The sequence below is a fragment of the Oncorhynchus keta genome, chromosome 22 (assembly GCF_023373465.1).
Source record: "Oncorhynchus keta strain PuntledgeMale-10-30-2019 chromosome 22, Oket_V2, whole genome shotgun sequence".
NCBI classification, from domain to species: Eukaryota; Metazoa; Chordata; class Actinopteri; order Salmoniformes; family Salmonidae; genus Oncorhynchus; species Oncorhynchus keta.
Genome location: NC_068442.1, coordinates 13662177 through 13734265, shown reverse-complemented (window position 1 = coordinate 13734265; position 72089 = coordinate 13662177). Strand labels below are relative to the sequence as shown.

At 43.5% G+C, this 72089-nt stretch overlaps 2 protein-coding genes across 5 annotated transcripts in view; both read left to right on the top strand.

The window, feature by feature from the left end:
- Positions 1-24029, top strand: part of mapk12a (mitogen-activated protein kinase 12a) — a 28112-nt gene extending 4083 nt beyond the window's left edge. For both annotated transcript variants that reach the window (XM_035798283.2, XM_035798282.2), the window contains exons 2-12: positions 17641-17770; positions 18137-18195; positions 18417-18528; positions 18653-18682; positions 18762-18809; positions 21399-21513; positions 21862-21933; positions 22200-22279; positions 22368-22446; positions 22639-22812; positions 23282-24029. In XM_035798283.2, coding sequence (XP_035654176.1) covers positions 17641-17770; positions 18137-18195; positions 18417-18528; positions 18653-18682; positions 18762-18809; positions 21399-21513; positions 21862-21933; positions 22200-22279; positions 22368-22446; positions 22639-22812; positions 23282-23349 — 967 coding nt within the window. In that variant the 3' untranslated portion in view covers positions 23350-24029. The remainder of the gene's footprint in view (positions 1-17640; positions 17771-18136; positions 18196-18416; positions 18529-18652; positions 18683-18761; positions 18810-21398; positions 21514-21861; positions 21934-22199; positions 22280-22367; positions 22447-22638; positions 22813-23281) is intronic.
- A 10322-nt stretch (positions 24030-34351) lies between these two features.
- Positions 34352-69425, top strand: mtss1la (MTSS I-BAR domain containing 2a). 3 transcript variants are annotated; one of them, XM_052474815.1, is made up of 14 exons: positions 34352-35272; positions 42356-42417; positions 42608-42681; positions 57015-57099; positions 57212-57303; positions 57413-57487; positions 61114-61271; positions 61847-61954; positions 62110-62340; positions 64820-64894; positions 65068-65223; positions 65683-65805; positions 65986-66154; positions 66271-69425. In XM_052474815.1, the coding sequence occupies exons 1-14, from the start codon at positions 35204-35206 to the stop codon at positions 67176-67178; spliced, it is 2385 nt and encodes a 794-aa protein (XP_052330775.1). In that variant the 5' UTR covers positions 34352-35203; the 3' UTR covers positions 67179-69425. The 3 variants fall into 3 exon arrangements, with proteins under 3 accessions (XP_052330775.1, XP_035654171.1, XP_035654174.1); XM_035798278.2 differs by having other exon boundaries at positions 34353-35272; positions 65632-65805; XM_035798281.2 differs by lacking the exon at positions 65068-65223 and having other exon boundaries at positions 34353-35272; positions 65632-65805.
- The last annotated feature ends 2664 nt before the right edge of the window (positions 69426-72089 follow it).

The following is a 72089-nucleotide window of genomic DNA, read 5'->3' as shown; positions in this document are numbered from 1 at the left end:
ATTTTTGGTGGCCTTCCTATGCCAGGATTCAGACACGGCTAGGACATCCGGGTTGTCAGAGTGTGCTAAAGCAGTGAGTAAAACATACTTAGGGAGGAGGCTTCTAATGTTAACATGCATGAAACCAAGGCTTTTACGGTTACAGAAGTCAACAAATGAGAGTGCCTGGGGAATGTGAGTGGAGCTAGGCGCTGCAGGGCCTGGATTAACCTCTACATCACCAGAGGAACAGAGGAGGAGTAGGGTAAGGGTACGGCTAAAGACTATAAGAGCTGGTCGTCTAGTGCGTTGGGAACAGAGATGAAAAGGAACAGGTTTCTGGGCACGGAGGAATAGATTCAGGGCATAATGTGCAGACAAGGGTATGGTAGGATGTGAATACAGTGGAGGTAAACCTAGGCATTGAGTGACGATGACAGAGGTTTTGTCTCTGGAGACATCATTTAGAGCAGGTGAGGTCACCGCATGTGTGGGAGGTGAAACAAAAGGGCTAGCTAAGGCATATTGAGCAGGGATGGAGTCTATACAGTGAAATAAGACAATAATCTCTAACCAAAACAGCAATGGACAAGACATATTGACATTAGTGAGAGGCATGCGTAGCCGAGTGATGAAAGGGACCAGTGAGAGGCTAGGCGAGCTGGAGACAAGGCGATTCAGCCAGCTAGCAGGCCGGGGCTAGCAGAAGGGCCTTTGGGGGATGTCGCGATGGGAGTAGTCTATTGTAGCCCCCTCAGACGGTTACGTTGGCAGGGCTCCGTGTAGGCAGTAAAAGGGTCCAGGCCAATTGGCACAATTAGGTATTGTAGCCCAAGAAATTGGGTGATGGTCCTCTTCAGCTAACAGTCCGATATGCTCTAGACAGCTAGCAGGCTAGCGGATGGGTCTTCAGGGGACGTCGCGACGGAGGAGCCTGTTGAAACCCCTCGGGTGGATTACGTCGGTAGACCAGTCGTGGTGGAATCTGCGGGGCTCCGTGTCGGCAGTAAAAGGGGTCCAGGCCAATTGGCAAAATACGTATTGTAGCCCAAGGAGTGGCTGATGGACCTCTTCAGCTACCCGGGAGATGGGCCTAGCACGAGGCTAGTTCCAGGCTCACTGGTGCTTGCTTCGGGACAGAGACGTTAGCCAGGGGGTTGCCACTCGGATAGCAGCTATCTAGTTGCGATGATCCAGATGAAAAGGTTCAGAGCTTGCGGTAGGAAACTGGAGATGTGGAGAAAGAGCAGTCCGGTATGCTCTGGGTTGAAACGCGCTGTGCAGGCTGGCAGGACAGACTAAGGTTAGATGATGACCGCTAGCAGTGGCTAACTGACTAGTAGCTAGTTAGCTGGCTAGCTTCTGTTGGGGGTTCCTGTTCTAAAGTATAGAAAATAGCAGATCCATACCACATTGGGTGAGGCGGGTTGCAGGAGTGTATGTTGAAACAGGTTAAAAATATAAAAAAATATATACACAGGACACGACGAAGACAAAGACGTCTGAACTGCTGCGCCATCTTGGAAGAATGTTGAAGAACTTATGATCTCCATGCAGCACCACAGCACCATTCGCCTTCAGAAAAGCACCCCTCAGCCTAAGAAGATGCCCTTCTGGAGGCATTCAGCCATAGAGTCAATTTGCCTACGAGCCAAGTAAAGTGCAGAGCATGCGTAATGCGTGCAACTCATCATTCCAACATATTTGAACATTTAATTCATCCTTCATTCAGTATGTCATCCATTCAGTCATTTGTCTGAGTTGCAATAGGAACTAAATCAAAGAGAATAGAACAGTCTTATCCATTTGTTTGTTATCACTTCAAGTAAATTTTTAATTTAGGCATATCCAAATACAAAATAGGCCATCAACTTGGAGGCATTGCCATTCAGGCTATTATTTTGGGTACTGGTGTCTTGTAGAATAATTGTAGAACTCTATTTGTGTTTTATAACTGTTTTTATTACAGGGTTCCGCTTAACAAGAGACCTTAGCTCACAGGCCTCTAATTATATCCTCCTAATAGATTTTTAACAAAATACTTGAAAAACCACATACAGTTGGTGATAGGGACAACAGATCTGGCAATAAGAATAGGCCATGGATAGTTTTGACCATTTGGGGCCCCTTGGTTATTTCGCTCAGGACAGGTTATAGCCAACACTTAATCAATATTTTGTTTTGTCTCATTTATTGATATGGTTATAGCCTCTGTGTGATGGGGTTGTGCAATGCAAATGGCTATAACAAGCCTACACACAGAGTGGAATTCACAATACAACAGTCAAAATGCCTAATATAAGGCTTACAGTCCGTGCTCCCAAATACTAGAAAAGGTGTGATTCATTAGGTTACATGATCACCACAGTAGCCACACACGGCTATAAAAATTAATTGTGCAATTATATGGATATTAAATAAGATACAACAGCTTGACAGAATAAGCCTAGCCTACAACATTAATATTTTCTATTTTGCCGCTCAGGCAGTTATTCTAGACAAGGCTCTTCTGTGTCTTTCATTCTCAGACAAGTCATTTGCTGAAGGTCCAAGCATATACTACGCCATCTACTGGTATAACGTTGTTATTTAATGCAGTTCGAAAACAAGCTCAATACTTTTATTTTGGAAATGAACCCGGAAGCTGCAAAGCATCTTAACGTCTGGGCTAGAGTTGCTTGATTGACTAGCTAACTTCGATTAGCTACGTTCTGTTCGTCCTTTGCAGATGCCACATACAGTGGGGCGAAAAAGTATTTAGTCAGCCACCAATTGTGCAAGTTCTCCCACTTAAAAAGATGAGAGAGGCCTGTAATTTTCATCATAGGTACACTTCAACTATCACAGACAAAATGATAAGAAAAAAAATCCAGAAAATCACATTGTAGGATTTTTAATGAATTTATTTGCAAATTATGGTGGAAAATAAGTATTTGGTCACTTACAAACAAGCAAGATTTCTGGCTCTCACAGACCTGTAACTTCTTCTTTAAGAGGCTCCTGTGTCCTCCACTCGTTACCTGTATTAATGGCACCTGTTTGAACTTGTTATCAGTATAAAAGACACCTGTCCACAACCTCAAACAGTCACACTCCAAACTCCACTATGGCCAAGACCAAAGAGCTGTCAAAGGACACCAGAAACAAAATTGTAGACCTGCAACAGGCTGGGAATACTGAATCTGCAATAGGTAAGCAGCTTGGTTTGAAGAAATCAACTGTGGGAGCAAATATTAGGAAATGGAAGACATACAAGAACACTGATCTCACCTTGTGGGGTCAAAATGATCACAAGAACGGTGAGCAAAAATCCCAGAACTACACGGGGGGACCTAGTGAATGACCTGCAGAGAGCTGGGACCAAAGTAACAAAGCCTACCATCAGCAAGGGCATTGAAGATGAAACATGGCTGGGTCTTTCAGCATGACAATGATCCCAAACACACCGCCCGGGCAATGAAGGAGTGGCTTCGTAAGAAGCATTTCAAGGTCCTGGAGTGGCCTAGCCAGTCTCCAGATCTCAACCCCATAGAACATCTTTGGAGGGAGTTGAAAGTCCGTGTTGCCCAGCAACAGCCCCAAAACATCACTGCTCTAGAGGAGATCTGCATGGAGGAATGGGCCAAAATACCAGCAACAGTGTGTGAAAACCTTGTGAAGACTTACAGAAAACGTTTGACCTCTGTCATTGCCAACAAAGGGTATATAACAAAATATTGAGATAAACTTTTGTTATTGACTAAATACTTATTTTCCACCATAATTTGCAAATAAATTCATTAAAAATCCTACAATGTGATTTTCTGGATTTTTTTTCTCATTTTGTCATTCATAATTGAAGTGTACCTATGATGAAAATTACAGGCCTCTCATCTTTTTTAAATGGGAGAACTTGTACAATTGGTGGCTGACTAAATACTCCCCCCCCCACTGTAAGTATAAAAATATATGTAACCAAGTAAAGGGAGACTTAAAATAAGAATTGAATATGTAAATGTTAATTCATAGTCATAACATAAGGTTTGTAAGTTTACAGATCTAATTTATTGCTTACATTTCATGTTTCACGCATGGCTTTTACAAACATTTTCCGTATGGATTTTCTTACAATCCTAATGACACATACATTTAACCTTTTGGCAGCTATCTCGCTCCATACTATATGGAGCCCTACACATTGTTACAACATTTCAGAGGCGCCCAGCGATGTGGTACGGAGCTCAATTTGTCATTTGCAGAGGATTCGCAATTGCAATCAAAAATGACAAGCTACTATGTGGGGAATTGTAGGTGGCTTGTTTCAGCTCATTGTATCATATTATTGATACCATAACTGAGAGGTTGCACTTTTCTTGCACATTTGATCTTACATCGCCTAGTGCATTTTAGAGTTGAAGAACACCAACTGCAGATACACATGCTTGTTTTTGTGCATCAGAAAATACTAAATAAAATGTAGAATCAGTTTGACAGGTGACAGACATATTATTTGACTATTAACATGCAGTGGGGAGAATTATATTGTCCCAGTCAGGAGCCCAGGCTTTTGCCATTGATGGTAGAGTTCTCATCTCTGGACTGCGCAAGGTTTGGATTGCATTCTGCTTAAGGCACTTGTCTCTCTCTACATTGGTCAGCTACGTTTGTGTCTATGGTGGGATCCTTTCAATACACTTATGGGGTATGGGCACACAAATGCTCCAAGAGAGAAGGGGGAATACTGAAGCATGCATTGATGACAGTTCTACAGTCTCCATCAGAGGCCCAGGCTTTTTGCATAGATGGTAAAGCTCTCATTTCTGGACTGTAACATTGTAAGATTGTGCCATCCATGGGACTTGATATACAGTGATTGGTAGGTTACACTATATTTAGATACTTAAAAAACTACCTGATACACCTTTTCTAGTTTTCTCCGTACTCAATAAATGGTGAAACACTATTTGTTATGGTGTTCTTTATTCAAATGTATAAGCATGTCAAAGGACAAAAATAGTACAAAATAAAATAAATGTAAGTACCTGATGATAGACACAAGGAAGCACATTAGATGTGCAGGACAACAGTATGTTGATGGCTGTAGATTCATGATTCGCCTGTTAGCATGGAAATAACTGTAAATTAGCAGGGAGCTAATGCGACCATTACAATTAAGAGTATGCTAACTCACTCTTACAGAAATAACATACACAAGCACATCCCAGAATGCGCCCAGGTACCACACACACATATACAGTGCCTTGCGAAAGTATTCGGCCCCCTTGAACTTTGTGACCTTTTGCCACATTTCAGGCTTCAAACATAAAGATATAAAACTGTATTTCTTTGTGAAGAATCAACAACAAGTGGGACACAATCATGAAGTGGAACGACATTTATTGGATATTTCAAACTTTTTTAACAAATCAAAAACGGAAAAATTGGGCGTGCAAAATTGTTCAGCCCCCTTAAGTTAATACTTTGTAGCGCCACCTTTTGCTGCGATTACAGCTGTAAGTCGCTTGGGGTATGTCTCTATCAGTTTTGCGATTTTGCAGGTTTTCCTACTTACAAAGCATGTAGCGATCTGTAATTTTTATCATAGGTACACTTCAACTGTGAGAGACGGAATCTAAAACAATAATCCAGAAAATCACAATGTATGATTTAAGTAATTAATTTGCACTTTATTGAATGTGGTACGGATCTGCTATTTTTATACGTTATAACTGGAACTTCCATCAGGTGCTAGCCAGCTAACTAGCTACTAGCTAGTAGTCACTGTTAGCCACGGCTAGCGGTCTTCACCTTTAGCTCGGTCAATACCTGCCAGTCTGCACAGCGCAATATTGGACTGCTTTTCTCCACCACATCACCGTATTCCTGCTGCAAGCTCTGGGCCATTACACTGGATCATCGTAGCTAGCTCCAATCGAGTGGCTACAACTGACTTAACGCCTCTGTCCCAAAGCAAGCACCAGTTAGACTTGAGCTAGTCTCGAGCTAGGCTCATCTCCCGGCTAGCCGAAGAGATATGCCTGCTAATTCGTGGGCTACAATACCTCTTCTGACAATTGGCCTGGACCCTTTATTGCCGACACGGAACCCCGCCGATCCATCACGGCTGGTCTGCCAAGGTAATCAATCGTCTGTGGTCTCAACAGGCTTTTCCGTTGCGCTGTCACTGAAGACCCAACTGCTAGCGCAGGCCCGCTAGCTTTCTGAACGCCGTGCCTCCCGCTCGCCTAGCATAGTGGCGACTACCGAACAGCTCCTGGACTAACTTATTTCTGCTCATTGGACCCTATGATCACACATGCCTCTCTCTAATGTAAATATGCCTTGTCTTCTGCTGTTTAATCGTTTTATTTCACTGTAGTGCCCCTTGTCCAGCTCAACATGCCGCAGATAGCTCTTTTGTCACACACCCCACACATGGGGAGACCTCACCTGGCTTAGTTGGCGCCTCCAGATATGCAAGCTCTCTCATCGTCACTCAATGCCTAGGCGTACCCCCACTGTACTCACATCCTACCATACCTTGTCTGTACATTATGCCCTGAATCTATCCTACCACGCCCAGAAATCTGCCCCTTTTACTCTCTGTTCCCAACGCACTAGACGACCAGCTCTTATAGCCTTTAGCCGTACCCTTATCCTACTCCTCCTCTGTTCCTCTGGTGATGTAGAGGTTAACCCTGGCCCTGTAGCCCCCAGCATCACACCTATTCCCCAGGTGCTCTCATTTGTTGACTTCTGTAACCGTAAAAACCTTAGTTTCATGCATGTTAACATCAGAAGCCTCCTCCCTAAATGTGTTTTATTCACTGCTTTAGCACACTCTGCCAACCCTGATGTCCTAGCCGTGTCTGAATCCTGGCTTAGGAAGGCCACCAAAAATACTGAAATTTCCATCCCTAACTAAAACATTTTCCGTCAAGATAGAACTGCCAAAGGGGGCGGAGTTGCAATCTACTGCATAGATAGCCTGCAGAGTTCTGTCATACTATCCAGGTCTGTGCCTAAACAATTTGAGCTTCTACTTTTAAAAATCCACCTTCCCAGAAATAAGTCTCTCACTGTTGCTGCTTGTTATAGACCCCCCTCAGCCCCCAGCTGTGCCCTGGACACCATATGTGAATTGATTGGCCCCCATCTATCTTCAGAGTTCGTACTGTTAGGTGACCTAAACTGGGATATGTTTAGAACCTCGGCCATCCTACAATCTAAGCTAGATGCCCTCAATCTCACACAAATGATCAAGGAACCTACCAGGCACAACCCTAAATCAGTAAACACGGACACCCTCATGGATATCATCCTGACCAACTTGCCCTCTAAATACACCTCTGCTGTCTTCAACCAGGATCTCAGTGATTACTGCCTCATTGACTGCGTCCGTAATGGGTCTGTGGTCAAACAACCACCCCTCATCACTGTCAAACGCTCGCTAAAACACTTCAGCTAACAGGCCTTTCTAATCAACCTGGCCTGGGTATCCTGGAAGGATATTGACCTCCTCCCGTCAGTAGAGGATCCCTGGTTGTTCTTTAAAAGTGCTTTCCTCACCATCTTAAATAAGCATGCCCCATTCAAAAAAGGTAGAACCAGGAACAGATATAGCCCTTGGTTCACTCCAGACTTGACTGCCCTTGACCAGCACAAAAACGTGGCGTACTGCATTAGCATCGAATTGGCCCCGCGATATGCAAATTTACAGGGAAGTCAGGAACCAATATACACAGTCATTTAGGAAAGCTGAGGCTAGCTTTTTCAAACAGAAATTTGCATCCTGTAGCACTAATTACAAAAAGTTTTGGGTCACTGTAAAGTCCATGGAGAATTAGAGCACCTCCTCCCAGCTGCCCACTGCACTGAGGCTAAGAAGTACTGTCACCACCGATAAGTCTACTTTAATCAAGAATTTCAATAAGCATTTTTCTACGGCTGTCCACGTTTTCCACTTTGCTAACCCTACCCTGGCCAACAGCCCTGTACCCCCCACAGCAACTTTCCCAAGCCCCCCACTCGCTTACCCTTCACCCAAATCTAGATAGCTGATGTTCTGAAAGAGCTGCACAATCTGGACCCCTACAAATCAGCTGGACTAGACAATCTGGACCCTCTCTTTCTAAAATGATCTGCCGAAATTGTTGCAACCCCTAATACTAGCCTGTTCAATCTCTCTTTCATATCGTCTGAGATCCCTAAAGATTGGAAAGCTGCCTCGGTCATCCCCCTCTTCAAAGGGGGAGACACTCTAGACCCAAACTTTTACAGACCTATATCCATCCTGCCCTGCCCTTCTAAAGTCTTCGAAAGCTAAGTTAACAAACAGATAACCGACCATTTAGAATCCTTATCCACTATGCAATCTGGTTTCCGAGCTGGTCATGGGTGCACCTCAGCCACGCTCAAGGTCCTAAACGACATCATTAGCGCCATAGATAAAAGATAGTACTGTGCAGCCATTTTCATCGACCTGGCCAAGGCTTTCAACTCTGTCAATCACCACATTCTTATCGGCAGACTCAACAGCCTTGGTTTCTCAAATGACTGCCTCGCCTGGTTCACCAACTACTTCTCAGATAGAGTTCAGTGTATAAAATTGGAGGGCCTGTTGTCCGGACCTCTGGCAGTCTCTATGGGGGTGCCACAGGGTTCAATTCTCGGGCCTATTCTTTTCTCTGTATATATCAATGATATCGCTCTTGCTGCTGGTGATTCTCTGATCCACCTCTACGCAGACGACACCATTCTGTATACATCTGGCCCTTCCTTGGACACTGTGTTAACAATCCTCCAAACAAGCTTCAATGCCATAAAACACTCCTTCCGTGACCTCCAACTGCTCTTAAATGCTAGTAAAACTAAATGCATGCTCTTCAACAGATTGCTGCCAGCACCTGCCCGCCCGCCAAGCATCACTACTCTGGACGGTTCTGACTTAGAATATGTGGACAACTACAAATACCTAGGTGTCTGGTTAGACTATAAACTCTCCTTCCATTCTCACAATTAAGCATCTTCAATCCAAAATTAAATCTAGAATCGTATCCTATTTCGCAACAAAGCATCCTTCACTCATGCTGTCAAACACACCCTCATAAAACAGACTATCCTACCGATCCTTGACTTCAGCGATGTCATTTACAAAATATCCTCCAACACTCTACTCAGCAAATTGGATGCAGTATATCACACTGCCGTCCGTTTTGTCTCTAAAGCCCCATATACTTACCCACCACTGCGACCTGTGTTCTCTCGTTGGCTGGCCCTCGCTACATATTCGTTGCCAAACCCACTGGCTCCAGGTCATCTATAAGACTTTGCTAGGTAAATCCCCGCCTTATCTCAGCTCACTGGTCTCCATAGCAACACCCATCCGTAGCACACGCAGGTATATTCCACTGGGCATCCCGAAAGCCAACACCTCTTTGGCTGCCTTTACTTCCTGTTCTCTGCTGCCAATGACTGGAACGAATTGCAAAAATCACTGAAGCTGGAGACTTATATCTCTCTCACTAACTTTAAGTATCAGCTGTCAGAGCAGCTTACCGATCACTGTACCTGTACACAGCTCATCTGTAAATAGCACACCCAACTACCTCATCCCCATATTGTTATTTATTTATTTTTAGCTCTTTTGCACCCAAGTATCTCTACTTGCACATCCATCACTCCAGTGTTAATGCTCAATTGTAATTATTTTGCCACTATGGCCTAGTTAATGCCTTTCCTCCCTAACCTTACTACATTTGCATACACTGTACGTAGATTTTTCTATTGTGTTTTTGACTGTACGTTTCTTTATCCCATGTGTAACTCTGTGTTGTTGTTTTTTGTCGCACTGCTTTTCTTTATCTTGGCCAGGTCCCAGTTGTAAATGAGAACTTGTTCTCAACTGGCCTACCTGGTTAAATAAAGGTAAAATAAAAAATATATGTGTGTACAGTGCATTCAGAAAGTATTCAGATCCCTTGACTTTTTCCACATTTTGTTACGTTACAGCCTTATTCTAAAATGGGTTAAAATATATATATACCTTCAGCAATCTATACACAATAGCCAATAAAAACAAAGCGAAAACAGGTTTTTAGAAATACCATATTTACATAAGTATTCAGACCCTTTGCGATGAGACTCGAAATTGAGCTCAGGTCCATTCTGTTTCCATTGATCATCCTTGAGATGTTTCTACAACTTGATTGGAGTTCACCTATTGATTGGACATGATTTGGAAAGACACACACCTGTTTATATAAAGGTCCCACAGTTGACACGGCAGGTCAGAGCAAAAACCAAGCCATGAGATTGAAAGAATTGTCCGTAGAGCTCAGAGACAGGATTGTGTCGAGGCACAGATCTGGGAAAGGGTACCAAAATATGTCTGCAGCATTGAAGGTCCCCAAGAACACAGTGGCCTCAATCATTCCTTTGGAACCACCAAGACTCTTCCAAGTGCTGGCTGCCCAGCCAAACTGAGCAATCAGGGGAGAAGAGACTTGGTCAGGGAGGTGACCAAGAACCCGATGGTCACTCTTGACAGAATTCTAGAGTTCCTCTGTGGAGATGGGAGAACGTTCCAGAAGGACAACAATCTCTGAAGCACTCCACCAATGAGGTCTTTATGGTAGAGTAGCCAGACTGAAGCCACTCCTCAGTAAAATGCACATGACAGCCTGCTTGAAGTTTGACAAAAACCACCAAATGACTGACACCATGTGAAACAAGATTCTCTGGTCTGATTAAACCAAGATTGAAGTCTTTGGCCTGAATGCCATGTGTCACTTCTGGAGGAAACCTGGCACCATTCCTACAGTGAAGCTGGTGGTGGTAGCATCATGCTGTGGGGATGTTTTTCAGCGGCAGGGATTGGGAGACTAGTCAGGATCTGAGCAAAGTACAGAAAGATCCTTGATGACAACCTGCTCCAAAGCGCTCAGGATCTCAGACTGGGGGTGAAGGTTCACCTTCAAAGCACAAAGCCAAGACAACACAGGAGTGGCTTCGGGACAAGTCTCTGAATGTCCTTGAGTGGCCCAGCCAAGGCCCGGACTTCAACCTGATCAAACATCTCTGGAGAGACCTGAAAATAGCTGTACAGCAACGCTCCCCATTCAACCTGACAGAGCTTGAGATGATCTGCAGAGAGAAATAAGAGAAACTCCCCAAATACAGATGTGCCAAGCTTGTAGCTTCATACCCAAGAAGACTTGAGGCTGTAATCACTGTAGTCACTGCCAAAGGTGCTTAAACAAAGTACCGAGTAAAGGGTCTGTTTTTGCTTTGTCATTATGGGGTATTGTGTGTAGATAGATAAGGGAATAAATATTTTTAATCAATTTTAGAATAAGGTTGTAACAAAATGTGGAAAAAGTCAAGGGGTCTGAATACTTTCCAAACACTGTAGATACATATGCACATCAGGACATGTACATAGTAAATATGAAAATAGAATACAGTATGTCAGAACATGCGATTTCCCCCTATCTGCAAGCATGACCAATGGCATGACACTTTATTGACATCTGATTTGAACCAACCAATTAGAATACATAAACATGAAATACATATTTCTGCAGTGTCTAGTGGAAACGTAACCAACCCTGTTTGTTCTTCATGAAACGTACGTTATGGAAAACATCTCGCACTAAGTCATAATTATAGAATAATGAATGGATTGGCAAGATTTTGGCACTGTCAACCTTTCGAATGTTAGTAGTTACAATCAATTAAATCACCTAAATGTACTCACATTTACTGAACATTTAGTATTTGAAACACAAACATTCATTTCCCTACTGCTTTTTCTATAATCCTACAGCCTCTCTCATTCTCCATACTTTATACTCCAATGCATTCGATGTTATGCATGCACACCATGGTGTTGGGCAGCTGCTATTTGAAAACTCACCTGGTTTAGAAATCAAACCGGTTCAAACTGAAATCAAACTGATCTTATTGCAGAGCACATTGTACACCTGTTTTTTTAGAGAAGATTATATTGCAAGGTATGCTATATGTGTAGGCTATTCCACATGTATAGGCTAATATGTATATGTCGTTTTTAAACCTCCATTCTAGCATACAGTAACGTATACATATTTATCTGCATGCTTTTATTTGGGTTTCTATGCAAATGAAATGATTTAATGTTTCTTTAAGCCTTCAGCTAGTTACTTGAAATTAGACAATCATGCCAAAACATTATTCAAACTTGAATTCACTGACAGATAACTAATGAAAAACTAGCTTCCTGAACAGGCACATTGACGTTAACAGCAAAGATGTTTAGAACTGTGTGTTTACAGCTGGCGAGGCTAGTCAATTGTAACATAGGCTAGCTTTCAATAAATTAGCTAAACGGTCAACGGCGTTACCTCTTCATATGATCAAGACCATACCCATTGCATGCTACATATTTAAAGTGTACTCGAAAACAGATATTTATATTTTTTCAGTCTTTGGGAGTTGACAGCAGATCACGATTTCATGTGAGGCTGTTTACATCTTAGAAGCAGGCCATTGGCTGCCTTCATCACGAGGGGTATGTACGGAAGTTCTGATTGGTTTCAAGTGTTCTGATTGGTTTCAAGTTCCCAAATATACTATTTTTCTAAGAAAATGTGTAAGAATTTAAGGTGCCAACAAATGTTGTCATATATAAAAAATATTTTAAAAACATGCTCCTCCCTCGACGTAGATCGATCAACTTCACTGTTTTCTGCGTCGGCCCACCACATAATTGAAGCCACGGAAGTTCAAGGCTGATATTGTTTGCAGAAAACAGAATTCCTCATTATAGTGAATTGAAAATTGGCAATCTTCATGTAAGCAATTGTTTTCCCCGAAGACAATCATAGTACTAATAATTACTTCTAATACACCAGATGTAAGTCATTGAGCCAATTATAAAAAATATAAAAAATCGCACACATAAGTAGTTATAAGGATAATTTAGTTGATAATAGCAGCCTGGCAGTACCCAGGTTGTCCTTCAACTGGAGTTAGCCTTGCAACGTCACTTCTTTGAGTAGCTCAAACTGCGCATTAATTTGGCTTCAAAAGAGTATTCACATAGGAATGAATGATGTCACATGATCGATGGCTTTGTCTTTCATATATACAGTAACATGTTCTATTACAAAGAAGCATAGAACAATGAGATAGAACAATGAGACATATTTCACTGGATGTATAAAGGATGTATAAATATGAAGCATCCGCTTGGCGTTTCCACTCACTACCAAATATGGTAGTGAGTGGAATGGAACAAGATGGATTTTGGCCAACATTCTGCACATTTTCTCATCGATGAAACATTTGATCTTAATTCAGTTTTCTGTTCCCCAAACCAGAATCTATTATGAACAGTGGACAAACGTTTTAAAAAATCGCGTTGTTTAGGAGTGCAAAGTCGAATTTGGCATTGCTTTCTAGGTTTGAGTGAGAAATAGTGTATTGTAGCCCTGCTACCGCCAGATGGCGGTATTATTCCTTACATCTTTTGTCATTTTTGTCAATTTCAAAATGAGAAAAGACCTAAGGACTACAGACTAATGGGTTGTTATATTGTGTTAGTCTATTTAAAAATCAAATCACATTTTATTCATCACATGCGTTAACAACAGATGTGGACTAACAGGGAAATGCTTACTTACGTGCCCTTCCCAACAAAGCAGAGAGAAAGAATATAGAGAAATAATGGAAAAGTAAAACACATAATAATTATAAAAAGTAATAATAGATAATAGATACATACTGAGTAACAATAACTTTCCTTTATACAATGAGTATTAGTACCAAGTCGATGAGCAGGGTTACGAGGTAATTGAAGTAGGTATGCACATATGCATACATGTACATACATGTGAATTGTTAGATACTACTGCACTGTTGGAGTTAGGAACACAAGCCTTTCACCACACCTGCAATAACATCTGCTAAATATGTGTATGTGACCAATACAATGATTTGATAACTATGATTAAAGTGAAAGATGGTAAATAGTAGCAGCAGGGTATTCACTGTAATGAGTCAACGTTAGTGCAAAAAGGGTCAATGCAGATAGTCCTGGTAGCTATTTGGTTAGCTATTTATCAGCCTTATGGCTTGGAGTTAGAAGCTGTTCATGTTACCGCTTGCCGTGTGGTAGCTGAGAGAACAGTCTGACTGCTATAGAGGTCCTGGATGACAGAGAGCTTGGCCCCAGTGATGTACTGGGCTGTCCACACTACTCTCTGTAGCGCCTCGTGGTCGGTTGCCAAGCAGTTGCCATACCAAGCAGTGATGCAGCCAGTCAAGATGCTCTCAATGGTACAGCTGTATAATTTTTGAGGATCTGTGAGCCTGCCAAATTTTTTCAACCTCCTGAGGGGGAAGAGGCATTGTTGTCCCCTCTTTACAACTGTGTTGGTGTGTTTGGACCATGATAGATCCCGAGTGATGTGGACACTGAGGAACTTGAAGCCCGCAACCCGCTCCACTACAGTCCTGTTGATGTAAATGGGGGAGTGCTCGGCTTTCCATTTCCTGTAGTCCACAATCAGCTCCTTTGTCCTGCTGATGTTGAGGGAGATGTTGTTGTCCTGGCACCGTACTGCCAGGTCTTTGACCTTCCTATAGGCTGTCTCATCGTTGTCGGGAATCGGGCCTACCACCTGTGTGTGATCTGCGGCCATGCTTTCGTGGGTGGACAGAAAGTACAGGAGCGGACTAAGTACACACCCGTGAGGGGCCCCTGTGTTAAGGGTCAGCCAAGTGGATGTGTTGTTGCCTACCCTCACCACCTGTGGGCATCCCATCAGGAAGTCCAGGATCAAGTTGCAGAGGGAGATGTTCAGTCCCAGGGTCCTTAGCTTAGTGATGTTTATGAAAACTGAGCTGTAGTCATTGAACAGCATTCTCACGTAGGTGTTCCTTTTGTCCAAGTGGGAAAGGGCAGGGTGGAGTGCAATAGCGATTGCTTCATCTCTGGATCTGTTGGGGCGGTATGCGAATTGGAGTGGGTCCAGGCTTTATGGGATGATGGTGTTGATGTGAGCCATGACCAGCCTTTCAAAACATTTCATGGCTACAGATGCGAGTGCTACAGTGCGATAGACATTTAAACAAGTTACTATGGCATTCTTGGATACAGGGTCTATGGTGGTCTGTTTGAAACATGTAAGACACTTGCCAGCTTGTCGGCGCATGCTCTGAGTATGCGTCCTGGTAATCTGTCTGGCCCTGCGGTCTTGTGAATGGTAACCTGTTTAAAGGTCATACTCACATCGGTTACAGAGAGTGTGATCACACAGTCATCCAGAACAGCTGGTTCTCTCACACATAATTCAGTGTTGCTTGGCTCGACACGAGCATAGAAGGCATTTAGCTAGTCTCTTAGGCTTGTGTCACTGGGCTGCTCATGGCTGGGGTTCCCTTTGTGACCCGTGATAGTTTGCAAGCCCTGCCACATTCGATGAGCATCAATCAGTTTAGTAGAATTTGATATTTGTCCTGTTATGAAGCTTTGCCTGTTTGAATGTTCGTCGGAAGGCCTAGCAGGATTGCCTGTAATCAATGGCTTCTGGTTGGCATATGTACGTATAGTCACTGTGTGGACGATGTTGTCAATGCACTTATTAATGAAGCTGGTGACTGATGTGGTAAACTCCTCAACGCCATCGGATGAGTCCCGGAACATATTCCAGTCTGTGCTAGCGAAACAATCCGGTATCTTAGCATCCGCTTCATCTTTCCGTATTCAGCTTTGACTTCTTGTTTGAGTGTTTGCTTGTAGGCAGGAATCAGGAGGATCGAGTTATGGTCAGAGGAGGACGAGGGAGAGCTTTGTATGTGTCTCTTTGTGTAGACGAAAGGTGATGTAGAGTTGTTTTCACCTCTAGCTGCAAAGGTGACATGCTGGTAGAAATGAGGTAAAACGGTTTTCAGTTTCCCTGCATTAAAATCACTGGCCACTACGACCTTTGCCTCTGAATGAGCATTTTCTTGTTTGCTTATGGCCCTATACAGTTCCTTGAGTGCGGTCTTAGTGCCAGCATCAGTTTGTGATGGTAAATAAAATATAATGGATGAAAATTCTTCGTAAATAGAAGGGTCTACAGTTTATCATGAGGTATTCTAACTCAGGCGAGCAGAACCTCAATACTTCCTTAATATTAGAGCTTGCACACCAGCTGATGCTAACAAAGAGACACACACCACTCCCCTTGAGCTTACCTGACGCTGCAGTTCTGTCCTGCCGATGCATAGAAAAACCAGCTAGAATATTATCGATGTCCTTGTTCAGCCAAGTTTCAGAGAAACATAGGATATTACAGTTCTTCAGATCCCGTTGACAGGACAGTCTCGAACAGAGCTCATGTACATTGACCAATAGAACAGAGGGTAGAGGTGGATTATTTACTTCCCTCCATAGTTTCATCAGGGAACCCGCACTTCGGCCTCTATATCTCTGTATCTTTCTCTTCAGGTTGTCTGGGATTAGGGCCTGGACCAGGGCTAACAGTATGTCCTGTGCTGCCGACTCGTTGAGGTAGAAATCTTCATCCAAATCGAGGTTAGGGCTGAGCTAAGCAGTGTTTGTGAGTCAAGGGCGGATCCCGAAAATGGTTCTTCTTACAAAAACATCTGCAAAGTCTGAATGGTTTGAGCTACAAACTATTATGACCCATCTATGAACAGCTGAAACTCTTACGGACATGCACTGTTTTTCTCTATGACGCTCACAAGCCACACGAGTCGTTAGAAGGTAAAGAAGTTATTCTACATAGAAGATCATAGGAAATCACAGGACATAGTGTCTATAATACTGTAATAAGCTCACAGTTTCTGTCACAAACTCCAAACTCCACACAATTATCACTGACCAGTTGGATATTTATTTCCCACTAAGCAAACAATTTCAGGCTTTTGCTTGGCAGACCTGTCACGTCTACTCCTGCTCCTCCTCTCTGGCGCTCGTTGTCACCAGTTTACTCATCATTAAGCACACCTGCCACCATCGTTACGAGCACCTGCGCTTCATGAGACTCACCTGGACTCCATTACCTTCCTGATTTCCTCCCCTATACCTGTCATTCCCTTTGGTTCTTTCCCCAGGCGTTATTGATTCTGTTCCTGTGTTTTATGTTGGTACGCTACTCGTGTTTCAGTTATTATTAAATTCACTCCCTGTCCTTCTGTAGCACAGTTGGTAGAGCATGGCGCTTGTAACGCCAGGGTAGTGGGTTCGATTCCCGGGACCACCCATACGTAGAATGTATGCACACATGACTGTAAGTCGCTTTGGATAAAAGCGTCTGCTAAATGGCATATATTATTATATTATATATATTACTTGCTTCCCGACTCCTAGCATACAAGACCTTTTTTGTTTATTGACATTTTTCAATAAAAACCATGAATATAAATGTTTATGTCAAATAGTTTTGTTTTCTACTTGTATCCCTGGTTGTCCGCAAAAGAAAATGATAAAACAGAAAGTAGAGAATTCCAGCTTTTTCACTGTGGGAGGCCTGGGACCAATGGAGTTGAAACAGAAATAACCGGATACTGCGTTTGTATAGGACTCCAAGCTAAAATGTATGTTTTAAATAACTATTTGATAACCAGAGAACCTTGTACCACTCGTCCTCTCTCCTTCCATCTCACCCTCATCTCCATGTCCGTCTCCAGCTCTGCGGTGGACTTCAGGACAGGCACCAAGGTGGCCATCAAGAAGCTCCACAGGCCCTTCCAGTCTGAGCTCTTTGCTAAGAGGGCCTATCGGGAGCTGAGGCTGCTCAAACACATGAAACATGAAAATGTAAGACTTGCAAGCCAAAAGTCCGAAATCAACCCTTATCCCATTTAATTGCACTACTTTAGTCCTTAAGGGTTGCAGTCCTCAAGGTTTTTTTGCACCCTGAGTGACACTTAGAAATTGCAAGCAAGTAGCCGAAGTGATTGCCTTGGGTAATCCACTCCACAAACAGTCTCTGATTAAATGGCAAGATGAAAACCAGAGAGGCTCCCGAAGACCAGAGTTATGCAAACCTGCCCTAAAAACACTAGGCTTATTAGCAATATACTGTAAGCTAGGCCTATAGGGTGTTTGTTTCTTACTATGTAACAACCTGATCAAAACCTAATATAAGTTGTTTATTTTTCCTCGTTCTCTCTCTGGGGTTAGGTGATTGGCCTTGTGGATGTATTCACTGCTGACCTCTCCTTAGACAGATTCCATGATTTGTGAGTACACTTGTGTTTTTTTCATATTTGGTCACGAACTTCAAGTAAACAAAAATGGAAGTTGGAGACACAATATCCACATTCCATACCACTGGATGTTTAGCAAAGTCAAAGTTCCATCTTTCTTCTCCATGTTGGTTGGTCATTGCGAAGATATATAGACATTTAGTCTCTCTCTGACTCTCTCTGTCTCTCTCGCGCTCTCTCTTGCTCTCGCTCAGCTATCTGGTGATGCCTTTCATGGGAACCGATCTGGGGAAGTTGATGAAGTTACAGCAGCTCTCAGAGGACAAAGTACAGTTCCTGGTCTATCAGATGCTGAAAGGACTCAAGGTGTGTCTCAGTCACACACAATCTCATAAATACTTCTATACAGTACATGCATGTATATAAATATGTGTACTCCCTGATATTGTATGTTATTGATGGAAATGCCTGTTGTATTATTTTATTACAGTATATCCATTCTGCTGGCATAATTCATAGGGTAAGTGCATCTCCTTTTTCCTGTGTGTGTTTGTGTGTGTGGCTCCTCAAAATGACCCACTGAATGTTTGTATCTGCAGGACCTCAAACCAGGGAATCTGGCCGTTAATCAGGAATGTGAGCTCAAGGTACCCAGTCACACACCCAGTGCTCTGATATCCTATAACATATCATATGAATTGGATTCATAACATATCATATGAATTGGATTCGGAACATATCATATGAATTGGATTCGGAACATATCATATAAATTGGATTCGGAACATATCATATGAATTGGATTCGGAACATATCATATGAATTGGATTCGGAACATATCATATAAATTGGATTCGGAACATATCATATGAATTGGATTCGGAACATATCATATGAATTGGATTCGGAACATATCATATGAATTGGATTCGGAACATATCATATGAATTGGATTCGGAACATATCATACGAATTGAAAACATATCATATAAATTGGATTCGTAACATATCATACGAATTGGATTCATAACATATCATACGAATTGGATTCGTAACAATCATATCATATTCGAACATATCATATAAATTGGATTCGGAACATATATGAATTGGATTCGGAACATATCATATGAATTGGATTCGGAACATATCATATAAATTGGATTCGGAACATATCATACGAATTGGATTCATAACATATCATATGAATTGGATTCGTAACATATCATACGAATTGGATTCGTAACATATCATACGAATTGGATTCGGAACATATCATACGAATTGGATTCGGAACATATCATACGAATTGGATTCGGAACATATCATACGAATTGCACACAAAAAAACAGGGACAACTTTTGGCTCGTGAGCACCACTTTCAAAACTACTGGCTGAAAGAGGGCATCTTTAATAGCCTTTGCACAGACCAACAGGCAACATTTCTCTCCGTTGACTTTGTTGTAATGGTTTGATGCCTGAGCACAGTTTTGCAGCAATAATGACTTCCATAGTATTTTGTAGTGTTATAGCTGTTATGATGTAGATACAACGGTATGGTGCAGTCATGAACTGCTATTTTGAAGGATGTTTTACTTGTGATTGTGATACATTTGAAGTCTGAAGTTTACATACACCTAAGCCAAATACATTTAAACTCAGTTTTTCACAATTCCTTACATTTAATTCTAGTATAAAATTCCTTGTTTTAGGTCAGTTAGGATCACCACTTTATTTTAAGAATGTGAAATATCTAAATAATAGTAGAGAAAGTGATTTATTTCAGCTTTCATTTCTTTCATCACATTCCCAGTGGGTCAGAAGTTTACATACACTCAATTAGTATTTGGTAGTATTGGCTTTAAATTGTTTAACTTGGGTCCATTCCTCCTGACAGAGCTGGTGTAACTGAGTCCAGTTTGTAGGCCTCCTTGCTCACACATGCTTTTTCAGTGTTCCATAGGATTGAGGTCAGGACTTTGTGATGGCCACTCCAACTCCTTGACTTTGTCCATTTGGAAGACCCATTTGGGACCAAGCTTTAACTTCCTGACTGATGTCTTGAGATGTTGCTTCAATATAACCACATAATTTTCCATCCTCATGATGCCATCTATTTTGTGAAGTGCACCAGTCCCTCCTGCAGCAAAGCACCCCCACAACATGATGCTGCCACCCCCATGCTTCACGGTTGGGATGGTGTTCTTCGGCTTGCAAGCCTCCCCTTTTTCCTCCAAACATAACGATGGTCATTATGGCCAAACAGTTCTATTTTTTTGTATCATCAGACCAGAGGACATTTCTCCAAAAAGTATGATCTTTGTCCCCATGTGCAGTTGCAAACCGTAGTCTGGCTTTTTTATGGCAGTTTTGGAGAAGTGGCTTCTTCCTTGCTGAGCGGCCTTTCAGGTTATGTCGATATAGGACTCGTTTTACTGTGGATATAGATACTTTTGTGCCTGTTTCCTCCAGCATCTTCACAAGGTCCTTTGCTGTTGTTCTGGGATTGATTTGCACTTTTCGCACCAAAGTACGTTCATCTCTAGGAAACAGAATACGTCTCCTTCCTGAGCGGTATGACGGCTGCGTGGTCCCATGGTGTTTATACTTGTGTACTATTGTTTGTACAGATGAATGTGGTACCTTCAGTTGTTTGGAAATTGCTCCCAAGGATGAACCACACTTGTGGAGGTTTCCATTTTGTTTTTCTGAGGTCTTGTCTGATTTCTTTTGATTTTCCCATGTGTCAAGCAAAGAGGCACTGAGTTTGAAGGTAGGACTTGAAATACATCCACAGGTACACCTCCAATTGACTCAAACGGTGTCAATTAGCCTATCAGAAGCTTCTAAAGCCATGACATAATTTTCTGGAATTTTCCAAGCTGTTTAAAGGCACAGTCAACTTAGTGAATGTAAACTTCTGACCCACTGGAATTGTGATACAGTGAATTATAAGTGAAATAATCTGTCTGTAAACAATTGTTGGAAAAATTACTTGTCATGCACAAAGTAGATGTCCTAACCGACTTGCCAAAACTCTAGTTTGTTAACAAGACATTTGTGGAGTGGTTGAAAAACGAGTTTTAATGACTCCAACCAAAGTGTATGCATACTTCTGACTTCAACTGTATGTGGTTGTTTTACCTACATTGGTTGAATGCAGAGAGCATCAGCAGAATGACTAAAATGCTAATGTAATGTCCAGTAATAATAAGAGTGTGTTGTGTCTGTGTCAGATCCTGGACTTTGGGTTGGCGCGGCAGGCGGACAGTGAGATGACAGGCTACGTGGTGACCCGCTGGTACAGAGCCCCTGAGGTTATCCTCAGCTGGATGCACTACACCCAGACTGGTCAGCAGCACAACACCCTAACACTCCTCTTAACTGGTCCAGGATCAGATGTGTTGTTAAGTCGCTGATAGTTTAGGCTAATACTGGAATACAGACAACAGATCTTGGATCAGCTTTTTAACAAGGCTGAAAATTCATCTGAGTGGTCTACATAGATGACAGAGTCAACTGAATGCGTTAAAACCTATGGAGACTGGTAGATTGTCCACAAGGTAGTGCTCAAGCCTGTATTTTCTGCCTAGTGATGAATGCCCTTCAACATGGTTCTACCAGATTTAAACAACAACCATGTTAATGGAGGTCCTTTCTATCAGTTAACAGTATTCTCTCCCTTTCCTCTCTTCTCAGTGGACATCTGGTCTGTGGGCTGCATCATGGCAGAGATGCTGTCAGGGAAACCACTGTTCAAAGGCAATGACCGTATCCTGATCTGACCTGCCCATGAACCCTCCTATCCACGGTTGCACAATACACATATGAAACTCTATTACTGTGGTTAATGTTGTTTATGTTGGAATCATACTTGCTTCCATTCTTACTTTTCGGTTTGACTGACTAGAACTAGATTATAACCTTATAATGGCCAGGTGGGTTTGTTTCACTTTCACACTAGACGCAATGTATTTCCCGATGAGGATGTGTTCAGTATGTAGTTTGACCTTTGAACCTTGACCTGTGGAGCACAGACCTGGATCAGCTGACTGAGATCATGAAGGTCACAGGGACACCCACTCAGGAGTTCATCACCAAACTGCAGTCTCAGGATGTGAGTCATGTACTTACATGCCAAACACATACTATAGGTCTACATGCACACAGGCCTTGATTAAATAGGTTGATGTTCTCTTTCTCAGGCTAAAAACTATGTCAAAAGCCTTCCCAAAGTGCAAAAGAAAGACCTTCAGGCACTCTTTTCCACAGTCAACCCACAGGGTAAGACCATCACCATGTCATGTATAGTGGATCTGCAGTATCTCATCGTCATGACTACTGTTCCTATGTCTCCTGTCTGTATCCCTCTGTTTAGATGTGTCCATTCCCTCCTCTTAGGTGTATTGAGACTCTGATGATGCACTTTAAATGAAATTTGACTTGATTCTATATCTCCCTTCCCGTCATCTCCAGCGGTGACAGTTATAGAGCGCATGCTGCTGCTGGACCCAGAGAGCAGGGTGACGGCAACGGAAGCCCTCGCCCTGCCATACTTCTCAGAGTTCAGGGAGCCAGAAGAGGAGACCGAGGCCCAGCCATACGACCACTCTGTAGACAACTCTGACCTGCCTCTGGAGCAGTGGAAACGTAAGGAGGAGGGGAAGGCTGGGACAGAACCCAGGGTGTATTCATTAGGCTCCAAATGGAAGATTATGTACTGAAACAGGGAGGGTTACCCGGACTTGTCCATTCGAAGCGCTCGTTTTCTGTTGCAAAACGTTTTGCTACTGTGTGTCCTAATGAATATGATCCCAGGACAGAGGTGAGGAGGTGTCAATAGGGACCTGTTTGTTTTCATTGGTTAACATTATAACATAAAACTACTATTTAAGGCATTTTTGAAAGATATCCAGACAAGTTTTGGGGTGGTATGACAGAGTCATGCCTCTCTGGAATAGGGACTTGATGTGTTGCTGATGGATTTTACAATGAGCTACCTCAATATGCATATTTTCACAATTTCATTCTCTTCCATGAATTTCAATGATAACCTTCTCTATGTAAACACTGTTATGTTATGTATCTGTCTTCTCTTTCTCCTTCTGTTTGTTTACAGGTCACACGTTCACAGAGATCCTGTCTTTCCAGCCCATAGTGGTGGAGTCCAGGGAAACCGCACTGTAAGATGAAGCGTCACACAAGGGACCCCCCCCACACACACAATTTTTACATGTGTGTCATCCTCTGTTCAATCATCATTCTCAGTCCATTGTGTGTGTGTGTGGGGGGGGGTCCTCCTCTTGTGTGTAGTTTTTCAGCCATTTTGACACCAATGTGTAGTTGCCTCCTGTATAAAGCCCATATTCAACTGAAATTCTAGGATGTTTCCTTGTGTGTGTGTGTAGCTGTGTAGTCTAAACATTTGTCTGTAACCACTACTGATCTTTCCTAAACCTTGTAATTCCCTCTTATTGCCTTAATGGAAGAACAATAGCATACAGCCAAACAACATCTGAAAACCATTTACTAAAGTGTAAGCACAGAAGCAGTTTTCTGCCAAGGAATGCACACACATAAAAATCATTGGTAGCTTGTAAAATGTTGCGCAAAAAAATACATTTGTTTATTTGCCATTTACTGTAATTTTTCCTTACACTGGTTGTATTTTTTATTAAACCCAGTTGTTCAAAAAAAAAAATCCCAGATATGCCACTATGCAAATATCATGCCATTAGGCTACTTACTTATATGTAATCAATATAGCATTTTTTATTTTTTAGATGTATGTAAAAAATATTATATATGTTTTATGATGGGAACATGCAGTGAATGCTCTGCCTGTAATAAAACAAGGCAACAGTAAACATGTCGTCCTTCATGAATGATGCAGCGCACCCCCAATTGCAATATTGCGTGTACCCACAAATGATCCATTATTATTGACCAGATACTCAAGTGGCCGCTCTAACAATGAAAATAAATGTCTCCAAAAAGGGAAGGCAGTTAGCCTGGGTACCAGGCCAGGGCTTGACATTCAGGTACATTTGCCAGTAGCACACCGGGCCATGATCACAGGAAAGCAAGTTATATTCAATTGTGGGTGATTTCATGTTTCATTTGCAGTCTGGGCAAGTATCTTATATTATAGCCAACCATAAAATCTGATATTTACTCTGTTTGTTTGGAGAGAAAAAATATAAAACCATCCCCCCCTCGCAATGATGACATATAGCCTATATTAAACCGTTTAAGATGTATTATTACCCAGAAATGAGCTCAATAACAAATTGATGAAAAGCAATATCTTTAGGTACATAGTCCATATTAATCAGGCAGGTGTGCTATTTTAGCAATAAGCCTTATCACCTGTCTGATGCAGCATCGTGACTACATGGCTGAAGCATGGGGTTGCTCCTCTGCATCGTTTACCACAATGGGCTAATCATTAGCTAGATCGCAGACTCTACATGTGATCTTGTTGCTTGTTTAATGTCCTAAAAAGAACTCTCATTGGCACTAATAAAATCATGGGATTTTATTAGTGCAGTGTAATTGTGTGAATTGTACAATGACTAATATGTTTACCATTTATGCATTGGAATGGCTGACGCACTTCCCGTGGTTACGGAAGGGCTAAAGGCTGGAGCTACTTCTTACAAGGAACGGGACATGGACACATGCAAGAAGCCCGCTATGACCTCCGCCGAGACATCAAACATGCAAAAGGACAATACAGGAGGAAGGTGGAATCCTATTACACCGGCTCCAACGCTCGTCATATGTGGCAGGGCTTGCAGATGGATTACAAAGGGAAACCCGTGAGATGCCCAGTGATGCAGAACTCCAAAATGAACTAAATGCCTTTTATGCTTGCTTTGAGTAATACGACACTGAGTCTTGCGTGAAAGCTTCCATTGTTCCGGATGACTGTGTGATCTCGCTCTCCGTGGCCGATGTGAGTAAAACGTTTTAAAAGGTTAATACTCGCAAAGCTGCCAGGCCAGACGGAATACCAGGACGCGTTCTAAGAGCATTCGCAGACCAGCTGGCAAGTGTCTTCACCCACATTTTCATCTCTCCTTGTCCCAGTCTGTAATCCCAACATCTTTCAAGGTGACTATTATTGTTCCCAAGAACTCCAAGGTGCTACAGGACTATCGCCCTGTAGCACTCACATCTGTAATTATCAAGTTCTTTGAAAGGCTAGTCATGACACACATCAACACAATCATCCCAGACACCCTGGACCCACTCCAACTGCCCCACCACCAACCACCCCACCACCGACCACCCCACCCCACCACCGACCACCCCTCCTCTCTGTTTAAATTGGGTCCCAAGTATCCAAAAATGTCATCAGTGCTTTTAAAGTTGATGACACTGCTCTTAAAATAGCGTGTTCTCTCATCTGTAAAATAAATATCCAGAACTGATTAGTGTTATTAGTTTGGATGGCTGCCCTACACTATATATGCCTGACTCTATCTGTATATGTGTGTACTGTAACTCTATACTGTATATTTAATGTCTCACAGGAGCAACAAACAGCCTGTTATTTTGTGTATTTCAATTACACCATGTGACTGTGCTTGGTTCCAGATGTTTGAGCCTATCTGGGATCCAGAGCAAGGCGTTCTGTGGCTAGTTTACAGCAGCCTGCATTTCCTCATACATGACATGTGTAGTGTACAGTACTGTAATATAAAGGCAGAGTGATTGGTATCTGTAAGGAGATGTACACTGAAATGACAGAGTAAAGTCATAAGCAGCATTGCCACGTACACAAACTGGACATTTACTGCAGTGGTGCTCTGTAAATATGAAATATTAGGGTTGCTACACTCTTAGTAAAAGAAAGTTCCAAAAGGGTTATTCACTGTCCCCATAGGAGAACCCTTTTTGGTTCAGGGTAGAACCCTTTTGGGTTCCAGGAAATGGTTTAACATGGCTCACATCAATAACAGCCAGTGGAAAGGCTGGTCATGGCTCACATCAACACCATCATGCCGGAAACTATAGACCAACTCCAATTCGCATACCGCCCCAACAGATCCACAGATGACGCAATCTCAATCGCACTCCACACTGCCCTTTCCCACCTGGACAAAAGGAACACCTATGTGAGAATGCTGTTGATTGACTACAGCTCAGGGTTCAACACCATAGTGCCCTCAAATCTCATCACTAAGCTAAGGACCCTGGGACTAAACACCTCCCTCTGCAACTGGATCCTGGACTTCCTGACAGGCCGCCCCCAGGTGGTAAGGGTAGGTAACAACACATCTGCCATACTGATCTTCAACACTGGGGCCCCTTAGGTGCGTGCTTAGTCTCCTCCTGTACTCCCTGTTCACACATGACTGCGTGGCCACACACAACTCCAACACCATCATTAAGTTTGCTGAAAACACAACAGTGGTAGGCCTGATCACCGACAACTATGAGACAGCCTATAGGGAGGAGGTCAGAGACCTGGCAGTGTGATGCCAGGACAACAACCTCTCACTCATTGTGAGCAAAACAAAGGCGCTGATCGTGGACTATAGGAAGAGGAAGGCCGAACAGGCCCCCATTAACATCAACAGGGGTGAGGAGGAGCGGGTCGAGAGTTTCTTGGTGTCTACATCACCAACGAAATATCATGGTCCAAACACACCAAGACACTTATGAAGAGGGCACGACAACACCTTTTTCCCCTCAGGAGAATGAAAAGATTTGGCATGGGTCCCCAGATTCTCAAAACGTTCTACAGCTGCAACATCGAGAGCATCCTGACCTGTTGCATCACCGCCTGGTATGGCAATTGCTCGGCATCTGACCGTAAGGCACTACAGAGGGTAGTGTGGATGGCCCAGTACATTACTGGGGCCAAGCTTCCTGACATCCAGGACCTATATACTAGGCGGTGTCAGAGAAAGGCCCAAAAAATGGTCAAAAAGAATCCAGTCACCCAAGTCATAGACTGTTCTCTCTGCTACCGCACAGCAAGCGGTACTCAGAATGCCAAGTCTAGGACCAAAAGACTCCTTAACACCATTCTACCCTCAAGCCATAAGACTGCTGAACAATTAATCATATGACCTCGACTAACCTGTTCCCTCGCACATTGACTCAGTACCGGTACCCCCTGTATATGGCCTCGTTATTGTTTTGTAATTTTCTCGTGTTACTTTTTTTACTTTGTTTATTTTGTAAATATTTTCTTAATTCTATTTCTTGAACTGCATTGTTGGTTAAGGGCTTGTAAGTAAACATTTCAAGGTAAGGGGTCTAACTGTTGTATTCAGTGCATGTGACAAATAAAAATGTATTAGATTTTTTTGGACTTGGAACCAAAAGAGTTCTTTATGGTTCTCATATGGGGACAGCTGAAGAACCCTTTTAGGTTCGAGATAGCACGTTTTTTCTAAGCGTGTAAATACTGTGATGCACAGTTCAGAATTATCTGTCCAACAGAGCCCAGGAATGCACAATGTTCCAACATCGCGTAACCATTTCCCAGGACTGTATTTGTGTTTTCTGGGTATTTGTTTGGGAGTGAATATGCCTGTGTTTATTGTCCGTGAGGGTTTATTTTCCCATTTGCAGTATCACTGTGCATTCGTGCGTGCGTGTGTGTATAAGTGTGTGCGTCTGTATTTGTCAAGTAAATCTCACTCTGAAATTTCCCTGGTGTAATGTGGCCTGGCTCTCTCTCTCTCTCTCTCTCTCTCTCTCTCATGCTCTCACTCATGCTCTCTCTCTCTGAGATATACCGGGGGAAGCACACTTGTCTGTGGCTCCTTTGAACAAATCACTGGGCTAGCCAGGCAGGCGGAACGGGGGGATTCCACGGGCTCGCATGTTCCATGTCAACCTAACCCACCAGTTTGGCTCTGGGGATCTTCTCCAGCTCCCCTGACCTTAGTGGAGGTGTCAGGGTTGCGGAGAGGGGGTACTATAGGGGTATAGATGGAGGAAGATGGGGTAAGAAGAGGTGGGAGGGAAGGGAATGGTGGGGGAAGTAGAGACAAGCGAGAAGGGAAAGTGCAGGGAAATATAGGGGAAGAGGAGGAAATATGGGGAAGAGGGAAAAGATGGGGAAAGGGAGATGTAGGAAGGGAAGTATGGAGAGACCGAGAGAGGGAGGTCAAAGAGAAGGCCCCGCGGCCCCAGGACAAGGCTCCAGGGAGGGCCTTTGGTACCTCCACTCTATAGGGAGTTGTTTCATTTACATCAGCTCATTCATTAGCTGGCCTCCCTCTGTTTGAAGGCTTCTGTCAAACACTCAATAGTGCAGCATGCCACTGTGTCTGATTGTGTTCACATGGAACCATTACTTAGGAAGAAGCTCTATGGACATAGAAGTATCTGCTAGATGTTGTTGATGTATGTGTCCCAAATGGCACTCTATTCTCTATATAGACCAAAAGTAGTGCCCTACATATGGAACAGGGTGCCATTTGGGACGCATCCATGATGGAGGTACAGTATGTGCTGGTGAAGAGCACTCAAACCCCACCCCCATGCACCCCACAGAGAGGTCACTTTCAAGAGGCCTTCAGTTTATGGAGTGGGTCTTGTAAGTTCCACTTTTAGCCAAAGATCACGTTTAAAGTCAAGGTCAACGCCGAGTCTCATATTGCAGCTGGCTTGCCACAGAGAAGGTCAAATGTTGGGCCTGCTTCTTTTTGTCCTGGTGTGAGGTGAGGATTTTGGATATCCTGCATCTGTTTCTCACTGAGAGCATTGAATACAGCTGTCAGCAAGAGCAGAATATTCGTCTAACTCAATCAAGCAACTATGGCGTTTTTGCAGCTATTGTGGAGGGCATTTCCTTTGGTTTTTGCAGTTTTTCTGGATGATATTATATTCACTCAGTTCCTACTATAGTTTAGAATGTAAGTGTAAGATGTGTATTGTTGAGATCTACAGGTAACTGACAAAATAATGGAAACACTTGAGTAAATGAGGGATAAAAAGTATATTGAAAGCAGGTGCTTCCACACAGGTGTGGTTCCTGAGTTAAAAGCAATCAACATCCCATCATGCTTAGGGTCATGCATACAAATGCTGGGCATGCCATTTATTTTGGATACCAAGGCTAAGACGCAGTAGGATGGCAATTCACCCATCCACAGGGCATGAGTGGTCACTGAATGGTTTGATGAGCATGAAAACAATGTAAACCAAATGCCAAGGGAGATTGGGAGATTCTGGAGCAGCACCTGAGACAGCGTTTTCCTCCACCATCATCAACAAAACACTCATTTATGGAATAGTTGTGGAAGAATGGTGTCACATCTTTCCAATAGAGTTCCAGACACTTGTAGAATCTATGCCAAGGTACATTGACGCTGTTATGGCTCATGGTGGCCCACACCTATTAGGAAGTTTTATGTTGGCATTTCCTTTATTGTGGCAGTTACCTGTATGTGTGTGGCCCAATCGTTATGGTACACAATTTGATTCAGACTATCACAGGGCAATACCTCCTGCCTCAAGCTTATGCAATATCAGATCCACCAAACACATTGGAACCTTTTGCTTTATTGTATACTGCCAAATATTAGATGGTGTGAAATTGGATTACAAGGTATTAACACACATTCCAACTTGTGTGTAATTGCACATTATGGACACCAATAGTTCAGCCTAGCTGAGTCCAATCATCTGCCAAGATGAGACCCCCCAACCCTTGTGGGTTCATCTTATTTACAGCCTGGCGAAGCCCTTCGTGTCCAAGCGTTGGGAGCAATCAACAGTGTGCAGGCATTTACATTGTATTCATTTAGCAGACGCTCTAATTCAGAGCGACTTAAAGTTAGTGCATTCATCTTAAGCTAGCTAGGTGGGACAATCATAGTGAGTAAAAATGTTCTCAAAGTAGCTATCAGCAAAGTCAGAGCTAGTAAGGGGGGAACGTTTGAGTTACAGTAAACGCCAAAAATATTGTCAGTTTAGTTCTTGTACCCTGCACCTGCATGTTACTAGATTTGCATACTTTAAAACGTATTTAGTGAACATATTTACTTAACTTGGGATGACATACAGGGATTACTTACGTAACAGCCGTGCCTAGTATTTGGAGGAACAATAGTAAATCATTATTGATTTTATGGTCAAGTGGACATATGGCCAGCTGACCCCGGAGTAGACCCCAGCCGTCCCTATGTTATCCCTCACCAAGGGTAACCTAATGCAGCAGGCGTAAACTAAATGCCTGAAACTAGATCCCCTACATACTGGTCTTGACGAGAGGAAACAAAAAACTGTCTGGGGAGGTTCTCTTCTGCGCTATTCAATCAACCCAGTAAATGTGGAGGAGAAGTTAAGATGGAATGTAACCTTGTTAACGTCCAAAAGTCGAGTCACAGGCTCTCTTTCCATTTCCCTGAAAACGGGAACATCCAACTGTTTGGGACTTGACAGAGGGTACAGAAAGGGTGATAAACCCAAGAGGCAGGGTGGCCCAAGGGATCATGGGTAAGGCCTTGCTAGGGGGTCAAAGGTCACAATCAATCATGGTGGGCATCTTTCTCTTTTTAGATCGGCTGTGGAGAGGGGCTCTCTCATGTGATCAGGTCAAGGTTGACAGAACTGCATGTTCCAGATGGAGTAGTCTGTTAGGAGGAGCTAGGACTGTTTCTGGTACCAGGCCGGCCAGGTTCATGCTCTGTTAATGGAATGCTAAGACAACAGCTTGACTTAGATTTAAATGCTATGATGATTTTATGCAGTTATCACATTTTAAAATGAACATCACATGGTTTATATCGTTTTTTTTGCCTATTTGGAAAGATAAACTGTTCTTTCACTCCCACACCTAATGCAATGGTATATCCACGCACTGGCCATAGTGCAAAGGTCCAGGGATGTGTCTGAAATCTTTTATCTATTTTCACAGCTAGAATAATGAGCGCAATAGCTGGTGGTGGCGCGAAAAGCCTGGGTTTTAATGAATACACAAGTTTGAGGAGGTCTTGGCCAATGAACACGTTCCATGACTTAATACTGCATGCATGTGTCTCAAGTTCTGAAGGATATTAAAGGTCTTTGCATTGTCATCAACTCCAATTTGGCTGAGGGCACAGAATATTCTCATCCTGGTATTGATAGCCTAATACAGTTTATTAAATAGCGTAGGACACAGTAACGTGCGATAGCAACAGTAAAACAACATCAAGTGTTTGCGAAATAGCCTATGCTTGGAGTGTTAGCAGTCAACATTGTTGTAATTGGCTTCAACGAGCCTAGCCTACATGTCTTTACGCATTGCACTTCTCCTAAAAGAACACTAGACCCCCGTAAATTGTATTATATGTGTGATGCACATTCGCAATAAGCAAAATATAGCCTAGGCCTACCATTGATACTATATTATAGAACTGAATCATTTAAATACGTTTGAAGGAGCGCAGCTTTGGTAACCGGATGAGATGCGCTCTCTGGAGATGGGGATGGATACTTGAACAAGTGAAATGAAGGTATGCAGGTAGGCATATGTGTGTGTATGTTTTAGGATGTGCAGTATATTTTCAATGCAAGGCACTATGACGAATAGACCATTTAAACACTTTTATTCGATAGGCTACTTTGCAAGGCCAGAATAAAAAAGACACAGCACATTACTGTTGAACCAGACAGTATACAGCCCCTTCAGAAAGTATTCATACCTCATGACTTATTCCACATTTTGTTGTGTTACGACCTGAATTCAAAAATGGATTTCATCTATTTTTTGTCTACACACAATACCCCATAATGACAAAGTGAAAACATGGTTTTAGAAATGATCGCAAATACAGAAGTACCTTTGGCAGTGATTACAGCTGTCAGTCTTTCTGGGTAAGTCTCGAAGAACTTTCCACACCAGGATTGTGCAACATTTGCACATGATTATTTTCAAAATTATTCAAGCTCTGTCAAATTGGTTGTTGATCATTGCTAGACAACCATTTTAAGGTATTGCCATAGATTTTCAAGTAGATTTAAGTCAAAACTGTAACTCGGCAACTCAGGAACATTCACTGTTTTAAAGTCACCATTGGCCTCATGTTGGTTTCCTTCCTCTCGTGCAACTGAGTTAGGAAGGACGCCTGTATCTTTGTAGTGACTGGGTGTATTGATACTCCCTCCAAAGAGTAATTAATAACTTCCCCATTCTCAAAGGGATATTCAATGTCATCTTTTTTATTTTTACCCATCTACCAATAAGTGCCCTTTACGAGGCATTGGAAAACCTCTCTGGTCTTTGTGGTTGAATCTGTGTTTGAAATTCACTGCTCGACTGAGGGACTTTACAGATAATTGTATATGTGGGGTACAGAGAGGAGGTAGTCATTTAAAAATCATGTTAAACACTATTATTGAACACAGAGTGAGTCCATGCAACTTATTATGTGACTTGTTAATGACATTTTTACTCCTGAACTTAGTTGGGCTTGCCTTAACAAATGGGTTGAATACTTATTGTTTCAGCTTTTCATTTTTTATTAATTTGTAAACATTTTGAAATGCATAAATACACTTTTACATTATATGGTATTGTGTGTAGGCCAGTAACAAAACAATCTCAATTTAATCCATGTTAAATCCAGGCTGTAACACAACAAAATGTGGAAAAAGTAAAGGGGTGTGAATACTTTCTGAAGGCACTGTAGGTATGGGTAAGTGTAGCCTATGGAGGGCTTGATATAAAATGGAAAATAATCTGTTTGGGGTCAGAAACATGATATCATAAATCGCTTCTCTCCATGGCACTGTATGCACACTTAGGCCTAAATGTATTTACGAATAACATTTGCGCGTCTATTCAAATGCTAGACTTCTCTTCTGTAAATTGTATCATTGCTTTTTGTGGGTCTTAAAACTTCCCATTAGCGATGCATGAAATTGTCACTTTTGCGTTTGTTTTTAAAGACACCTCAAATACTGTCAACCCTCCGACCGCAGCGCTAGCGCACTGCTGTTAGAAAGGTAAATAGCCGAGCCAGACATTATTTTGTTGTGCATAGAATGGAGTAATGAGTGCATTCAGATGCGTGGTCTGTGCCAAATGTTCTTCACAATACAATAAACATAGGCTCATTCTGTTCTGGACAACCCAAAGTACCGCGCCATGTCATCGTGTAACTGTACATCAAGCATAGTGATCATAAACGTTGACATTGTATATTATATGAGTTTTATGATATGGAAATGTAAAGTGCACATTTGGACTCAAGGGTGTTCGGCTTGCTAGTATGACATCAACATAATATTTATCATAATCATCAACGTCTCGTCTTTTACAATACATTGAGTTCTCGTCACTTCCAGAATTTCCCTCACTCGGACAACAAAACATTTGCAAAAGTTGGCCAATTAGCGGGAGGGATGGAGGCAACTTTTTCCCGCACGATGTTCAAGTTTAGAACCGCTGTCAGTCAAAACCCATACAGCGCCGTGAAGCACAGAGACAGTGCTCTGACGTCATGTATAGCGTGGCACTGTCCAGCCACTGCGTTCCAATTTAGCCGCTTATCAGTCTCCAATGTTTAACTCGTATACGGGTAGAAGTGTAAAGGGCTACACTTAAGTTACGTAAGCATTCAAGATCTTCAAAGTCTCAAGCTTGACATATTGAGAGTGGATAATTGATTTCAGTCATACAGCCTTACAGTCTTACGGAAAGTGAGTATAAACAGAAGAGTTGGCGTTTTCCCCCCTTACTAAAGCCATAATTCACGATAAGGGAAACTCGTGCAGACACACATGCATTTGTGGGTTGGTGGTGGAGGAGGGAGGGAGGTGTTTTTTTTGCTGAGGATGCCAAGAGGCTGAGCGAGGTCTGTGATTCAGACTGACTGGGCTGCAGGCCCACAGACAGGCCTCTGACAGACTCATCATGGCTGCCCACGTGGTTGGGGAAACACTGAACCAGAATCTGGCTTTACAGGAGACGGTGATATGGCGATTCTCATTCAACATGCCATTTACTAGCTTTTCAAGTTTAATCAGGTCAAAATACGTTCATTACCCACAAATTAGCAACTATCATCATTTACTGCCGTAATGGCCGGTATGGACTTCCAAAAAATGTCTAAATAAAAAGTTACATGCAACTGAAAAAAAAAATATTCTGCATAGTAGACAATTTACAAAAGAATGTTGGGGATTCAGATACCTTTTATTGTTGTCACACAGGTGGAATAAAGAACAGTTCTTATTTCAAACAAAAACGGTCAATTTGGTTGCTATGCAAAATACCGCTAGTGTATGTACTAAATACAAACATTAAGGTTCCTTTAACTTGAAATGACATGTTTGCTTAAAATAACATATTCAGCAGCATATGTGCATGGTAGGATCGAGATGTTGTGTTGGATCCATTGTTGCTTTGCAACAAAAACTCGGGATTGATACAGTCAATGATGAACAGGCGCGTGCATGCTGAAAGCACATTTGGAGCTGGGGATATCCTTTGTTTTTCTCTTCAGAGTATGCTTGAATGAGAATACGGACTCACTTTTGTTTGAATCGGGGGTGTCCCTCCCTCCACGCTGCATGTGACAAAACCACTGACCGGCCCCCTTCAATTCCTATGGATCGAACTACAGAACCTCCGCTTCAAGACATCTGTTCCTTTCTAACAGAGCGCGCCCCCGTTTCCAGAGCTGTGACTGAACGACTGACTCTCGTGGTCCCCGGACTGGTGATTTCCACATTTGCCCGTGAAATCAACCAAAGATGAAGATCGACGTTGACTCAAACTCACCCTGCCCCTCTTTTCGCAGTTTGTAGACTGGAGGGAATTGGAACGAGGATTTTGCCTCCTCTCCATCACTCTCGTCCGAGCAGAGAGTCGCCACCGAGCGTCAAAAGTCCGGTGCCATTGAGTAGCCGATTTCTTTTTGTCTGCCCTCTAGCCGGGGGTTTCGCATCCTCTGCGTCTGGCTTGGATGGGAAAGGACAACGAAGGGCGAGTGAAAAGATCGGGGTTCTGATGTTTGAATATTTTGCGCTTCTGGACATTTAATTGATCGTATTCAGTCATCGTTGAGAGACTACTGTGATTATGGAGTCGGTAGAAAAGGAGTGCGGAGCGTTGGGTGGATTATTCCAAGCTATCGTCAACGACATGAAGGTACCAGAGCTCGATTAATGTCGACAGGTTTTACCGAGCTATTGCATTGATGATCAGACGCAATTTACTGCCTTTGTTTCCTATCCTATTCCCTACCCCCTCACTGGCTATGCAATAGCATAAATTGTGATACATATTTTTCCTTTGTGTTATTTGCCTAGAGTGGGCAGGTTTGTAGGGGGGCAGCTATTCTGCTGACGACCAACATGTACGTCCTTGAATAGAATCAGGCTGTTTCTTTTTTTATGAGTTAATATTTGTAGGCTATAGGCTATACTTTGTTATGCAAAATGTATGTTATACTATTGTTATCTTTAACTAAATAATAACAGAATAATGTCTGAATAAAAAAAGCCTGGGTTCCCATTGACCCACCTCCTAATCAGTCACTGTTATAACCACAGTTATTATGGATGTCTTGATGGATGTATGACAGCTCACTAACCTAATCTGACAAACATGACAAACAACCTTTATATCGCTTCAACAGCTGGGATGTGGACATATAAAGCATGATGCATACATTGATCACATAACCCATTACATGTTTTTAGTGTGTGCCTGTGTGCCTACACATTTTCCTGTGTCTAACGTCAGGCCAATGATGGAGAGAGGGGTTGATTGATAAATTTTGGCGACCACTTCTCATCCAGGAAGGCACCTCTTTGACAAAGACATCATGTGTCAAATCACTTGACCATTATGGCCACTAGGCCCTGGTCCCTGTTGGCTGTGGTCTGGCTCACGGACACCATTTGGCCACTGGCCAGTGTCCACCACCAAAGATTGTGATGTCTCTCTTTATATTTAGACGATGGGGGTTTTGGGGAATGGGCAGCCAAGCTGGACAAGTGCATATCGGTTGAGGCCGTGGCCTGGTTTGGTCTGTTGTACAAAAGATGGAAAGTATGAACAGGCATGGTCATCAGCCGTGGAGGAAGACAAGTTGGGCCGCTGCCAAGAATTGTCGGGTGACATTGTTCTACGAGGATAGGCTAGGGGAAAACCAGGACGAAGGTAACATTTGTAGCTTTTCCCCTAATTACTCAGAGATCGTTAGAGCTAGAGACTCCATTTTTTATGACAAAACACTTATATATATCCCCTATCTTTAGCAACTGTCATTTCATTTCTAAGATAAACTAGTTGCAATGAAATAAACAGAGAACATAACTACTGCTCCGTTATTTATGTACCTGTTGGTAGTGCGGGAGTAACAGAGCATTGGGGTGAAAGTAACAGCTGGCGAGTGCACCAAATCTGTCTTATCTCCATGTTTCTGGTTTGTAATGCTTATTACATTCAACAAATGTACTGTCGATTTTAATAATTTATGCTATAGGTTTATAATTTATGAAAATTAACCATGCGTCAACATCACAATGTTGCGCCACCACAATATTTTGCCGTACAATATTAGTCAGACTAAAATGGATGACATAATAGCTTTATTAACCATCATTTTCTCATCTTACCTGAATGGGGATGTAGTAGGAGGTGTTTTTCACAATTTTCACTGACTATTCATGCTTAGCCCTTCCAATCAGGTGCGCTCCAGCTGTTCTTGTCATACGTGATAGAATAAATGTCTGTATGCCCTTCACAAAGGGCAAACTCATCATGCTCATCACATTTCCATGTAATTGACCACCAGAATCATGAAGATATACTAATCAAATCAACATGTGATTTGTCACATACACATGGTTAGCAGATGTTAATGGTCACATACACATGGTTAGGAGATGTTAATGGTCACATACACATGGTTAGGAGATGTTAATGGTCACATACACATGGTTAGCAGATGTTAATGGTCACATACACATGGTTAGGAGATGTTAATGGTCACATACACATGGTTAGCAGATGTTAATGGTCACATACACATGGTTAGGAGATGTTAATGGTCACATACACATGGTTAGGAGATGTTAATGGTCACATACACATGGTTAGCAGATGTTAATGGTCACATACACATGGTTAGCAGATGTTAATGGTCACATACACATGGTTAGCAGATGTTAATGGTCACATACACATGGTTAGCAGATTTAAATGCGAGTGTAGCGAAATACTTGTGTTTCTATTTCCAACAGTGCAGTAATATCTAACAAGTATTCTAACAATTCCCCAACAACTACCTGATACGCACAAATCTAAAGGGATGGAATAAGAATATGTACATATAAATATACGGATGAGCGATGGCTGAGCGGCATAGGCAAGATGCAATAGATGGTATAAGGTACAGTATATACATATGAGATGAGTAATGTAAGATATGTTAACTTTATTAAATTGGCATTTATTAAAGTGGACAGTGATAAGAGTCTCTATGTAGGCAGCAGCCTCTCTGAGTTAGTGATTGCTGTTTAGCAGTCTGATGGCCTTGAGATAGAAGCTGTTTTTCAGTCTCTTGGTCCCAGCTTTGATGCCTTCTGGATGGTAGCGGGTCAAACAGGCAGTGGCTCAGGTGGTTGTTGTCGTTGATGATCTTTTTAGCCTTCCTGTGACATCGGGTGCTGTAGGTGTCTTGGAGGGCAGGTAGCTTGCCCCCGGTGATGCATTGTGCAGACTGCACCACCCTCTGGAGAGCCCTGCGGGTTGTGGGCTGTGCAGTTGCCGTACAAGGCTGGGATACAGCCCGTCAAGATGCTCCCGATTCTGCATCTGTAAAAGTATGTGAGGGTTTTAGGTGACAAGCCAAATTTCTTCAGTCTCCTGAGGTTGAAGAGGTGCTGTTGCGCCTTCTTCACCACACTGTCTGTGTGGGTGGACCATTTCAGTTTGTCTGTGATGTGTACACAGAGGAACTTAAAACTTTCCACCTTCTCCTCTACTGTCCCTTCGATGTGGATAGGGGGTGCTCCCTCTGCTGTTTCCTGAAGTCCACAATCATCTCCTTTGTTTTGTTGACGTTGAGTGAGAGGTTGTTTTCCTGACACCACACTCCGAGTGCCCTCACCTCCTCCCTGTAGGCTGTCTCGTTGTTGTTGGTAATCAAGCCCACTACTGCTGTGTCCTCTATAAACTTGATGATTGAGTGGTAGGTGTGCATTGCCACACCGTCATGGGTGAACAGGGAGTACAGGAGGGGGCTGAGCACGCACCCTTGTTGGGCCCCAGTGTTGAGGGTCAGCGAAGTGGAGAGGTTGTTTCCTACCTTTACCATCTTGGGGGTGGCCTATCAGGAAGTCAAGGACCAAATTGCACATGGAGGGGTTGATAACCAAAAGTATGTGGACACCTGCGAATCGAACATCTCATTCCAAAATCATGGGCATTAATATGGAGTTGATCCCGCCTTTGCTGCTATAACAGCCTCCACTCTTCTGGGAAGGATTTCCACTAGATGTTGGAACATTACTGCGGGAACTTGCTTCCATTCAGCTACAAGAGCATTAGTGAGGTCGGGCACTGATGTTGGACAATTAGGCCTGGCGAGCAGTCGGCGTTCCAATGTCAAATGGGGTTGAGGTCAGGGCTCTGTTCAGGCCAGTCAAGTTCTTACACACTGATCTCAACAAACCATTTCTGTATGCCCCCTCGCTTTGTGCATGGGGGCATTGTCATGCTTAAACAGGAAAGGGAATTCCCCAAACCGTCGCCACAAATTTAGAAGCACAGAATTGTCTAGAATGTCATTGTATACTGTAGCGCTAACATTTCCTTCACTGGAAATAAGGGGCCTAGCCCAAAACATGAAAAACAGCCGTTGTTCCTCCTAGACGTTTCCACTTCACAATAACAGCACTTACAGCTTACCGGGACAGCTCCAGCAGGGCATACATTTGACGAACTGACTTGTTGGAAAGATGGTCTGTGCCACGTTGAAAGTCACTGAGCTCCTAAGTAAGGCCATTCTACTGCCAATGCTTCCTATGGAGATTGCATGGCTGTGTTCTTGATTTGATAAACCTGTCAGCAAGGGCTGTAGCTGAAATAGCCAAATCCATACATTTTAAGGGCTGTCCACATACATTTGTATATATAGTGTATATTTAACTATTAACCTGTCGATAAAACCTTACGTGAGCTGATCCATCAAGTCAATTGATTAAGGCGTAATTCTAATTATGTCATATCATTTTCAAACATTCAGTCACTTGTTGATATTTTGATGACAATATAAAAGCAATATGAACTAGAAGAGACAATGGCCTGTGCTTAAATGTTTTATTTTATTCCATGTCATCAATTTACATTGTGTTAATTTCATCCCACCCATCTCCCCTGTCACTTCTCCCAGGCTAACAACAAGACTAGCTAGCATGGTACTTGGAACCTATGCTGTCATTTAGTCACTAGATGGGTTCAGAAAATGGCATATGTTCGGAACCTTAACAACTTAACACAACTCTACAACCAACAAATATTTCCGGGTCTGTTTTTAAAAAATATATACTTACGTCGCTCAAAACCACTTTTTGTTGATTACTCGGCAAAGCATGGTCAGACTGGGCTGGTTTTTTTGTTGCAGGGAGGGTCGTCCTCCACATTAGGAATGTGCTGACTTCACTACGTCATTCTAGCTTCTGTGTTATCTGAGAAAACGGGCGTGTTACTTTCACCCCGTGTTACATTCGTCCCGGCTCTGCCCTACTCGCCATAAATAGGACTAGGAGTTTCCTGACCATATAATCTGATAAACTCTGGGCCCTAGTTATAAACTATATAAATATAGAAAGTGTCATATGATCTGACCAGGAAGAACTCTGGGCCCTAGTTATTAACTAGATCTAAACTGTATATATACAAAGTGTGAGGATATATAGAATGATTATGTCCTTCCTCTCTCTAGGCTTGGAGCTCTGCTTCTATAAAGTCTTGTTCAAACTTCAGGCCTTAATGCTAATATCATTTTTTGAATACTGAATGTCCAATCAGTAAGTTTCAAGTGACCAAATTAGATTTGTGTGTGTTCGGACAGTCGGTCATTTGTCATAGTAACGACGGGTGTGTGCACGGTGGTGTAGGCTGATTGGTGGTGGCGCTCGTGCTTCGCTTCGTAAGCTCAAAAGTTATGAAGCAAGCTGACAATGCCCACCGTGGACGTTTCCCCGTTCTTTCAAATGTCCTAAATCATAGTGTATGAAAACGTTTAGCGCCTCAAGATGCGATTTCTGTCAAGATTCATAAAACTTCACTCTGCAGTCAGCACAACTGGGTCTTATTCACTAGGGCCTTCAAATTCAAGTCTGGACCTTGAAGCCAGTTCCACTGTATTTTTTCATTCCTTCCTTCTAATCAGGGACTGATGTAAACCTTGGACACCAGGTGGGTGCAATTAATTATCAGGTAGAACAGACAACCAGCAGTAATCCGGACCTTGTAGGGTAAGATTTGAATACCCCTGCGCTAGGGCATGCAATGAAAAACGTTTTCAAGCGCTGCTATGGAAAAATGGAAATGAGCCTTTCTTATTGAAAAAGTCCAAGTAATCCCTCCCGGTTTCAGTCAGTTTTCTTCCATTTGGTACCTAACGGATATTACCCAGGTGCCTAGTGCTTGGCCTCCGTCCTGGCAAGCCAAGGAGAGAATTAGCCCCATGTCTCTATGACTAACCCAGCTATTTAGGCTAGGCACACACTGTCAGTGTTGCAGCCTGCTGAGAGTTCAGCGTGTATCACTAACTCCTCTATATCTAACAGCGCAACATGACACAGACCAGCCAGCATCTGATGCAGTTATACAACAGCCATCCCTGCTCTCTTCAGATGAATTCATTAACTGAGGAAGGAAGGGTCTGCCTGGATATTAGGAGCTCTGTATGTGTGTTGATGCGTTCACGCATATGTGTGTGTGTGTCTTCCTTCGCTGCACTGCGTGGCTCTCTTAACCCTGCATTCCCCCTGCTCCCTCAGCTGTCGTGGCTCAACCTCCTCTCAGCCTCTTCTCAGCCTCCTCTGTTGTCGCCGGGAGGCGCAGGGCTGAAAAGCTGATTAGCCACCTGTTGCAGCCCAGTGAAGACAGACAGGGAGAATGGTGAAGCATGGGGAAAACATTTTAACAGTGAATGTGATAGCCTTTATAGTGAAACCAGATCACTTTGTGAGGAGTTAATTGTCTCATAGAAAGATCTGGAAAACATGGAATCTCTTCTTTTTTATTTTTGTTTAACCTTTATTTCTTGGGAGGATATGAGGAGAGAAATAGGATGAGAGTGAATGATCTGGGGTGTTTTTTTGCCTATTTTCTCCTTTATCTGCTGTCTTCTCACTTCTCTGCAAGGGAAGATTGTGAATATGCAGTCAGGCTGTGTCCCCCTCTCTCTGGGGAAAACTGAAAACTATCTGTTATTGGCAGAGAGGTTTGGAACTGTCTTTCCTATTGGTCTATTAACTAATTTACTGCCTGCCAGGCAGGCCAAAACTCCATCCCACCAAACAACTCTTACGCTAAAACGGCATTATCACAATTTCACAGTATTATTCCAACCCCATAATTTGGAAATGTATATAAAACACAGACAAATCACATTTTTGACTGCATTGGGCCTTTAAAGAGCCGGCATGCAACCTGTTCTGTCCCCCCCAAGTTTACCCTTTCCCACATACACCCCAGCCCGCCCTGCAGCACCCCACAGGAGCAGAGACGCTATTATATAGTCACACAGTCTGGGAACGTTGTAGCAACGTAGTTAAATGGCCTTTTAAAATACATGTATCAGCAGGAGTGTGTTCTTTAGGCATGCTGTGTTGACTTCAAGACTTACCCTTGGGGGAGAAGCTAACTTTCAGAGTTATGCATCCATGTTTTATTTTCACAGTCAACTAACTGGGTCTTCAGCTTTGTTAGGTAAGAGAGAATATGCAAGCTTGATAGGACGATAATGTATTATGTTGTTCTGAGTCATACAAATGAGTCATATCAAAATGCTGAGCACAGAAAGTGCTCCAAAGTGCTGGCCAACTGGAACAAAGCGTGTGTGTGCGTGTGTGCGTGCGTGCGTGTGTGTGTGTGTGTGTGTGTGTGTGCATGCGTGCGCATGTGTGCGTGCGTGCGCGCGTGTGTGTGTGTGTGCGTGCGTTGCGGTGCAAAAGGTGTTAACTAACATTTGCTTCCTTTTTCATCCAGAGTTCATATCCAGTGTGGGAAGACTTCAGTGCCAAGGCTACTAAACTGCACTCCCAACTCAGGTGAGACCTTCATTTCATTAGTATTTATGTCTATGAGACGGACTATAATTGAATATCCTATCCAATCCCTCTTCAGTAGACTGGTAACTCCAACTGTCCTGTGTTGACATTCTGGACTGTTGATGGTTTCTAGTCAATGTAGATGTTGAATGCTGACTGCTGAATGTTTCCTCCTCCTGTCCACATGTAGGACCACAGTTCTGGCAACAGTGGCGTTTCTAGATGCCTTTCAGAAGGTGGCAGACATGGCGACCAACTCAAGAGGTAAGGAGACTTTCTAATATCACTTTCTAGATTCCTCATCCTTGACACAACCAATCTGAAAAAATTGTATAGGTGTAAACACTTATCTTACAGTGATTTTGTTATTGCTTTCACTTATCTAGTATTTTTCACATCAGTGTGGCTCAGGAAAAAGCCACTTAAACAGATTGAATGGGATCTTACGCACTTACAAATTCAAAACATATCGTATGAATTGGAATTCGTAACATATCATCCGAATTGCAGGAAATTTGTCAGGACGTAACATTTCGAAATGTACAATGTTCTACACAATCTTCTAATAATGTCTGTCTGTGGACTGCGATTACTAGAAGAAAAGCTGCAAGCATTGGGCCGGTAACCAAAAGGTCACTGGTTCAAATACCAAGGTGAGAAATCTGTTGATGTGCCCGTGAGCAAGGCACTTAACCCTAATTTGCTTCAGGGACGCTGTACCACAATGGCTGACCCTGTAAAACAACACATTTCACTGCATCTATCCGGTCTATGTGCCAATAAATTACATTACTGCCTTCGGGAAACACAAATACAAGGCTCGTGAGCGCTACTTTTAAGACTACTGGCTGAAATTATACAAAACCTGTATAACGCATATTTAAGACTACTGGGAAGCGCACAGTGTCTGCTATCAGCAGTATACGGGCTCTATGGTCCTGTTCAAAAACTCTGAAAATGCAGCCTTCCTTGGTAGAGGTAGTCAATGAGATAACTTGATTGAAGGAAGGATGCATTTGAAGAGTATTTGAACAGGACTCATGTCCAGATTCAGTACTGTATCGTAATTTAAGATCTGAAAGGAGGGGTGAATCTGCATGGAAACAACCCACTAAAGTGTAAAGCTGAGCTTATTGTATGTAGGGCTGGTGATGAGGTCGTGTTTTGATCTTGCTTTGTCACTGTATGGAGCGGCAGACAGATCCGATGTAGGACAATGATTAAAACAGATTTCCACCCAGTTGATCATCGAGAGCCGTATTTAGGTCAAAAACCAACACGCACAGTCATATGCACGCACACACAGACACACACACACACACAACAGCTGGTGCTCAGCCACCTGACCTTAGACCTCATGCTGACACATACGAAGCAGTCTGTAGAATCTAGTAGTGTGCTATGTATACTTTACATGTGTACCGTCCTCTAGAGAATAATCTATACCTTCACATAACCACCTCTGAGTCTGTATAGTCTGCAACAGCTGTTCTATAGTCGCCCATTCGTTACAAAGGTAGACTGATGAATAGGGTAGCACGTTATTTGGAGAGTCCATTTGTCGATGCTCTACAAAACGTCTGTGGTATCTCAGTAACATGTCAACGCATCGTCTAATGATAGTTTACTAAGCATCTACAGATAGGGCTATCCAAATAAAGTGTTACCATGAATAAGGATACACCAGCTAATTGCCAAACGGGACTGCATCACGGATGAGGCTGCATCACATAACCTAAAGTGAGGTCAGATGCTGTAACAGTGGGCCGCCAGGTGTGATGAGGCTGTCCGATGGCCTAGACATAAGAAGGTCCAATATGTCAGTCATCCTCACAGCATGGGAGCTCTCAGAGGGGCTGGATCCTGGCAACATCTGGCAACCTGAACCTATTCTCACTAGTAATGTTATGACTGTGCCAGGGCAACTCTTCAAAGGAGTTTGTGGATGGAGTGAGAGCAAGGAGGGAAGGGGGAGAGAGAAAGAGAGCAAGAGAGACAGAGAGAGAGGCAGGAGAAAGAAGAGCAGAAGTATTTGAAATGCTTAGAGAGGACGTGATGTAAATCTCTGTCACTCATACGCCCACTCACACCCCCACCCCATCACTCTCCCAGTGACATTAGCTTTAGGATTAAAGACAGACATCATTGCATCCAGGGCTGCAGCATCAGAAGGATGCATATGCACACAGTATGGAGAGAGATGTACTAACACTAATGATTAAAGAAGAATTGCCTCCATTGCACCAGGCAAGCGCCTTCAAGCCCAGATCAAATATTTAAATTGATTTCAAGTGGTATTTGAATCCAGGTCTGTGGAAGACACACATCATCCCAGGTTATAAACCGTAAACAGTACTAACTGATCCCTGTGTCTATGTAAAGAAGATGGAGATTCTGAATGTTCTGCTCTGAATCATTAGCGATTTGTCAGTGACACCAATTCCATTCCGTTTGTCCTCTGGGAGCACTTTGGTGCTCAGTGCCAGTCAGTGGATTCTACAACCACAGCCATTCTTTTTGCTGGAGGAATGTCAATATTTATGGTAACCGGCTGGTGCTGGAGAACGATGACCCCTGAACTCTCGCTGCAGGCTGGGTAGTGGGAAGTGGTTTGGGCCATTTCACCTCCCTGATTTGTGGTACAGCAGGGTTCGCTGGGATCTCTACAAGTGTTTAAATAGCTGGTTCAAGTCAGGGAGATAAGCTAGAGTAGCAATAGTGTTATAACACAGTGTTGTAGAGAGAGACAAAGAGAAAGAGTGTGTGTATGTCAATTAGTCTGTGTGTGTGCGTTAATGAGTCTGTGTGTGTGTGTGTGTGTGTGTGTGTCTTTATGTGTCTGTGTGTGTGTGTCTTTATGTGTCTGTGTGTGCGTTTATTAGTCTGTGTGTGTGTCCGTGTAGGGGTTATTGCGCTACAGGGGTCTGCTCTGTGCCCTGATTCTCTCTCAGCATCAGGGGATGGAGTGCTGGAACAGCTGGAGATTTCATCACGTTATTCCCCTTTAATCTAGCCCCGACACACTTACCCACTTAACTCACCACCCATTTCACACACTCACCCCATCAATCAATCAATCAAATTTTATTTATATAGCCCTTCGTACATCAGCTGATATCTCAAAGTGCTGTACAGAAATCATCTCTCACACTCACCCCATCACCACATTAACTCACCAGCCATCTCACACACTCACCCCACTAACCTACCACCCATCTCACACACTCACCCCATCACCACATTAACTCACCACCCATCTCACACACTCACCCCACTAACCTACCACCCATCTCACACACTCACCCCATCACCACATTAACTCACCACCCATCTCACACACTCACCCCACTAACCCACCACCCATCTCACACACTCACCCCATCACCACATTAACTCACCACCCATCTCACACACTCACCCCACTAACCTACCACCCATCTCACACACTCACCCCATCACCACATTAACTTACCACCCATCTAACACACTCACCCCATCACCCCACTTACCCACCACCCATCTCACACACTCACCCCATTAACTCATCACCCATTTCACACACTCACCCCATTAACTCACCACCCATCTCACACACTCACCCCATCTCACACACTCACCACCCATCTCCAACACTTACCCCATCACCCCACTAACTCACCACCCATCTCACACACTCACCCCACTAACTCACCACCCATCTCTCACACTCATCCCATCACCCCACTAACTCACCACCCATCTAACACACTCACCCCATCACCCAATTAACTCACCACCCATCTCCAACACTTACCCCATCACCCCACTAACTCACCACCCATATCTCACACTCACCCCATCCTCCCACTAACTCACCACCCATCTCACACACTCACCCCACTAACTCACCACCCATCTCTCACACTCATCCCATCACCCCACTAACTCACCACCCATCTAACACACTCACCCCATCACCCAATTAACTCACCACCCATCTCCAACACTTACCCCATCACCCCATTAACTCACCACCCATCTCACCCCATCACCCCACTAACTCACCACCCATCTCTCACACTCACCCCATCACCCCACTAACTCACCACCCATCTCTCACACTCACCCCATCACCCCACTAACTCACCACCCATCTCTCACACTCACCCCATCACCCCACTAACTCACCACCCATCTCTCACACTCACCCCATCACCCAATGAACTCATCCTGTCTTCTACCTCTCCTTCTGCACTCAACCAAACATCCACCTGTCCTGTCACTGTTCTCCCACTCAAAAGCTGAGAGAGGGAATGAGAGGAGAGCAAAGCATGAGGATAGGAAGTACTGCTGTGGAAATGGACACTGGGTATTAATGGGGAATGGTCGAACTCAGCCAAGCATCTGTCTCCAATAAGTTCATCCTTAACTGCACAGAATATTTGCTGATTGAGTTAAAGAGTTGTTTTCTCTTAAAGAGGCAATATCTATCTTGTAAATGTAAAATGTTTCCTCACTCTTTTTGCTGTGTGACTCGGTTTATGCTTGAAGTCCTACTGTGTGTGTGTCTTCAGTGAGGGTCTTTGCCTCTGGATGGCTGGTTGGGACTTCTGACAAGGATGTGGAAGTGTGTGTTGGTTAATATTATTTGGATAAGAGAGGGTAAGTTTCCATATTTGGATAAGAGAGGGTAAGTTCTCCATATTTAGGTAAGTGAGGGAGGAGGGGTACGTAAGTGGCAGTGGATGAGGTTGGATGGAATGGGGGATGTGTTGGGATTTTCACAGCTCTCTGTAGCCAGGAGAGAGACAGAGAGAGAGAGGCATAGAGTTAATCCTCTTATTGCTTCACTCCAACACACATAACAGACTGGGTCTCCTCTCCTCAGATCACCAGGGCCATAGCTTTAACACTAACACACTCAGATGTCCTGCAGATCACTCTGTGATGGGAGGTGTGTGTACGTGAAGACACTGTAGGTGTTCTGTATGCTAGATCTTACTCACGTAGTTTCAAGTTTTATTAGTCTTATGTACAGGATACACATGGTATACACCGTCCAATGAAATCCTTCTCGACAATGCAACACATAGACACTCACAGACACTTTCCAAGATGTTCAATTCTCCAGCTCTCTCTCTCTCTCTCTCTCTCTCTCTCTCTCTCTCTCTCTCTCTCTCTCTCTCTCCCCCTCACTCTCTTTCTCTCTCTCACACACATTCACACCCACACACTGGGGGGGGGATGTTGTACTATATCAGTGTGCCAGTGAGGCAGTAATCCTGCCTGGCCGCTGTGCTTCTCTGGGTTGGCAGATGGCATGGATATCTCTGTCCGCCATCTGGACAGCCTGGCAGATACAGAGAGATACAGCCCTGCCCCACGCTACACGGTACAGCCCTGGAGATGACTGTCAGCTCCACCATCATAGCAGCAGAGCTATTTATATGAACATGTCACAAAAACAGAGTGGGCCCACGTAATATGGTGATGCAGGCCTAGTTTTATTTGGGAAGATATAGGAGTGTGTACTAGCCCAGATCCCAGATCTGTTTGTGCTGTCTTGTCTCCTATGGTCATTGTTGACAAGAGAGCACAAACAGATCTGGGACCAGGCTATGGGTGTGCTGTATATGGCTGAATTGTGTATAGGCTAGATGCTACATGATGTATGTGTGGATGAGAATATGTATGGGCCAGGATTATTTAGATGTGGACATGATTGTGTGTCGAGTATTTGTTATTGAATACATAGTTGTTGCGTGATGCTCTTTTCACCATGACATGCTATTCCTACCGGTTGTTTTGTGTTTTATTACATTGTAATTCTGGAGTGAGTCTTGAATGACCACCATCATTACAGCAGTCTGTCCGTCCGCCTGTCCGCCTGCTTGCCTGTCATGGCTGTGGTGGCTCCGAGTTCCCATGTGCTTTTCAGGAGCATTAAAATCAGGGCCTGCGGTCACTCCCTAAACACCCAAATGAACGTTTCCAATAATGATTATTACTACGGAGAATGGGATGTACTTAGTGTTTTATTAGGACTCCTATAAGCTACTGCTAAAGCAGCATCTACTCTCCCTGGCGTCCACACAGAACGTAAAGCATGACATAATACACAACATGAATAGATAAGTACATCGCAAGGACACAACTACTTAAACACTTTCATACAGTTATGCCTTCATAATCATGTGATACCTAATCGCTACTGGATGCAAATGCAACACACGAAAAACCAAAAGTGTAATAACAAGGAAGTACGTTGCAAATAGGTGGACACTTTTTTGCTAAATTCCTGTGACGTGAATAAAGCCGCCTGGTTTCTTTACTGCCCTTAATGGTTTTCCTGGGGCAAAGTATAGCCTTTTTACAGTTACCACCTGCGATCTGTTTCCTGGGGTAACATCTTAAACTTGTAGGCCTTTTGTTGCAGTTACCACCCGCTACTGGGTTTCATTAGGGAAAATGCAACATTCACGAGCATGCAAATAACCAGGACAGTGTTTCAGATGGAGGTCAACTTAAGTCCTTCACTTCATTCATAGAATGAACAGAACTTTTATCATACAAGGCTTCCCTTTCCTGCAGTCAAATTACCTTCTTTTTCATCATTACTAAAGCCAACAGGGTTCTACCTGCAACCAAAAACAGTTCTTTAAAGGGTTGTCTCCTATGGGGACAGCCGAAGTACCCTGTAGACCTTTCCTGCAGCCAATGACCAAAAGCGCCATCTTTGGCCTCATGGGTGGAATGTTTTAATAATTCATTCATTAAAAAAAATTCTTCCAAAAACCCGCCGATAATCCGGTGTTTCTTTGTCAAACGGTTTTGTTATATTTCAGTCTTCTGTGATGTATATAAAGTGTAATATTGGGATGCTATATCTGACATGGTACAGGTGTCTTCTTTTTTTTAAGCCCATAACCATATGTGTGAGGTGGATACTTCTGTCTCAAAGTAGATTTGTTTAAGACTACCGAGAAACACTCTGTGTGACCATGATTTTGCCCACTGCAGTAAAAGGTTCACGTCCTTCACCCCATTCTGCTCATAAAATAAAATGAACTAAACTATCAGACATACGGGGTTCACTTTGCTTCCTTCACTCCTGCTCGTAAAAATGAGCAAAATTCCTTGAATCTTGAGGAATGGAGGGAAGGAGAGAATAATACGAGAGAAAGAGAGAAAAACAAGTCTCTCTTGGCTCTGTGTAAGGAACACTCTGCAGGCAAATACCAAGCTAAGAAGACAAACATTAGAGTTGAGGAGAACACTGTGTTCAGCTATATCCTGTAAGGACCCGGGTGGAGGGGAGCAAGGGATACGAGGAGGGGAAAACAGAAGGAGAGAGGAAGAGGGACTGAGATGAAGGAATGCAAACTAAGGCGATGTGGGAAGGGAGTGAGTGACAGAATAAAGATACGGTTGGGATCATGCAACGAGGTAGGTTGAGGAAAAGTGGAGTTTTCCATGGAGCCAAGACAGTGTTTCCCAGATGGTTTTGCAGGACCCATTGGAGATTCCATTGGAGACCCCTTAAAAGGGAAAGGGAGAAATACTGTATCTTCTGGGTCATAAGGAGGCCTGAGTCTCACACACACAGACAGACAGACAGACAGACAGACAGACAGACAGACAGACAGACAGACAGACAGACAGACAGACAAAAACCTAGCTTCCACGGCTGCACCTGCAGTGGTCAACCAGTTCCGTTGTCCACTTATCCCCTCACTCATCAGCACCACCTAAGTCTTATCCCTTTTTTCATCCTCTCTTCTTCTCCATCCCCCTCTTCGTTCATCTATCATTGGCCTCCACCGGCTTGCTCTTTGAACCTCTTAAAAGGGGTGAGAGAGGGTGAAGGGAAGAGCTTGTGTTAAGATCAGGCTGATCACCGTCAGCGTCACTGCATGGCTATGGTGCCAACGTGAGGTGTATGATGTAATCCTTTGGAGTTTGGTTAACTGTTATCCTTAGGACTAAGAGATTTCTCTAGCTAACCAGCTGGATAAGATTCCAATTTCGTGACATTCCTGGAAACATAAAAGTGAGGATGTTCTGTTCTTTAGCTACCTTGGACCAGCCTCTATAAACATATTGATGTTTGACACAGGAAGGACATAGCACAGTCAGCACTCTCAAACACACTCAAGCTGTGTTAACTAGCTTCCAACCTAGTTTTAGCATCTTTGGCGCATTAGAACAGTTTGAAGGTGTTCCAATGGGAAGCTAAATCCATTCAGACTCCACCCCACCCCCACCCCCCACACACACCATGTTGAAGGCATCAGGGAGGGAGGCCCCAGGCTCTAGTCCTGGAGCTACTGGCGGGCGGATGGCGGGACCAGTGCGGCCTCTATAAAGCCAGCTTGTTAAATTCCTCCCCCGAGGATCACTGGAGAATGGGGATAATCAGGACCAGAGGTCTGGAACCACTCACCAGTCAATGGGCCTGGTCTGCTCAAAAATACTGTACACAACAACTTTAACCATGAGCAGACTTGGTCGTATAGATCTATGTAGCTACCTGGGAAGTGTCAGTATCTGGCACATACAGTCATCCACCTCTGACTTACGACTGTGTACCATATGTAGTCATATATATATCTACAATAACATTGTGGGACATTTACCTCAGCCTGAATGAATATAATATGGCTCCATTGCCCATCCATTGCCCATCTGTTATTATTCTTATTTTATAATACACAGCTTCACACTTGTTGAGAACATGCATCAAGGCAACTACTGTCAATGTGGATATGCCTGCATCCGTATGTACTAGATGGATCCCTCTGGATTCCAGTGAGCGAATGGAGTGTTGGAGGCTTTCCCCGTCAGATAGGCTACAGTGAATGGAGCGTTTGAGGCTATCCCAGTCAGATAGGCTACAGTGAATGGAGTGTTGGAGGCTATCCCCGTCAGATAGGCTACAGTGAATGGAGCGTTTGAGGCGATCCCCGTCAGATAGGCTACAGTGAATGGAGTGTTGGAGGCGATCCCCGTCAGATAGGCTACAGTGAATGGAGTGTTGGAGGCTATCCCCGTCAGATAGGCTACAGTGAATGGAGTGTTGGAGGCGATCCCCGTCAGATAGGCTACAGGGAATGGAGTGTTGGAGGCGATCCCCGTCAGATAGGCTACAGTGAATGGAGTGTTGGAGGCTATCCCCGTCAGATAGGCTACAGTGAATGGAGTATTGGAGGCTATCCCCGTCAGATAGGCTACCGTGAATGGAGTGTTGGAGGCTATCCCCGTCAGATAGGCTACAGGGAATGGAGTGTTGGAGGCTATCCCCGTCAGATAGGCTACAGTGAATGGAGTGTTGGAGGCTATCCCCGTCAGATAGGCTACAGGGAATGGAGTGTTGGAGGCTATCCCCGTCAGATAGGCTACAGGGAATGGAGTGTTGGAGGCGATCCCCGTCAGATAGGCTACAGTGAATGGAGCGTTTGAAGCTATCCCAGTCCAGCAGGCTATAGTGAATGGAGCGTTTGAGGCTATCCCAGCATCTGCTCCAGCCAGGTCTGTGGTGTGGGCTAGCCTGTGGGCTGTGGGACTCCAGGCTGTGGAGCGTGTCCGGTCAGGTTCAGAGGCCAGGGCTCTTGGATGTAGAAAGCCTGCTGGTCAGGACGTCTCCAGGATGTCACTTTCAGCCAATCCTTCGGAGGGGAAGTAAGGGGAAACCTGGCAGGTGTGGATGGGAATGGGGGCAAGGTGGAAAGGATATGGGGGTAGTGTGTGTGCATGGAGGGAGGCTGGCTGACTGTGACATTGGGAAGGTCTGTTATAGAGATAAAAGGCCCATTACTCCCCTCCATCCTCCTCTCCTTCCCTCTGCCAAGCCAGCCCCTTTAGAGTTGATCTACAGCTGTGGACGCCTCCTGTAGTTATGTATATATGTTATACAAGCATATTCACATTGGTTTGGCCTTCAATTACCTATTCATTTGATCAGGAGTTGTGAAGAGAACTGAGTGGAGAGGAGTCTCCAATCCATAGTTTCAGTGACATTTTTATGCATGCAAAATGAATATCATACAATGAGAAAGGACCGTTGTGTTACAAATCACATCACAAACACACTGTGGGTGACAGAGGACTTCTTTCCTGGGAAAGAAAGGCGGAAGGGGGGTTAAGGGCTCCACATGGGGAGAATCTCAATTGCATACTCCTCGTGTCCTTTCCAATGTTCCCTCTAAGCTGTGGTTGTGCGTGGGCGCGCAGCTCGCCTGGGACTGCCGCGCAGAAGAAATATCAGCCCCCGCAGAGAAGATTGAACTTCACTCAACTTTCTAGAGTTTCCCCCGCTAGATAACACTTTCAACGGTTCCCTTTACTATGGGAATTGTGATCGAATCAATGTAATATTAGCCACTTTCAATGTAACATACCGTAACAAAACAAACTATGCAAGACTTGGTATGCTAAATGAACTATGCAAGAGATTTTGTTGTAGGCAGAACTCATCAGAGTAGGATTATATTGCATTGACTGGCAAGACTCAGGCCCGTACTCTACATAGACCTGTGCGGCATAACCAATCAGAGCTGCAGTAGGGCTGTATGCAAATAGACCATTGCCATATATGGAGCTGTGCCATTCACTTTGACCTGGACTGTGTTTTCAGCATGAGCGGTCATGAGTAGATGCGCTTGTTTTGAAATCAAAGCGAAAGCTACATGTAGCCACGTGTGCACATTTGTTTATATCCTTTGCTAGTTAGTGAATTATTAGGTTATTAGCCCAGTTAAAGATAATTTGTAGTCAGCAATGGGGGAGTGATTGCTGACAGTGGGGAGGTAGATAGGCAGAGGGTAGCATAATTTGTCTAACTCTCTGTAATAATGGTATGGGAATAATTATGCATTTTATTTTGTGAAGTGGTTTCTTGCATCAAACAACACAACAACATTTTTGGTCACCTCCTTGTCTGAAGGACAAGTGGATCAACAGGTTAATGCCCTGCATGTTTTTTTCAAAAGTCTGGAATGTAGGCCTACATTGAAGACCACACATTGGCTGCTACTGTAGGCTGAACGATAGAACAGCTATTTCCATGTTAAAATGTAATGGGATGCATTTTCTCTCATTGTTTTTGATGGTAGACCACACTGATAGGCCTACACTATGGTCAAATAGCCACAGTAGCCTACTTGACCACTGAAATTAAAGCGGGCACAGCCTCAATGTTCACAATAAACGCCCCCGGAGTTGCACAGAATTTTCACAACGTTCAAGTTTGCACTCGTCAGACCTGAAATTTGCTCTGTGACGCAAAAAAAGGAGAGGGAACATTGATCCTCTCTCCTCGACTCCTTCTCAAAACCCTTTGGAGGAGGTCAGAGGGGAGGGACCTCTGGCTTTCTCATTCAATGGGTTTTGAGAAAGAGATGAGGAGAGAGAGGATGCGAGAGATCTTCCCATGGTCTCTGTTCCCTATATCACTTCCTGCGTTATCATAGTGGGTGGGATTCAGCTGGGTAACCTCTGACCTCTTACCTGTACACATTTCAGTCACTTGGAAAGGAAATACAGCTGTATGACAACATGACTAAACTACCACCACACATCATCCCATCCACACATGGTTGTCAGTGGATTCATCCATCCCCCAAATCCATCCAGCATCTGGCGGGAAGCCCCTGATGCCTCTGGGAGATGGAGTTATGTGAGGTGGAATGCTTTTGACATAATCCACAGAGCATTGAATCCAATGAAGGGAATACTAGCTACTGTATGTGTTGTGAAAGGTGCTTTGTCTTATGATGAGTTTCACCAGGGAATTAGTTTAGTCTCTAGGTATATAAATGAAATAGATTACTCTTCATTGTATGCATCCATCTTCAGTAGGGAAGTGCATATTTTCCTTTCAAGATGATTCGATACATATCTACAGTGGGGCAAAAAAGTATTTAGTCAGCCACCAATTGTGCATGTTCTCCCACTTAAAAAGATGAGAGAGGCCTGTAATTTTCATCATAGGTACACTTCAACTATGACAGACAAAATGAGAAAAAAAATCCTGAAAATCACATTGTAGGATTTTTTATGAATTTATTTGCCCCACTGTAGATACATTGGCTCCGATATGATACAGGATCGCTAAGTTTTAGTTTGAAACGATTCGCTTCGATTAGAGATTGAATCAATGCGATCCGGTTCGATGCGATACTAGTCGATGCACTGGGTGTCTGAGCCGGATCTGTCTGAGCTGACTGTGTGAATGTAGGCCCCGGAGCTAAACCATAAGGGAAGCTGGGCATCTACCACCCCACTGTCAGTTGGGGGATTGTTTTCTTTTTGTTCCTCCCCACTTTTGATTTTTTTTAAAAACATCACCCACAGATGAATTAGTTAATTTTGTGGATTAAAAGTGTTAGAGCTAGTAATGTATCCATATGCATCTTAAAAATGTGCTATGACACAGCAAAACATCAATGTACATATTTGTATTCACACCACTATTTAAGCATTCACAAAACATTTGTACATCGACCAAAAAGTGTTACAAAATTTGGATTTCACCCCCGTCTCCTAATCCAATGGTTTAGACCGCTTGGAAATTTTGACGGAGTTGGAGTGAGCTTCTCTTCTTCTCTGCTTCAACCATGCAGTGTGGGTAGCAAAAATGATTGCTGTCCTCATTATGAAATTAGCAACTTTACCCTGAATATCTATAGCTGACCATACTGATTGTTTCAAGCAAAACTACCAAAACGATTGCTGATGGTGAAGCTGAACAATCAAATTAAAACCTAATCCCTGATCAGCACGTAGCCTACCTATAGACAGATGAGAGTGGCGTCTCCGGTGGTAGCTTAGGCTACTTTTATTCAACAGCACATTTGATAAAAATAGCCTAGCAAATGACATTGTTTAACATAAAATGTCATATTGCGCAATCCATTTGACAAACATTTGAATGCTGAAGGTGACCCGCAGACGTGCCAGATTAGGAATAGGCCTACCTCTCGTTGGTCAGCGTGCGAAGCTACGCACAGTGTGCAGTTTGACTAGGCTACTGATACTGTATTGCCTGGGCTTGTTCGGCATGAAAAATGACTTGTATATATATATATATATATATATATATATATATATATATATATAAATAAATAATATTATTATGTTTTATTATTATATTATATATATATATATATTTTTTAACCTTTATTTAACTAGGCAAGTCAGTTAAGAACAAATTCTTATTTACAATGACGGCCTTCCTTGTTCAGGGCCAGAATGACAGACCTTTTACCTTGTCAGCTCAGGGAATCGATCTAGAACCCTTTCGGTTACTAGTCCAACGCTATAACCACTAGGCTACCCGCCATCCCGTATATCAATGATTGTCAACACAATTACATGCTTAGATCGACACTGAAGGAGAGGACGGAATTGTCACACAAGATGAGGTATTTTCAGAAGATAGAAAGAAAGTCATTTGAGAAAAAAATAACTTGTAACGTTTGAATCTATTGCCTGACCGGTGGATGCTACATTTGCATCGAGTTTGGTGTCGATGCGCTCATATCTTAAACATTTGAACCAGGGACCGATACATATCGGTCAATCATAACAACCCTAATCTTCAGTATTCTAGTCAGACGATGTTTGATTTGATCCAGTTAGATCAGCAGCTTTCTCTCTCTCTTCTCCCTCTAATATAATTTTCACTCTACTGAGCTGAGCTGTCCTGCACTGGCCTGGCTACACATCCACCATAGTTGCTGAAGCTAGCACAGTTCGCGTTGGCACAATAGTGTGGAAAGGGCTTAACTGTGTGCAGGCCCAGGCTTGGTAGATTGAGCCTTACTCGTGGACAGACAGGTTCAAGCCGGTCTTTCCTCACACCCCTGTTAGAATGGTGTTTAGGAAACCCAGAGAACAGGAAAGGCAGAGCAGGCCAGGGAAGAATAGAGGGATATCCCCTTACAGGGTACCCACCTTTTTCCTTCAGGATAGAGTTGGGAAGAGGGGGTATGTGAATCACACCACCTGTCTACACACACGGACTAACACACGCGTGCGAACGCATGCGTGCGCTCATGCACATGTGTGTGTCTGCCTGCGAATGTGTGTGTTGGTGTGAGACCCTCCCGACCATCCCCCGATTAGGCCGCGTTGGCCCAGTGGATTAGAGCAGGATCAATCCTGGCCGATATTTCTGCGGTCCCCTAAGAATGAGCGCTGGATGCGGCCTGTAGCCGGCGGAGCATGTAGCTTGGGGCCAGCCTGGGCTTTAAGGCTTAACTCCTCATTTTAATTACGCTTGACTAGAGAGGAGAAGTAGTACAGCAACTCAGACAAGCTGTGATTTCCTGGGCTGTGGGGTGGGGTGGGTAAATCACTGAATGCAATTACATTTCATTGGTGTAGTTGGTGTCCAGACCAGGGTAGTAGATGCAAGATAATGTGCAGGATGAATGGGCTGCAGCCTATAGAAGTTGTGTTGGATTGATTACTTTTGACATTTTCCTGTAAGATTTTGTTTGGAGAAAATAACTGTGCTAGCTGAGCTGACTGGTGTCCCTTGTTGTGATATGCAATGCCGCCCCCCAGTGGTTGTGTAAACCCACACAACAAGAACCAATCTCTCCCTCTCTCTCCAGGAGGCACCAGGGACATAGGTTCAGCTCTGACCAGGATGTGCATGAGACACCGCAGCATCGAGACTAAACTACGCCACTTCACCAAGTAAGTGGTCCACCTTCAACCCTGCCTGATTCCTCTCCCTACATCTCTGTGCATTGCTTATGGTGCTACAAGTCCTGTCCTTACCCTCCCTCTTCTTTCCTCTCCTCCCCAGTGCTCTTATGGAAGGCCTAGTCACTCCTCTCCAGGACAGGATAGAGGAATGGAAGAAGACAGTTAACCTGCTGGACAAAGACCACGCCAAAGGTGAGGGTTTATGTTAAAAGGGCTATATATATTGAATTTGATTGATTGATCAAATCAATCAACAAATGACGCTTAACTCCAGGTTGACAGCTCCTTCTCTCCTCATCAGAATACAAGCGGTCTCGCCAGGAGATCAAGAGGAAGTCCTCAGACACCATGAAGCTCCAGAAGAAGGCCAGGAAAGGTAACATCGAACCGCACCCTGTGACATGACCTGATTGGCTACTGCTAAAAACGACTGGTTACTGATTGGCTACTGTTAAAAACTCTTTCCAAAACAGGATGTAGACTAGATAGAAAATGTGTTGTACTGCTGTAGGGTAGTTACCAGCACCTAACTGGGAAATGCCACTACCTAGTGTCCTGAATGAGAAATACATGTCATGGGTTTCCAATGAGGGATAAATCAGAAATGAAAGCTATCATCCAAAAGGTTTGGAGAGTTTGGAGGGAAAAAGAAGAGGTTTATGTGTACAACTTTGATCTATTTCAATGTGTCTAACGATGACTGTGCCAACTCTAATATTGGGCTTTCTGTCTATGTTTTCTCCCCCCCTCCCCTCTTCTACCCATGCTACCTGTCTGTCTCCTCCTCTGCATCCTCACTGGCCTATTTCCCTGCTGTAGAGCTTCTAGGTATGTGTGTTATGTTTCCCCCCTCCCCCCCCTCCCCTCTTCCACCCATGCTACCTGTCTGTCTCCTCCTCTGCATCCTCACTGGCCTATTTCCCTGCTGTAGATCTTCTAGGTATGTGTGTTATGTTTTCTCCCTCCCCCCCCTCTTCTACCCATGCTCCCTGTCTGTCTCCTCCTCTGTCTCCTCACTGGCCTATTTCCCTGCTGTAGAGCTTCTAGGTATGTGTGTTATGCTTTCTCCCCCCTCCCCTCTTCTACCCATGCTACCTGTCTGTCTCCTCCTCTGTCTCCTCACTGGCCTATTTCCCTGCTGTAGATCTTCTAGGTATGTGTGTTATGCTTTCTCCCCCCCCTCCCCTCTTCCACCCATGCTACCTGTCTGTCTCCTCCTCTGTCTCCTCACTGGCCTATTTCCCTGCTGTAGAGCTTCTAGGTATGTGTGTTATGTTTTCTCCCCCTCCCCTCTTCTACCCATGCTACCTGTCTGTCTCCTCCTCTGTCTCCTCACTGGCCTATTTCCCTGCTGTAGATCTTCTAGGTATGTGTGTTATGTTTCCCCCCTCCCCTCTTCTACCCATGCTACCTGTCTGTCTCCTCCTCTGTCTCCTCACTGGCCTATTTCCCTGCTGTAGAGCTTCTAGGTATGTGTGTTATGTTTTCTCCCCCTCCCCTCTTCTACCCATGCTACCTGTCTGTCTCCTCCTCTGTCTCCTCACTGGCCTATTTCCCTGCTGTAGAGCTTCTAGGTATGTGTGTTATTGCTTTCCCCACATTTCCCCACGTTGCATGAGGCATTTCATGATAATGCTATAGTTATTATCCGGTGTGTGTGTGTGTGTGTGTGTGTGTGTGTCCTGCATCATCACGTCATTGTGTCTGACCATCCCATCTGGAGTGTTGTAGTCTGTCTGATACTGGTGTGTCCTATCAGTATTGACATACCCCTCGTCTGTGATGGGGAGTAGTGAACCATATGTAGTTCAACTAGTAATTGAACTACATTTGGCAGTAGCTTGGTGGTAGTTCACCTAAATTCAAATCAAGCTAGTGTTTTCAGTAGATAATTACTTAGTTTTGCCATGCAGCATTGTAGCTAACTACAGGAACTGCGCACTACATAGAAATATGGGAGAAGTAGGCAAGACATTCCTTTCTTTTTTGTCATCAGATCTGCCAAATTCTCACTTGAAGTTGAGTTTTTAATAGGCTAAATTACACATTCTGTTAACATCTGACTCCAGTCCAGAGTGATCTGTTTGTAGCAATTTGTAGTCTATGACGTTTCAGATTTGCATATAATTAATCACTGAGTACTTTGGATGTAGTGAACTACTTTTTCAAAGTAACTTTAGTTAAGTCAACTATATTTCTCTTAAGGGTAGCTGTAGTGGAGCTTAACTTAATTAGTAGCTTGGTAAACTATATTTTAGCTTCCCCAACACGGCCTCCTCTACACACCACTCTTGGTCATCATGTCACCATGTTTCATAATTTGTGTACAAAACTTTTTTGTTACAGTCTCTTGAGTTGAACGGTACTAGTCACTGGTCATTTCCCACAGTCACTGGTCATTTTCCACAGTCACTGGTCATTTCCCACAGTCACTGGTCATTTTCCACAGTCACTGGTCATTTTCCACAGTCACTGGTCATTTTCCACAGTCACTGGTCATTTTCCACAGTCACTGGTCATTTTCCACAGTCACTGGTCATTTCCCACAGTCACTGGTCATTTTCCACAGTCACTGGTCATTTCCCACAGTCACTGGTCATTTTCCACAGTCACTGGTCATTTTCCACAGTCACTGGTCATTTCCACAGTCACTGGTCATTTCCCACAGTCACTTGTCATTTTCCACAGTCATTTTTTCCACAGTCACTGGTCATTTTCCACAGTCACTGGTCATTTCCCACAGTCACTGGTCATTTTCCACAGTCACTGGTCATTTCCCACAGTCACTGGTCATTTTCCACAGTCACTGGTCATTTCCCACAGTCACTGGTCATTTCCCACAGTCACTGGTCATTTCCCACAGTCACTGGTCATTTCCCACAGTCACTGGTCATTTTCCACAGTCACTGGTCATTTTCCACAGTCACTGGTCATTTTCCACAGTCACTGGTCATTTCCCACAGTTGTTCAGTAACCTCTTTACATACCGAACAGAGGAGTGAATTATTACCTCATTATCTCATTATCTATAGGGCACTAAAAGCATTGCGGAAATCTAATTTCCTCTGGTTTTAAAGATCCTAGCACTCCTCTATCTTAGACATATAGGCTGTGAGAACTGGTTAGAAACGGAAGTGGAGCCAATTACCCCTTATCTATTTTCCTAGCTTGCCTCCACCTAGAAGGGGGATTTATCACTTTGTGTAGATGAAGTATATAAAGACTGTGTCATTTGTAAATGAACAATATACTCCCCAGGTTCATCCTGAGAGAGTGATTTTCCTTGCAATTGCTCAAATAAACCTCTTATTACTGATAATGAGTTGTAATGAGTTTTCCTCAACAATAAGGCTGTCTCATACATGGCGGCTGAATATGTCATCAGTGTTGTATTTACCTGTGCTAGTAAACCATGTTCATTTCAGGATCTCCATCCATATAATTTGTTTTTTTTGGTCACATACACCAGATATGTACAGTGAAATGTGTTGTTTTACAGCGTCAGCCATAGTAGTACAGCATCCATGGAGCAAATTAGGGTTGTGCCTTGCTCAAGGACACCAACAGATTTTTCACCTTGTCTGCTCGGGTATTCAAACCAGCATCCTTTTCCTGACTGGCCCACCGCTCTAACCCACTAGGCTACCTGCGGAGTTGTTGGTGCTAGTCTCGTTTAAGATATGTGCTGTAGTTTCGTCCCATTCTCATTGACGCGTATCATTTCAGTGCAGTGTTGTTTGTCAATGGTGGTCTGTCCTACGGTACACCGGCAGGCCCAAACCTGGCAGAGGGTTCTAAACACCACTCTTTTCTTCTCCTCCTCCTCTCTCATTTCATCCTCATCCTCTAACCATCTTATCCAATGCCCCTCATCCCCGGGTACCCTGTTCTTTCACTATTGACCCCTCCCTCTGCTATCCCCTGCCCCTTACCCTTTCTCTCGTCTTCCTCTTTTATCTTCCCTCCTCTATGTACTCCTCTCTCCCCCCCGCCCCTTCTCAGGCCGGGGTAACCTGCGTCCCCAGCTGGACAGTGCCATGCAGGACGTCAGTGACCTCTACCTTCTGATGGGGGAGACCGAGAAGCAGGCGGTGCGCCGGGCCCTCCTAGAGGAGAGGGGGCGCTACTGCTTCTTCATCAACCTGCTGAAGCCTGTGGTGGTGAGCACAGATCTAGGATCAGCCTATCAAAATCCAAATCCTTAGCTATTATAGGGAAAACTTCACACACTTTAGATCAGTCTGTCGTTGTGAGAGGGGAGGATGATGATAGAGTTGGCTGGGGTGGGTGCTGGGGCATAGATCTAGGATAAGATTACACTCCCTAAATCTTAACCTTAACCAGTATGCGGGAAAACCCTGCCTGATTGTAGATCAGCGTATGGTGTTGAGAGAGGAGGATTGCTGAGATACCAGGGCGGGGTGAGCTCCCGGGAGAATTTGCCTTGGCTTTAGGCTAGAGTTGCAAAAATACATTTCTTTAGTAGGCAATTGGCTTCTCAAACTTTTCCCGACCACACAGGTTTAAACTTTATATGGCCTGCATATGGTCAGACCATACTTAGATCAGAGTCTAGGTGCAACTGCATTCTGTGCACAGTGGAGTTGTTTGGTGGTCTTAACTTTCATGTTAAATTTATTTTTTTGTCACAGTTATTTCAGTTAGTCTTAAATAATGCACATGTTATGTCTTTGTGTGTTGCTGAGCGAACGGTCATGTTGTTGCTCCTCTTCAGAATGGAGAGATAGCCATGCTGGGAGAGATCACACACCTGCAGGCCATTGTTGATGACCTCACTGTGCTCACTGAAGACCCACACAAACTGCCCCCGGCTAGTGAGCAGGTAATCTCCAACATATACACAAAAGAACAAGACTTTCCTTACGCAAGAAATCAGTCTTGCAAGCAAACATGCTTAACCAGTAGCACAACATGTCAAACAGTGAATGCACTTAGTGTAGGTTTTGCTTGCCTAAACTCTCTCTTCTCTCTCTCCAGGTGATCGGCGACCTGAAGGGTTCAGACTACAGTTGGTCCTACCAGACCCCTCCCTCCTCTCCCAGCAGTGCTGCCTCCAGGAAGAGCAGTATGTGCAGTATCCTCCAGATGCCAACTGTCGGTGCCCATCGTCTCAGTAGTGTCTCCTCCCATGATTCAGGGTTCATTTCTCAGGATGCCAACACCCACTCCAAGCCCCCCTCGCCCATGCCCTCTGACATCACCAGCCAGGTAGACACTCCTCGGAGTCAGTCAGTCTCTAGGCTCCACTTCAGGTTCTCTTGTCACGTTCTTGATAATCAAACCTTTGGAGTATGAAAATGCACAGACCTGGGTTGAAATACATGTGTATTTGATTATTTGTTATTTAAATACTTATGTTCTGTGTATTTCAGTATTCAAATAATATGTCCAGAGTCTAATACTTCTATTTATTAGTATTTATTTTCAAATAATTTCCTAAATACTTACAGTTGAAGTCGGAATTTTACATAATTAGGTTGGAGTCATTAAAACTTGTTTTTCAACCACTCCACAAATTTCTTGTTTACAAACTATAGTTTTTTAAGAAAGTCGGTTAGGAAATCTACTTTGTGCATGACACAAGTAATTTTTCTAACAATTGTTTACAGACAGATTATTTCACTTATAATTCACTGTATTACAATTCCAGTGGGTCAGAAGTTTACATACACTAAGTTGACTGTGCCTTTAAACAGCTTGGAAAATTCCAGAAAATGATATCATGGCTTTAGAAGCTTCTGATAGGCTAATTGACACCATTTGAGTCAATTGGAGGTGTACCTGTGGATGTATTTCAAGGCCTACCTTCAAATTGTGCCACTCAAATTGTGCCTCTCAGTGCCTCTTTGCTTGACATCATGGGGAAATCAAAAGAAATCAGCCAAATTGTAGACCTCCACAAGTCTAGTTCATCCTTGGGAGCAATTTCCAAACTTCTGAAGGTACCACGTTCATCTGTACAAACAATAGTACGCAAGTAAAAACACCATGCAGCCGTCATTCCGCTCAGGAAGAAGACGCATTCTGTCTCCTAGAGATGAACGCACTTTGGTGTGAAAAGTTCAAATCAATCCCAGAACAACAGCAAAGGACATTGTGAAGATGCTGGAGGAAACGGGCACAAAAGTATCTATATCCACAGTAAAACGAGTCCTATATCAACATAACCCGAAAGGCCGCTCAGCAAGTAGTAAGGTCATTGTTCCAAAACTGCCATAAAAAGTCAGCCTGCAGTTTGCAACTGCACATGGGGACAAAGATCATACTTTTTGGAGAAATGTCCTCTGGTCTGATGAAACAAAAATAGAACTGTTTGGCCATAATGACCATCGTTATGTTTGGAGAAAAAAAGGGGGAGGCTTGCAAGCCGAAGAACACCATCCCAACCGTGAAGCACAGGGGTGACAGCATCATGTTGTGGGGGTGCTTTACTGCAGGAGGGACTGGTGCATTTAAAAAATAGATGGCATCATGAGGATGGAAAATTATGTGGATGGAAAATTATGTGGATATATTGAAGCAACATCTCAAGACATCTCAAGTTAAAGCTTGGTCACAAATGGGTCTTCCAAATGGACAATGACCCCAAGCATACTTCCAAAGTTGTGGCAAAATGACTTAAGGACAACAAAGTCAAGGTATTGGATTGGCCATCACAAAGCCCTGACCTCAATCCTGTAGACATTTTGTGGGCAGAACTGAAAAGGCGTGTGCAAGCAAGGAGGCCTACAAACCTGGCTCAGTTACACCAGCTCTGTCAGGAGGAATGGGCCAAAAGTCACCCAACTTACTGTGGGAAGCTTGTGGAAGGCTACCCGAAATGTTTGACCCAAGTTAAACAATGTAAAGGCAATGCTACCAAATACTAATTGAGTGTATGTAAACTTCTGACCCACTGGGAATGCGATGAAAGAAATAAAAGCTGAAATAAATCATTTTCTAAACTATTATTCTGACATTTCATATTCTTAAAATAAAGTGGTGATCCTAACTGACCTAAAACAGGGAATTTTTATTGTGATTAAATGTCAGGGATTGTGAAAAAAATGAGTTTAAATGTATTTGGCTAAGGTGTATGTAAACTTCTGACTTCAACTGCATTTCAAATACTATTTTCAAATGCATGGGAGTGTATTTTAATCTGTGTATTTTCAAATACTTTCATGTGCATTTCCAAATGCATTTTAATTCAACAACTTGTCTTTCCAAGTAAAAATATGTAACTTCCATATGTCTTTAAAAGTAATTGAAATATCCTAAATAGTATTTGAACCCAGGTTTGGTAACGTGAGAATCCTTTTTTATCCTCTTTCTGGCTGGTATGTGTTATTACTTATACCATCAAGCCTGTTAGATGATGCTAGAGTTTTCCTCCTTGATATACTATGAATTATTGTAGCAGATGGCTGTTAATATTTCTCTGTAAATAGAATGGGAATCAGGGAGGGAATCTGATGCAATCTTCCAAGGCAGAAGAGCAATATTGTGTGATGGTTTGTTGTAGAAGAGTAAATAGTACCTTGAGTCATATTCTTTCCCCTCTTTCCCCTTATTTTCCCTCCCTCTCACTCACTCTCCTCCTCTTTTCTCAATCTCACTCACTTCTTGTCACTCTTTTAAACTATTTCACCCTTTCTCCATCTCTCCCACTACTCTTCTCTCTCCATCTCTCTGATTCCATCTACAGAAGTCCACCAGCTCAGCCTCCTCTGAGGCATCAGAAACCTGCCAATCTGTCAGTGAATGCAACTCTCCCACCGCGGTTAGTACACAGACAGACAGACAGACAGACAGACAGACAGACAGACAGACAGACAGACAGACAGACAGACAGACAGAAGCTGTGTGACATAGCTATGGCTTAAGAGGCCCAGAGGGATCTTGCTATAGTATGTGATGAACACGATGACTCAGACATGTCTGTCCATTCCGCAGTTTGGCTCGGGCTCATCCTTCGGTACCTTCCGCCCCGCTCTCTCACACACTGGCTCCATCAGGCCTCTCTCTGTCATACTTCCTGGGTCCCCCACATTTAACCGCTCTCCTGGATCCAACCCCCCCTCACCCATCTCAAAGGTTCCTAGCTGGAAGGTTTGTTTTAATTTGCTGCTTTTCCGTTTTAATCTTTTATTTGCTTAACTGCTTTTTCCTTGGCTTTAACAACTCATTTGCATAACTCATGATGCATAATATCTTCAGGATCCATTCTGTTGTTGAATTCCGCTTTCAAATCTCTCATGCCAAAGATTTGCTAAGCTGAGCGGACTTTGCTAAACTCATTGTAATAAAGGACTCATGCTTAGGGCTGAGATCTATTTGTGTAGACAGCACAAGCAGATTTGGTACCATGCTGTTAGAATTTAACTTCTTCATGGACCCTCATACTGCTTCCATTTTACCACAATGGAAAGACTTCTGAACTGCTGAATGATAGACATGTCCGATCCAAGGGTACATTGTTTAGTTAATTTCGTCATTACCTCAATAATACTGCCACAGGATTGGTCTAAAACCAGTACCTATGAGCCCTCACTGGCTACCACTCTGCAGCAAAGGAGAGAGTCATTGGACAGGATGAGGGAGCAGGAGGTTCCTTCCAGTCCTAAAGGGTTCTCTGGGATGCACCCAGACACTCATAGGTCCAGGATGGCCCAAGCTACTATAGCAGCCAAGGTAATGATGAGCACACATTGGATGCAGTAACAGTACTCAACAATCAGCATGAGTTGTTGAGATGTAGATTTTAATGTTTGCCACTACTACTGTTGTACGGTAATGTGAGTCTCCTCTCTCTTCTCTCTCTCTCTTTTTCTTTCTTTCTCATTGCGTGCGTGTGTGTGTGTGCGCGCACAGCACGGCGGTGAGGCCATGTCCCCAGCAGCCAGTACACTAGCCATGGTGCTGACCCGTGGTCTCAGTATAGAGCAGCAGAAGAATAGCAGGGAATCTCTGCAGTACTCCAGTGGCTACAGCACCCAGACCAACACACCCTGCTGCTCAGAGGACACCATCCCCTCACAGGGTAACATACTCTGATCAACACCAGATAACAACACGTATCCCTTCTAACAGTAATACCTGAAATTGTATAGAAAATCCAATAGGATCCGGCTGTCTCATTCTCTCTGCTGTTCTCAGGGTCTGACTATGAGTGCTACTCTCTGAACGGGGACGCTGATACCAGCAGGGAGGCTGACTTCGACAAGTCCTCCACCATCCCACGCCACAGCAACATCGCCCAGAACTACCGCCGCATGATCCAGACCAAGAGGCCGGCCAGCACCGCCGGGTTACCCGCCGGAGTGAGCCCTCCTGGTGGTATGCATGGAGTGATTTATGGGGGTGATGGAGGGCGTGATGGGAGGCACGGAGCCATCACCTCTGGAACAGCCACCATCCGCCGGACCCCCTCCTCCAAAACGGGGGTGAGACGCACACCATCCACCTCAGGCCCCATCGCCATCCGTCCCCCCATCGTTCCAGTCAAGACCCCCACGGTGCCAGACTCTCCTGTCTACTCCCCCTGTTACTCCCCCAGCTACTCTCCCAGCCTTATCCAGAGCATGGGCAGCGAAGAGTACCTGTATGGGGACGAGACTCCATCCAGCGCCTTGGAGTACATGAAAGCCTCCCCCAAGCGGCTGAGCCTACCTGACACCACCGCCTGGAGCTCCGGAGGGGGGCTGGACCAAAGTGTCTATGCCCAGCAGCCCCCTGGCATGACAGGCCTCAGCCTAGAGGAGGACCCCCAGCTGGCAGCCAACCGCCACAGCCTGGTGGAGAAGATCGGAGAGCTCGCGGCCAGCGCCCACGCCCTGGGCGAGGGTCAGTTCCCCTTCTCCTCTCTGGACCCTCTGCCAGCGGACCCAATGGGTACCAACTCTGGAACCCAACACCCACAACAACCACCACACAGACCCCAGGAGGGCGTGGACATGCTGGTGTCCATACGGAGAGGTGTGAGGCTCCGCAAGGCAGTCTCCAACGACAGATCAGCCCCCAGGATACTGCAGGATACTGCAGCAGCATCCAGGATACTGCGGTAGTATCTACTGGGACTGACCACAGAACTGTGGTGCCACTGCAAGCTCTAGTAGTGAAATGAATGAACACTCATCTTCGACAGGAAAAGACTGCATGAAATGAAAGGGAAAACGAGTGTCAATGTGTAAAGATTCAATGAATGGCCATGGGTGGCCAATGGACAAATTTCACGTAATGAATTGCGTACAAATGTATTTTTATGTCGTATTCCTACTTCCCATGTTGTCTGTGGGCTTAGTGGCTGTGGTTGTCTATTCCCTCTGTCTCCTAATGAATCAGCCAAGGCACCTTTCCTTTAGACTCAGTGATCAGGGCCTGTATTCACAAAGTGTCTCAGAGTAGGTGTGCTGATTCGTGTATAATGAATCTATAATACAATTATATGGACAATGGTGCTGAGTGATTAGTGCTTTTTGAGGTCTGTTTGGTTTCGGTTCGATTATATATACAGTACAACTACTCATTCAAGGGTTTTTCTTTATTTTTACAATTTTCTACATTGTAGTATAATAGTAAAGACATACAAACTATGAAATAACAATTGCCTTGATGACAGCTTTTTTTCTTCTTTTTTTCTCCCCAATTACATGGTGTCCAATTGTTTAGTAGCTACTATCGCTACAACTCCCGTACAGGCTCGGGAGAGACGAAGGTTGAAAGTCATGCGTCCTCCAATACACAACCCAACCAAGCCACACTGCTTCTTAACACAGCGCGCATCCAACCCGGAAGCAAGCCACACCAATGTGTCGGAGGAAACACTGTGCACCTGGCAACCTTGGTTAGCGTGCACTGCGCCCGGCCCGCCACAGGAGTTGCTGGTGCGCGATGAGACAAGGATATCCCTACCGGCCAACCCCTCCCTAACCCGGCTGACGCTAGGCCAATTGCGCGTCGCCCCACGGACCTCCTGGTCGGTTATGACAGAGCCTGGGCGCGAACCCAGAGTCTCTGGTGGCACTGCCCCACCCGGGAGGCCCTTGACCACTGCCCCACCCGGGAGGCCCTGGTTGACAGCTTTTTAATGAAGACATTGTCACATCGTTTGTAATAAATGGACCAAGATGCAGTGTGGTATAGTTCCATTCTCTTTATTTTTAAGTGAAACTCAAAGAAAACAATAAATGCAAACCGAAATGCAGGCAACCATACATAGTCAAGATCCCACAAAGCACAAATGGAAAAAGGCTCCCTAAATATGATCCCCAGTTATTGACAACGATAAACAGCCGCCTCTGATTGGGAACCATACCAGGCCAATATGGAAATATAATCACCTAGTCACACCCCGACCTAACCAACATAGAGAATAAAAAGCTCTCTATGGTCAGGGCGTGACAGACATCAACACTAGGAAATAACACATATGGAATCATGTAGATTTTAAATTTTATATTCTTCAAAGTAGCCAACCTTTGCCTTGATGACAGCTTTGCACACTCACTATTTTAGTAGTTCTTCAAAGTTAATAAGGCATACTTTTATGACTGCTGAATACCAACTATCAAACACTTAAATGATGTATTTTCAAGAAAAAATACCTCATGAAGCGAGAGCTCTCTCTCGATCACACATTAATCTGTCTCTTTTACGTAGTTGGCGTAAAAGAAACAAACCGGACCAGTAGGCGCTCAATGGATTATGGTCATTGTAGTTCATGTTTTCTGAGCTTAACAATGTAGAATATTGGCCTGTTGGACACTACTACAACATCACAGAGTTCGGGCTTGATCTGATTGTTCTTTAGAGAAACTGCATAATGTGTGCATTGAGTTTACAGAAAACTGAACAAAATGGGCTTCAAATAATTGAACCAATGTCTGTCAGTTTAGTTGTTAAAATACGGAAAAATAACTGAAATGTCAGTTAATCACTCAGCACTAATGGACAAGGATGATTTTATCCTAGATCAGCACTCCTACACTTAAATGCTATATGAATATGGGCCCAGGAGGTAATTTCAAAATGGCGGTTGAATGCTGTGTCTTATTGTGTGTGTACTAACACAGCCATCTGTTGTCTGAAAGTGACAGAGCTAAGTTGCTCTGTGAGCCTGTCTGTATGTTATGTTGTGTATTATTATACTGATGTATGTATTGCCGTTTGTATCATAAGCTGAACACCAATGTATGTTACATATCGGAGAAATGTAAAAGTCATGTAAAATAGGAGCGATGTGGCAGTGGTTTTATTGCTGTACTGTACTACTCTACCAATTTATTCTGCAATTAAACCAACCTTTTCCTGTAGAGGGATGTTGCCCTTTATTTTGAGTCTGAGATTTTATATGATGCACAACAACGGATTGAGGTTTTACAGTTTTTATGACATCCTATATGCTAATTGAAAATCCAAGCAAGTATAGTTTTCTTATGGAATTGTTATTAGGCTATGTAGTAGTTTAGATGAAGGAGCAAAGGGTGAAAAGAGCACATGGTTACTACGTTTTAGCTACTTTGTAACTACTTAGCATGTTAGCTAACCCTTCCACTAACCCTAACCTTAACCATTTTAGCTAACCCTAACCTTAACCTTTTAACCTAACTCCTAACCTTAACCCTAACTCCTAGCTTAGCTAACGTTAGCCAGCAAGCTAAGTTAGTGTTAGCCACGTAGTTAACGTTAGCCACACCAAATTGGAATTCGTAACATACAGTACCAGTCCAAAGTTTGGACACACCTACTCATTCAAGGGTTTTTCTTTATTTTTTACAATTTTCCACATTGAAGTATAATAGTGAAGACATAAAAACTATGAAATAACACATATGGAATCATGTAGTAACCAAAAAAGTGTTAAACAAATCCAAATATATATTATATTTGAGATTCTTCAAAGTAGCCACCCTTTGCCTTGATGACAGCTTTGCACACTCTTGGCATTCTCTCAACCAGGTTCACGAGGCAGTCACCTGGAATGCATTTCAATTAACAGGTGTACCTTGTTAAAAGTACATTTGTGGATTTTCTTTCCTTCTTAATGCGTTTGAGCCAATCAGTTGTGTTGTGACAAGGTAGGGGTGGTATACAGAAGATAGCCCTATTTGGTAAAATACCAAGTCCATATTATGGCAAGAACAGCTTTTCTTGAAGACAGGAAGGTCAGTCAATGCGGAACATTTCAAGAACGTTTAAAGTTTCTTCAAGTGGGGTCGCAAAAACCATCAAGAGCTATGATGAAACTGCCTCTCATACGGACCGCCACAGGAAGGAAGACCCAAAGTTACCTCTGCTGCAGAGGATAAGTTCATTAGAGTTACCAGCCTCAGAAATTGCAACCCAAATAAATGCTTCAGAGTTCAAGTAACACACACATCTCAACATCAACTGTTCAGAGGAGACTGTGTGAATCGGGCCTTGTTGCAAAGAAACCACTGCCAAAGGACACCAATAAGAAGAAGAGACTTGCTTGGGCCAAGAAATACAATGGACATTAGACAGGGTGAAATCTGTCCTTTAGTTTGATGACTGCAAATGTGAGATTTTTGATTCCAACCGGCGTGTCTTTGTGAGACAGAGTAGATGAACGGGTTCCCACCGTGAAGCATAGACGAGGTGTGATGGTGTGGGGGTGCTTTGCTGGTGACACTGTCAGATTTGTTTTAGAATTCAAGGCACAAATAACCAGCATGGCTACTACAGCGATATTCCATCCCGTCTGGTTTGCGCTTAGTGGGACTATCACAGGACAACGACCCAACACACCTCCAGGCTGTGTAAGGGCTATTTGACCAAGGAGTAATGAATGCTGCATCAGATGACCTGGCCTCCACAATCCCCCGACCTCAACCAAACAGAGATGGGTTGGGATGAGTTGGATCACAGAGTGAAGGAAAAGTGCCAACAAGTGCTCAGCATACAAAGGAACTCCTTCAAGACTTTTGGAAAAGCATTCCAAGTGAAGCTGGTTGAGAGAATGCCAAGAGTGTGCAAAGCTGTCAAGGCAAAGGTTGGCTACTTTGAAGAATCTCAAATATAAAAAATATTTGGATTTGTTTAACACTTTTTTGATTACTACATGATTCCATATGTGTTATTTCATAGTTGTGATGTCTTCACTATTATTCTACAATGTAGAAAATAGTTTATTTTATTTTTTATACTTGAATGTGTAGGTAGGTCCAAACTTTTGACTGGCACTGAATATGTTTTGTAAATTAGTAACATATGGTATATTTAGCAAATTCTTAACATAACATACAAATTATAATTCATAACATATCATCCGAAATGGATGATGGACATCCATAGCATACAAATGGTAACATATCATGCTAATTGGAGTGTCTCGGCTCTACATACAGAATGATACGAAATGCGCTGAGATCAAGTTGGCCATTTTGATAGGATCTATGATAGGATCTATGATAGGATCAAGTTGTTTCTCTTGAGCTGTAATTTCGATCAACTAGAGAGCAGTCTCTTGTCAGGTGGTACATGTGTTTAACTTCACAGGTAAACAGGTAGCAATCATGCATGTTTGAACATGAGATACATGTTGATGCTACTCACAAGATTACTCTACTACAAACCATCACCACATCAAAAAATATACAACTCTTGACATTTGAAATAGCCAATACAGATGGGCTCTCCCTGACAGGACACTATGAGACTGAGCACTTAATAATAACCAGAGAGGCTGCGATATGTTGACTGGACTGAAGGTGGCGCCAGACACCTTTCATCTGCTTTTTGAAGCTTGGCCGAGTGGGCGAGATTTTAAAGCCACAAGAAGAGGACATCCAGAGAGACAAGCGTGGACGGTGGACGATGGACATTCCGAAACTTGGCAATCTATCTTCCTATATGGCTTAACAAATGTAGTAAAAAATATTAGTCCGTTTCTCCCGCCTTCATCCAGAGAATGAATTATACAATAGAATTATACAATAGAACATATTCTAATGATC

What these genes read in the sequence shown, in the direction of transcription:
- mtss1la (XM_035798278.2), top strand. Translation starts at nt 35,204, where the DNA reads ATGGAGTCGGTAGAAAAGGAGTGCGGAGCGTTGGGTGGATTATTCCAA. An exon ending in CATGGCGACCAACTCAAGAG is followed by an intron (nt 42,682 to 57,014) that starts GTAAGGAGACTT and finishes CTCTCTCTCCAG; the next exon opens with GAGGCACCAGGGACATAGGT. An exon ending in CCAGAAGAAGGCCAGGAAAG is followed by an intron (nt 57,488 to 61,113) that starts GTAACATCGAAC and finishes GCCCCTTCTCAG; the next exon opens with GCCGGGGTAACCTGCGTCCC.